The sequence below is a fragment of the Acromyrmex echinatior genome, chromosome 12 (assembly GCF_024713525.1).
Source record: "Acromyrmex echinatior isolate Ae372 chromosome 12, ASM2471352v2, whole genome shotgun sequence".
In the NCBI taxonomy this organism is placed as follows: Eukaryota; Metazoa; Arthropoda; class Insecta; order Hymenoptera; family Formicidae; genus Acromyrmex; species Acromyrmex echinatior.
In genome coordinates this window covers 10,320,308-10,392,396 of record NC_141863.1, presented here as the reverse complement: position 1 = coordinate 10,392,396, position 72,089 = coordinate 10,320,308, and the positions used below count along the sequence as shown (strand labels likewise).

The 72,089-nt window shown below is 36.3% G+C and overlaps 1 protein-coding gene, 1 long non-coding RNA gene and 2 pseudogenes across 4 annotated transcripts; 2 read left to right on the top strand and 2 right to left on the bottom strand.

The window, feature by feature from the left end:
• Nucleotides 1-14,409: 14,409 nt before the first annotated feature.
• Nucleotides 14,410-17,088, bottom strand: LOC147907870 (uncharacterized). 3 transcript variants are annotated; one of them, XR_015546992.1, is made up of 4 exons: nt 15,369-16,254; nt 15,108-15,262; nt 14,875-14,937; nt 14,410-14,595 (listed from the first exon to the last, which is right to left on the bottom strand). It is a non-coding gene; the product is annotated as an uncharacterized LOC147907870 (long non-coding RNA). The 3 variants fall into 3 exon arrangements; XR_015546990.1 differs by lacking the exons at nt 15,108-15,262; nt 15,369-16,254 and adding an exon at nt 16,276-17,088; XR_015546991.1 differs by having other exon boundaries at nt 15,108-16,254.
• A 20,837-nt stretch (nt 17,089-37,925) lies between these two features.
• Nucleotides 37,926-38,576, top strand: LOC147907869 (uncharacterized). The gene has a single exon (XM_087412061.1). It carries the CDS (start codon nt 37,926-37,928, stop codon nt 38,574-38,576), a length of 651 nt encoding a protein of 216 aa, XP_087268187.1.
• Nucleotides 38,577-58,749: 20,173 nt separating this feature from the next.
• LOC147907868 (uncharacterized) lies at nt 58,750-62,544 on the top strand (annotated as a pseudogene).
• Nucleotides 62,545-64,118: 1,574 nt separating this feature from the next.
• On the bottom strand, nt 64,119-66,162 carry LOC147907867 (uncharacterized; annotated as a pseudogene).
• Nucleotides 66,163-72,089: the final 5,927 nt, after the last annotated feature.

Sequence of the window (72,089 nt, the reverse complement as noted above, 5' to 3'; positions counted from 1 at the left end):
TCGAAGAGGGAATAACTCCCCTCTTTTTTTAAGAATTGCGAACATGTCGCAACACGTTTTATCGTGTCTGTCTACATATTTTTTTGTTCGCGAGTTTATCAATGCTTATACTTTATGATTTATATTTCGATGATATCGATGACATTGGTGATGAGTACATTGACGACTTTGACGCCTTTTCTCCAGGACATTCCCAATATCTCGCTTTTTCCTTCGATGGCGGTGGACTTGGCGGACTTGGCGACAACGGACAGTATCCCTTTCGCTCGATTGATTTTCGGCGTATATATTCTTTTACTCGGTCCATGTCTTAACGCTCGTAACTTATGATTGAATGAAAAAAGTCTGATACACTGCCTATATACATTACATATATGTAGATCGGACATGTCGCGACAGAAGCGTTGATGTTTTTGGATACATACATACGTACATTCATACATATATATGTGTCCATACATATACGTTCATACATATACATTCATACATATACGTTCATACATATACGTTCATACATACGAGTACATGTATTACAAAGGAAAGGAAAAAAGAAATACGTAATAAATACGTTAACGTATTTTTATTTAAAAAATTCTTTTGCAACCACCAATTATATATTTTCAATAGATTTTGTAACGCGCAATTCTGAACATGTTGCCCATATCACATAGTATTAGCAACATCCAGCATGGTTAAAGATTCCATGTCTTCGTAAACTATATCCAAGGTCTCGATGAACATGCGTCCTCGCTCATCGTCCAAAAGCAAGTTCCACAACCACGTTTGTTCTTCGCGTCCTTTAACGTACACGATAGCATCATCTTCAAATACTGATCAGACGTTTAGCCTTGTTGTACGGGATTATCCCATCCTCCTATCACAATCCATGGTGAAAAGCAGTCACAACTAGAAAGCGCAAGACCTGTCGGATCTTGTCAAAAATTTCCATGGCACGGAACTCGTAAAAATGTAATGTGTGAGAACGATCGCCTGTTTCAGCATCATCACTTCCTTCACGATAAATTTCTTGTTATCGATGAATCCTTGTAGATCCACGAATGTTGGTACGAGCATGTTATCGAGAAGACTGCGATCGATTGCGATCGATTGCGACGTATCGTAGCTCTTATATCGTGTCAGAGGTGCATCTTAGGTGATTTTGCGCACAACGTTGGTCAATGAATTATACTGAATCACGCGATCGTGATGAGACAATAGGCTGTTGTATTCGCGAGTACATCCTCTTTATATTCAAATCGCACGTCCACGGTGCCACTTTTGACTGATTCGTTCTGTCGAGAGCAATCGATGATCACGAATGGACCATTACGTAAAAAAGTTGTAAAGGTGAGACTCGGCTCGAGATATTCGTATCCGTAGTAGCCCTTGCAGAAACGCGCGTACAAGTCGTACAGAATCGCACATCTGTTTTGATCAAAATCCAGATTCAAATCATCGTACGGATAACATTCCGAATTCAGGTAAAGTTTTGCATTAGTAATTTGCAGTCGTCGAATCGACTTACATCCTCGGACATGACGTTTTTTCGACCTGTTTGCATAGCGAAAATAACGTAGCGCGGCTTCTCGAGCTGAGTAGTCGTCTAGATGGCCCACGAATGCTTGGTTGTGCTTTGCAAGAGCGGAAATTCGTACAGATCCCACGAGCGAAAAGCCATGCTCAGATATCGTCCGCTCTCCAAAGCGCGCAGCATCGACAACTTATTTATCTCGCTCAATAACACGTGCGACATTCGCCACTGTACTTTGAATAATTTGAGCGTTGGCTCTATCGCCGGATCTCCCGTAAGACAATTGTTGTCGTTGCGCCCTCGTATTAAAATCAACTCGTGACGAGCGTTGATCACCAGGTTTGTAATCTTCGCAAAATCCTAGCAATACATAGAGCGTTACACAGAAATTAAAGTATCCAATAATAGTCTGCGCATCCCAGCCGGCATTCCGTAGAATCACGCTTCTGTCGGATGACACTCTTACATAGTTTTTGAGCGTGCTAGTTATGCCCATATTTCTGTTACGGTCAATCTCCACACCATTGAGTTCATATCGAATGTCATCGAATATGAACGCAACGTAATTATTCCCCAATGCCACATAAGCACTCTGGATCACTTTGTTCTTCGCCAGTTTTCCCTCCACATATAGAAAGCTTTCGTACGGCAGTGTGTACAGACCCTGTTGCTGTATGGGTATTCTTATTTCGTCGCTATACCCAAACGTTGTGTTGGCGAACGGGCTGTATGTGTGAGTCTCAATCTTGACGATGCGATCGTCGACTCGTCTTTAATGTTTAAGATATCAAATGTTGCGCACCGCGAATCCCAAAGACTTTAAAAATGTAACGTTCGACGCGCTGAGATTCTTCTTTTTTCTGATGCAGTTGGATGAGCGAGTGTTGCCGAGCTGGTGTCACCGACCTTATAAAGAATGCGTTATCTCTCTGCGTACGCTCTATTCCGTTCAGCACGAGCATCTCACGCTCACGTTATTACTGTCGCCGTCGTACGTGCAATCTAACGGTGATCTTATCTGCTAAAAAATCGAGCAATCGTCCGTTCTGATCGATGCGTAACGTTAGATTCGTAATGCTCCGTGCGATGATCAGCAGGTAAATGATTTGCGTTGGCCTCTCCGATATCTTATATCCTGGCGGCACGCTCGGCGAAAATTCATGTATCGTGTGCGCGCTTTTGCCGTTGCTGTATGCATCCGCGGTCACGTTACACTCTACGCGGATAACATTTACATTCATTATGTTGATCGACACGTCCGATTCATGTCACCTTCGCGGCTGCAATATACGCTTCGACAAGAATCCGAGCAGCGATCCAATGCTGTTGGACTTGTCAAAGTTTATTCTGTACGCACATCTAATCTCACATCTCATCATGTTGTAGTTTGCGCGGAGCGTAATCGGGTATTCTCCGTCATCATTATCATCATCAGTGTCATTGTTATTGTCACTACCCACTACATCAACGGTTTCAAATGCGTCGCGGTGCGGACGTTTTCGTAAAATCGCGCATTTCAGAAATTCATTTATGTCTCGCACTTCGTACGAACCCTCGAGAATTGTAATTTCCGCGTCGTCTTTGGTAAAATAAAATTTGTTGTTCGATTCGTTCACGTTCGGTATCGTGTGATAAGTCTCAAAAATCGCCAAACGAGCTCGTAATCTCCGTCACTCAAATCTATGGCGGAGAAGTAATTCGCCGCGATGACGGTGCTCTTTCCGCTCAGCGTAAGCATCAACATGACGGAAAAAAGCGTTCGACTAATACTAAGATTTCACAGCACCTCGTCGATCTTTTTAAATGCATGCGCGTCTACCATTTGTAGAAACTGCAGAACACATCTCCGTTTCTGTCCGCAGAAACTCTGATCGTACGTCTGATAGGACTCTATCGTCGTAGCACTGTTCTCGAAATATCGCACCAGTTCCTTAGGCAGTCGAAGATTACCGAAACTGTCAACATACATTACGCGATTCCTCTTCGCGTATGCTACTCAGTGAGTACCAGGTCCCATCGCATCGTTCAGATTCACGATACCGTTTCGGCGCACGCCGCTCATCGGTAACGTGTTACGAATGAAAACGCCTCTAAAGTATGATACACGCATACGTCTCGCGAATTCGTTCAATTGTACATTGGTAGTTGCGCCAGATGGCATTTTTATCGTCTTTTTGATATTTTTTTTTTCTTTGCAGCTACGCCCTGTCCACGTTTGTATGGACCGAGATATAGTCCGTAATTGTACGTAGCGAGATACAGTCCGTGACCCTGTTCCATCGCGCGATCATGACGTTGTAGCTCTTCGAGCTGACGTCGCGCGGCTCTGTTATCGTTTACCGCTTTCGCTACGCTGGCCGCTCCACCAATCAAGGACCCGAGTGCGCCCAACATTAATAAAAACGATAACGCACCACCGTCGGAAGTATCCTCTTTTTCGTCGTTTTTTTCTTCGTCGCCTTCTTCTTCGGTTTCATGCCCATGCTGATTTTGGTCTTGGCTTTCATTGCTGTCCAGACTGCAGCTGCGGCAGCTCTCTCGCTCAGAGCCGAATCTCTCGCAACGACGCACTAGTCGTCCTAGCACTTTATCGATGAGTACCTTATCCGCCGTATGTCTATGTGAGATCGTTGCTCCGAGAATACGCAATGTCGTGTTCTTGGATTTATGCCCGTGTTATCTCTGGCTAATCGCTTCGCAAGCCGAGTGCCCGGATGGCAAAATTGATAGCCTGGAATATGTAACTCGCGTTTATCGATTTAGCAGACCACCGCGCAACGCCGACATTCGCTACAATCCTTTATCTTCGGTGTGAGGCCGTCGATATGCGTCCGCTGCCATGGCTGATTGTAGTTGTTCATCGCAGCGACGATAAGTTCGAACCTCCGAATCTGCCTTCACGTGTTCCGAAAGCTTGTCCCAGATGTGTTCGATGTATTCACCGTACAGTACAATTCCGTGTAAGAGTACAACCTTCAGTATATATTGCAATTGCTCAGCGCTCAAGTCTCGAATATCGGAAAGATGACACAGCGCGAGATACATTTTGCTACTGCGCGATTCGCGGATTCGCGCGCCTTTAAATAAATAATCGTTCGAGAGTGCGTAGTCTTTAGTGTGAGCATGAAATTCGTGCTGCAACCGCTGACGATACGTGTCACAAACTGTGACGTGAAATCACAAATAATGGGAGGCAGTGCGGAGAAGCGCAAGCAACGAGCTGGTGGATCATCTACGATTGCTCGACGCTTCGCACCGAACGACAACGCTCACGACAACGAGATGTTGTCGATTATGGAGGAACTTCGCGAAGCCGGTCTTATTATAAATTAAATCGCGTATCGACGAAACGAGTCAGTCGAATGGCGTCAGCGAGACAAAAATACTTTTGTCCTTTGTGACGCTTCGAATCATGAAAAAGAGCGAAAAAAGAAAAATTAGCTCCGAGAGACGTCGACTCGTCGAGGAACTGCATGCTCCGGCGAAAAGAAATTTTCCACGAAGACGTATAGTTCGAGGATACGACGATATATGGCTGATATCGTTGAGATGCGTCCGTATTCGAGCTTCAACAGTGGCCATCACTACATACTCACCCTCATCAATGTATTGAGCAAGTACACGTGGGCCATACTGCTCAAGAACAAAGGTGGAAGCGAGACGGCTGATGCTATTGTTGAGATAATTCGAGCAAGTGGAAGAGGTTCAAAAAATTTACAAACGGATATGGGGAAGAAGTTTTACAACGCCGTGTGCAGAAAATCTTGAAAAAACACAACGTTAGTCACTATTCCACGTATTCGACGTTGAAAGCGTCGGTAGTCGAGTGGTTCAATCGTACGCTCAAAAGCGACATGTGGAAGATGTTTACACTCAACGGCAATTACAAGTGGATCGACGAGCTGCCGCGTCTTGTATCAGATTACAACGAGCGCAAGCATCGCATTATCAGCATGCGACCCGCCAACGTAATTCCCGCGATCGCCGAAAGATTCTTGGACACGGTGTACAGCGTGATAAAAATTGATGTTCCAGCAAAATTCAAAGTGAGCGATTCGGTACGCGTAAGCAAGTTCAAGACGATTTTTGAGGGTTACACGCCAAATTGAACCACCGAGGTGTTTACGATCGTTAAAGTGCAGCGTACCAATCCCGTAATCTATCTACTCGAGGACTATCGCGGAAAATCCGTCGCTGGTGCGTATTACGGGCACGAGTTGCATCGCGCTATTCATCCGGACGTGTATCTCGTGGAGAAAGTACTGCGTAGGAAAGGAGACAAGGTGTACGTCAAGTGGCTGGGATGGATCGCACAATTCATGGATACACAAAAACAATGTTATTTGATAAAATTTTTCGTGTATTTTTTTCTACATATAAAAATATATCAATATAAGTATATAAACGTATTTTTTTTTATTACTCCCCTGATGATTCATCATCATCTTCGTTTTGGAATTATACAAAATGTATAATTATTTGTAACAATTTATGTATGGAGCAGAATACATACATATGTAGTAATACATAACAGTAATACTTATATACTTATGTATTATAAAAAAAAAACATACGTAAAGTGTAAATCAAAAGAATAGACATAATAATACGCATAAATGATAAAAACATGATACACATAAAGTAAGAAAAGTAAATTAGAATACTAGTATATAATACGTATATAAATGAAAAAACATGCGACATGTATCATATATTATATTAGGTGCGCAACTAAGTTCTCGCTGTTATTTTGATGAAAATGCAACTTTATTGTGAAAAAATGGCTTGGAAATGGCTTGGCGAGTAACTCCTAATACTGAAGCAAGCTCTTCTTGCGTTTGGCACGGATCCTCATCGAGCAATGCCTCCAATTCAGCGTCTTCGAAGGTTTTTGGCCTTCCTTCACGCGGACGGTCAACATCGAAATCACCGTTTGAAGCGACGGAACCAATCTCGGCACGTTGTTTCATTTAGAGCAGCACCTCCGTAAACTTTTTGGAGCTCTCTATGCGCTTCAGCCGCCGTTTTCTTCGAATGAAAGAAGAAAATCAATACTTCCCGCATATGACGATTATTTGGCACAAAATCAGACATTTTCACACAACCAAAAGAATATGACGTAAAAACAAAATCACTAATGTTTCAAAGCGGTTTGTTTACCATATGTCTAAGCTTGGTTCATGACGTTTAGGTTATGTCAGAATCGATCAGCTTACTGCTGGAGCCATCTGTTGACAAATAGCGGGAACTTAGTTGCGCACCTAATACAATAATCGTAATACATAAAAAATAGTAATAATACTTATATAAATGTAAAAAAGAAGTATAAATTACAATAGTAATACATAATAGCAATATATACTACATATAATATATATAATACATATATTGTATTACAAAGGTATCCGCCAATGCCCCCATAACATCTCCGTTGAGTCTGGTATGACGTATCGTTTGTCGTCGTATGGACTCAGAGCAATTTTCGATTCGGATATCGTGTACGGACCTCATGTAATTTAGATCGTATACACGATTGATAGCGAGTCATTTCAATCTCTTCGTTCAAACACCGCGTGTAATCGTCGAACGTTATCGTTCGCGCTACGACGTTATTCTTTACGTCTATCGCCTTTTTAATGTCCTTCTTGCCATCCACTCTCACGTGTACATCTTCACTCTAAGTCCAATAAATTCAGTCATTAATACACCGTTGTTGTCATCCTTCATCAGGCCGAATACTTTTTTTGTTCGCGAGAGGTATACCGTACACGTTGTCTGCCAGATAATCGCTCGTGTCGAATCTAGCAATATCGCGTTTCATAATCTCATAAACATTATCGCATTCTATATAATAAATGAGACTATCCGTGTCAGTGTACATGATCCTGCATTTGTCGTGATACATCGGTGACATGTACTCGTGAGTCGATTGCGAGCTATTGGCTTTAGTTTTTTAATACGTATAAAAAAAACGATGTAATAATATGTGAATAAAAAAATTTTTTTTTGTTTATATCATTATGTATGTATTTTCTTTACTTTCCATCCGTCCATCCATCCATCCATCCATTCATCCTATATTTCGACATGCTATAGTGACTATAACTTTTTGTGACGCCACTTATGATCTAAAGTGTTTTATATACAACTGCCCACCTCATCGACAATCTCGATGAAGCTGTGGAGGAAGAAGAAATGGAAATGGAAACGGAAGAGGAAGTGGAAGAGGAAGAAGAAAAAACTGAAGAAGAAAGCGTCTCCTCCTCTTTCTCAGAGGAGATTCAGAATAATATCATAGTTGATCTCACTCAATTACATGTAGATCAATTAGAACTGTTCCATCGCCTCGAGATTGCCGATAAGGTGGACGATCTCAAGCATGTGCGCATTAATAGAATTGCGTTCAACCACCTCATTGACAATCTCGATGAGGCTGTGAAGGAAGACGAATAAGAATTCAGCGAAAGATGAAGAGGAGGAGGCGGTGAAGGAAGAAGAAGAGGAAGAGGAATAAGAATTCAGCAGAGGATGAGGAAGAGGAGGAGGACGGAGAGAAAGAGGGTGTGGAGAAGGTAAGAATATTTTTTTTTATTATATATTTTTTTCTTTCTATTTTTTTTAATATTTCTTGTTTGCGTTATAATACTGCCACGGATTTAGGGAGTGGACTCCGCGGTGGCTGTCTGAAACGTATTTTTTGAGATAGACGCAGGGTCTGCGGTGGCGGCCTGAAACGCACTTTAGAATGGATGCGGGGTCTGTGGCGGCGGCGGTGGCGCTGGCGCCTGCGGCAGGATGTGGGGTGATAGCGATAGCGCCGACGCTGACGCTGACGCCTGCGGCAGGGTGTGGGCATCATATCTGTAAACACCGATAGCGCCGGAACTTCCCGCGCCTCCCCTCCCGTGTCTATCAGTACTCCCCGCGCCTTATCCCCCGCGCCCCCCTCAAAGAACCTGAATTAGAACCGCCACTATACTGCAATGTTACTTGACGCGGAATCCGAATTTCGCCAGTAGTCGTCCCTTAAAGAACTGCTCTCGTTTCTCGCACAGAATTTTTCCGACCTCTTCCGGTCCCCTCGCATAAATCTTAGACCACTGTAATCCTCTTTGCGGGCGTTTTACTGGATCCTCCGGAGAAGTTATATCATGCATCAATGCCGGAAGTATTTCGGCATTATTTTTTCTTTCTGCAAGACATGGTTGGCACTAGAATGGCGTAAACAATAGATGCAGGCAGCAAATAAAAAAAATGATACGACCTGCATTTCTTCCGCCACAGGGAGTGGTCTAGAGCCTCTTCAATGACGATCGTTTTCAGTGGTCTTTTTCCTTACTAGCAACCGGGTGAGATAGCTTCGACACAATCAACGCACATAGCTATCGATTCTAGCTCTGATTAGCTCTAGGCGCCAATTCTCGCAAAAAAATGATGTAAAAAAAAAGTAAAGAAAAAAAAGTAAATAAAAATAAATAACTTAAGATGGTGCATAAACATCAGCGCCCGCATGCTTGTTGCCCGCCCTCACGAGTCAGGAGTACCCATGATTCGCTCGGTATATTTGCGACAAAGTGTCGGACGAAAACGTCACGTCACAACTCCCTCTTCCTCGGAAAGGACCTAGGAGATCTCACAAGCGTCGTCAGTTGCTTCTCTCTAACAATTTACTCTCAAATCGAAGAGATGACATGCCAAGAAACCAACGCAATTGTTTAAGATTATATGGCACGGGATTGGCTCCTTCTTGACTGTTAAGCCCCACTGCACAATGAATCCCAAATTCCACATCTGCGAACGACAGAATTCACACTTGTCGGGATCAATAGTGAGAAAAAGGTCGACATGACAATTACTATATCATCCAAATACGCGAATGCGTGTGATTTCATCTCTGGACCGATTAACTTATTTAACAAGCATTGGTCGCAGGCGCTCCCGTACAGGAGAGTATTCTTGGAAAGTAATAAAAGTCTTTATCTGACACACTAAAAACGGTAATCTCTCGACTCTCCCCAACCAGGGGAAAATATTTGAAAGTACGCCTGGCTCAAGTCGAGAGTTGAGATATACTGAGCAGATCGCAATTTATCCAATATTCATATTTAATAACGGATATCCTTTTTAGATACGCTCATTCATTTTACGAAAGTTCAGGCAAAAACGGTACTTGCCATTCGGCTTTTTCACCATTACAATCGATCATTCGCTAAACAAGGGTTCAATGATTTCGGCAGCTAATATTTTGTTCACTTCTTCGCGCATTGCATTCTTTTCACTTTCGAAAAAACTAAATAACAACGTTGCTTAACGGCGGATGCGAATCGACGTCAATTTTATGCTCAAAAGAAGTGACACCGGGATCTGCGATAGCCTTCAGAATTTTACTAGAAATTCTTTTAAGCATAACTTCTGCTCGACGATTAACTCGGAGAGTCCACAGTAAGTGCAGCCCGTCAAAGGACCACTCCCAGGATCGGATCGTAAAATGCCACTCTGAGTAAGTAAAATCGATGAGGAATCGATCGATTCTAAACGCATATAAAATATCCATTTCTACAGTACACGAAATCGCTAAATTCGGCAACAAACACACGTTCATTTCTCTTTGTAGACCTTCCAGTATCAGAGGAGCAGCTCTATTTCCTCATTAATTTCTGCTATTTGCCCATTCGAGATGCGTATTCGGACATCCCGCGCGGAGGTCGTCGATAGCTCCAGATCTCGAAAAATTTTAATTTCTTCATCATCGAAAATAGTTCGACTGGACCTGGAATCAACTAAAGCTAGCAACGATTGATGTTGAACGAAGATGTGAAAATATCACAAAGACGGACCACGAATGGTCATCTATGAGTATTCTAACACGTTAACTTGAGATAGATTGCAACCGAATAGGCAGAAATCGCGGAGGCTCGCACAAGCGACTCGCTTATGCATTTCCTGAATACGTCGAATAGGTTTTATGCGTGATATAATAGGTTTTTTGCTTGCTGCAGCGGAATATAAGCAGCGCATCTGCGCGCAAAATGGCCGGCCTTTCCACAATTCCAGCTTTTTGCTGTGTTCGCAGGACTGGTTGAAGAAACGGCAGTTGTCGCCCGATCTGAATCCATGATAGATGACTCCCGCAACGCGCGAAGAATTTCCTTTCTTCGCTCCAGGACAGATAACCCGGCACGGTAAATTCGGTCGTCGCGACAGTCGAGCTACGTAAACTCTTTTTCGGACGATTCGCTAAATCAGATAGCAATGCTCGCTCAGGGATCGACGGGACACAGTATCGAGTCGCGGCATCTTTGCTTGCATCAAGGCGCGTTCGTCATTCTAAAGCTGCGAAATCATGGAACTGTTCCCGTTGTATGATTGTCTATAGTCTCTGCAATAGATTTCGGTGCACGTAGTTTAGCTGTTCCTTCAAACTCCATGGGGGTCAAGCCAGTCGAACATAGCTCGCACGCAGGTTAGATAGTCGGCCACCGACTCCAGTTGCTCCTGCGTACGCTGCCAAATCTCCTCGCGAAGTGCGATCTGAAAGTTCGCGTCAGCGAAACGCGCACGCCACGCAATCACGAACTCGTCCCACGTCCGCCATTCCTCCCTTTCCTTTATTTTACGATAATATAGGGCGGTATCTATCAAGAAAAACAGATATCTCAGAATATCCTCGTCTGATATTGAGAATAAAGCGCGATACTCATCCACTCGCATCAAGAAAGCTTCCAAATCGCTTCCGCGTACCTCCGAGAATGTTACATTCCATTTACGAAGCGAATCATATATCTCGTGTACCGAGCTACACGCGGTCAGGTTTCTCTCATCCTGCAGCCAGCGCGGGGGCAAAGGGGCGCGATTCTCTCACCTTTTACCCTGACGCGCACGAGATTCGGCACTCTCCGCGGTAAACAGAGTAGGGCTCTCGGGGCGCATCGATTTAGGAATCGGAGGGTGTAACCGCGAGGCCGCGAGGTCTTCCGCGCTCGAAACGCTCGAGCCATCGCGCTCATCGAGTGCACACAAACTCATATCAGAGCAACCGATCGTATAACGCGGGCATATTTTCCTCGGCATCCAATCCCTGCTGTCCGAGAGTTTCTTTCAAGCTATCCGCTGACAGTTGAAATATCCATAAGAATCGCGTCGGTCTCTCCGACATCTCGGCAGTGGCTGCTACTTCGCAATGCCACACGAAAATAGCAGAATCAGTCTCGAGATAAACACGAAAACCCTGATTTCAACCAAACAGCAATCGAAATATGCGCGCCTGATGGATTTTCTCCTCGCCTTATTTGTCCTTAAAATTTGAAATGACCTGTTACATGGGAACCTTGAATAATCTCGTCAGCAATTAGTTAAAACAGTTGTTCGGTAGCGAGAAACAACTACACGTAGGAGATGTGAATTTACCGCAAAGGCACAGAGAGGCCCCTTATCAACGCGAAAATCATGCCGGCAAACACGAATACCAACACATGTAGCAATATCGGCAAGAATGAAAAACAGAGTGAACTCGAGACAATAACGTAAAATAATAGGCGCAATTGTCCGCTTTAAAATACGTGAAAATCTTCGAAATCTAATTTCACACATAGCATCGAAATTTCAGAATTTTTCTTTGATAAATTTAACGACGATAATTCTCCAAAATCGTGACGCGCACAATACACTGTTGAAAAAAAGTTAGATTAACACACGAGAAATGTATCAAAAAAATACAAAGCACAAGAAATCTGGAGACACTAGTAATGTCTCGGCGTTGAGCTACGCGCAGCGACACTACCATAGCTACTTTACGCGAGCTGGCGAGTTGCGCCAGATCGAGATTATCTCAATAAGGGCTGAACCGATCAAGTTCTAAGTGTGCTCAATCGATTGCGACCGGTCAGGATATATAATGAAAGTATTTTTATTTTTTCTACGTACTCTACGAGCGGAGGTATTAGACGCAAAACTAAAACTTACAAATCTGAAATTTTTATATTAAGAAACGTCGTCCTCGTAGTCGCCGCTACGGAGTGAGGAAAAATTCCTTTTGGAATTTTTGGCGTAAGAGGCAAATGTGCTGACAATGCATGGTCACATTACACATGTTTGTTTTCGGTGGCTGATGATGAACTAGTGTACACTTTTGGAATTGAAGTGAGATAGTTTAGATTAGGAAATCCGTTACATCGATGACATAAAGAAACACGTAAGTGAAGCTAAAATAAGTATTTCCTGCTTCTGCAATTACATAAATTCTTTATTGTAAAAATACATTTTCTGCTTGAAGAATACAAATTATTTCCTATATAATTTTTGTTTTTACAGCAGAGAATTTGTCCTGGTTAGGTATATTTGTTTACTTTAAAAATACAAATTATTTTATATAAAACACAAATTCTCTGCTTAAAAACAAATTTTCTACTGTAAAAACAAAAATTATAGAAAATATTATATTAGGTGTTGGAATTAATTCGTAGCGTTTTTTAATGAAAGAATGTTATTTATTTCACATGAGCATTAAAAAATACATTAATGAAAGTACTTCCCATCACTTGTAAAACGCTACGAATTAATTCCAACACCTAATAAATATTATAAATTTTTAATTAGAGGCAAAGGCAAGTATATACAGTTGTCAGCAACACGGGCTGCTCTTGATTGTTGCGACGCAAAAATGCACGTGTGGGATTAAACACAGATTATTATGAGAATCTTCGTGGTTATATTACGACTTTATCGAAAGGTAAGATATTTTCAGATTCTCTCACACTTTTCCTATAGATGTATTAATTTCTTTTTCCGTGTAGAAAGATGTTCCTATTCGAGCAAGGTGTTTATGCACTCGTAAAATGTGTATCACAGAAAACTTAGAATCAACCAGAGTGACGATTATTGATGAAGATTATAAGATAATATACGAAACGTTAGTCAAATTGCAAAATTCAATTAATTACAATACGACGTAAATTGTAAATTGTAAAATAAAAGAATTATAATGCAGGATTTACAATATAGAAGTCGTAGCGGTTGTAGAGTCTTATTTTCTACAACTCAAGACTCTATGACCGCTTTTGTATTAAATATATATTTATGTATACGATAGAAATTTTCTATGCTATAATAGGTTTTCAAGAATTATGGAAAAAGACATGAAGGACGTGATGACGAATATTTTAGATATATAAATTAAACTTCTCACAATATTCTCGGATAAAACGATCTTGGTAGGTCACAGTGTTGATTTAAAGCTGCTATACGATACCGTCGTGGATACTAGCGTCATGTTTCTGCATAGAAATGGATATCCGCAAAAAAGAGCATTGACTAATTCTATAATATTTAATTTTATAGGTAGCGTAGATACGACTTGGACAGTAGGAGCAGTCTTAGAAAAGAGATTACAATCCCGATATTTAATATATATTATTTATGTTGATTAAGTCAGATATCATTTGTATCATTAAATACATATTTTACATCTTATTATTGAATTTTATATTATACTAGTATATAAAATTCAATTTCTCTTACCTCATTCTCCGCTGGACTTGTTATCTAATCTTATTTTGCATTACTAGTAAAGCATGTTTCTGCCCATGGGCAGACAGGCAATCCGATTTACTGATGTGTAAGTTGCGGGAACACTCATTGATCTCGACTTAGAATTTCTTTTTAAAGTATCACGATTGTTGTATACTACTTACAACTTTAAAGATAATTTTAAAGATAAGATAATTAAGATAATTAATAAGATAATTAGATAAGACTATTAGATTTTTAAGATAATTTTTTCTTTCTTTGTTAAAGAAGAGCAATTATTCTGATATAATATTTGTTATGTAGGTGAAAGAGCATGAATGAGGATGGACTGAGAATTAAATATATTAGCCAAATTGTTAAGGATTTTTTATTAATTTTTATTAATTAAAATGTATAGATTTTTTTAATCTGGGCATTTCTACACCCTCCGTGACTTCCGCGGCCTCCACGTCTTCCGTGGCTTCATCGTCCGCCTTCCTCATTCGGTACCCACGGCTGTTGGGGCTCTGTCTTCTTCTGACTTCTTTGCCAACGTCTCGCTGTAATAAATTTGAAAGTTGAAAATGAAAAAATAAAATTTAGTATTTATATAAAAACTTATTAGATTTGGGTAAGTTAATTTTAATCATTTTAATATGACATATATGTAAATTTTTATAAACTTTGAAAAAAGTTAATAAGTTATTATTAAAATATATAAAAATAACTTGAAATTAAGTTTACATTAATTAATATACTAATTATCCAATTCTATTTACTTAAGGTAATTACTATACTATAAGGTAAATACTATTTACTATAAGGTAATTTTTACTTACGTTTTTCTTGTGGAGCGACAGCCAGCGCCGCTGGTCCCGGCGCGGGCGGCTGTGACCCTGAAACTATTATGTCCTTATTATGTCCTTTAATATAGCTAGCTCGACCCTCAGAGCCGCTAGTTCTAAATCTTTTGAATCGTCCGCCATTGAGTTAAAAGAAAATCATGAAAAATAACTTCATAAATGAATATATAAATTTTGTTATAATAAAATAAATTATTACGTCTACTTACATGTTGTCTACGTCGGACATTTTTACTTCTTTTGCTTTTCACGGATCATGACGGACATGGTGGAATTATAAAAGGTGAGCTATTCTCCTAAAAGTAGTGGAGAGCGAACAGCCAATCATGGGAGACCCATTGAAAATCCAATATGGCTGTATTTACTGTTTCGGAGCATACGGTGTTATATTTAATAAATAAACGCTTCGTAATTGGTTGACAAGATATGTCCTCCCACTCTTTGCCACCATTATGCCATTAATAGTTTACCTTCTATAATTCCATTATGAACGGAGATAGTTCGCGCCTTTCGAATATGATCAAGTTTATTAACCTTTAATTTGAAGCATCGTGATTGATCCACCATTTTTTAAAATCACATTGTAACAATGCACTCTTAAACCGCATTGTACCCAGCGTCAACGCCCGAATGTTGGATACAATGACCCCTGGTCACTTGCGACCCATGAGAGCGCGGTGCGCGTCTAAAACACAATTCACAGGTCACAGCCGTTTGGCAAGAAGCCGAGAATGTCCGCGGAAAGCCAAATGACGCGTCTTCCGCTCGTATTGCAAATCGGCGGAAATCGCAACGCCGTAACAATACGAGAGAAGCAACCACCGAATAAAAGCCGTGCTTATAGCACGAAGTTTTTCGTCTTATTTTCCGACTACCAGCTCCAATTGCGCTCGCTACCAGTTCCTAGACCGATCTACAACGCGACCCGGGGTAGAACGTTCTCTGCTTCCGTCGAGCGTTCTCGATGCCGTTGCCTGACTTCCTTCGCACGCAGTACCGCCTGCACCGACAAGAACCCGGAGGTAGAGCGTATTCCGCCTCCGTCGAGTGTTCTCAACAATCGGATGTAGCCGCCGCTGCATCCTCGCTGGTCTCAGTACTAGACCAGGGATTCAGTGTTCTTAATCTCTGTCGAGTGTTCTCGGCCCTTGACCACCGAGCCTACTATCATCGCGAACACACGCCTTGCGCGCCGCGTCCGCGTCCGTGACACACCACGGATGGCTATACTCGAGACCATGAATACGCGAACCGGTAAGTACGTGCTCATGCGCGCACGCACGCACACGCACGCACACACACACATGCATACTCACACACACCAGCATATTTATTGTAAGACATCATACACACACTATGTTCAATAAATATTCATACTCATTATATTCATTGCAACCAGCCGAGCCGATTTGTTTGAACCACATCTCCCCTCCTTGCCTGAACCTCTTTATTGCGTCCGACCGCCGTCCGTCTCCGGCGAGCAAGTCCGCGCATAAAAGTCATGTTATTACAACGTAATATTAAATCTGTTCCCAAATCTTCTACTAGTACTGAAAATCTATAGTGCACATGATGTAAATTTTCCTCACTGGCAGTAAATTTTGGAACACAATCTAGGTCTGTTCAATATTTCTCCACTCTTTGAACTAGTGCACACAATGCATTAAAGTCCAAGACACAATGCAATTGAATAGCGATAGCGATAGAAATAACACGATTTCAACCTATCAGAAACTGTGTATTCTGATATATCTGAATTCTGAGAATGAAATCATTATTCCTATCACTATTGCTATTCTCTCGCATTGAGTCTTGAGTTTTAGTTGAAGCGTATTATAAGTTTCCATCGAGAGTTATGCCTGAGAGTTTATGCTTCGATTTTAACCTTAAAATCTTAACAGCACAGCAAATCTTTGCAGTATGGTGGCATTTTGGTCAGTTATACATTCACGAATAAGACTCGATGTGCAATAATACGAAATATTTGAAAAACGATGTAAATCTCATGAAAATATATTTCTGGGGATTCTCGGAGTTGCTGATTACGAATCTGATCTCGGATTTTTGAAATTCAATATGGTGGATCAAGTTGCAAAAGTGATTTGATCTGGAAGAAAATAGGTACTCATCAGTTTTTGAAATCGCTGGTTACAAATCCGAAATAGGAAAAGCAAAATTGCAAGCATGACCGATATTTAAATATTTGAAGTGATTATGAATTTGATATCAAAATTATACAAAAATCATTCTTAATATTTGGTCATGTTTGATTTACAACTTTGAATTACATATAATACATCCAACTTCAGAATTGTAACCAGCGACTTAAATCTTACAAGTACCTAGTTTCAAAATCAAATCAATCCGTTTTTGTAAATGAATTTGTCATTTTAAATTTTAAAAATCTGAGGTCAGATTCGTAATGAGCAATTTCGAAAACTCCTAAGTATTGTACCTGGTTTCATCCTAATCAGGTCACTTTTTTGTAAATCGATTCGCCATCTTGGATCCATCATTTTGAATTTTGAAAATTTGACATCAGATTCGTAATCAGTAACCCCGAAAACTTCCGAGTTACAAATTTCAACTCAATCCTACATAAAGAAAAATATATGCTTCAAAAGGATTAAAATTCAGTTAATGAAATACAAATTTCAATTAGGACCATTTAAACTTGGCTGAATGTTAAGATTTTAGGGTTAAGACCGAAGCATAAACGAGGCATTAAAGTTGAGTGCAAGAATTCACCAATCACCGACCAATCACAGTCAAACATTCTTCTGTGAGAAAGGAATACTCGACTGTGATTAGTCAATTTCCACACTCCGACCCAACTCGAACTCTCGATGGAAATTTATTTATAGATGAGATATTGAGCTAGTTCAAAACGACAAAACTAGGCATATTTGTCGAGTATTCATTTATTCGGCGAGCAGGCTAGCCGTTTTGTTAACTTGAACGCGCTCATTGGTTGCCTTCCTTCTAACGATACAAATTGACACAAGTGTCATTCTGTCTATCTTGTTACTGGATGTTGCAAAAAGATGGAATGACACTTTAAATAAAAATGCTCCATAAATAAGTATGCATACTTGTAATGCTATATTTTATATATTGCCGCAAATTGATAATTAAATTTGGACGATGACATTAATATTTTAAATTTTCACAATTTTAAATCGAGTATTATTGAGTTTTAAGTGCATATACACGTTTACGCAATTAATACTGTCGTAAAAAGAATGGTCGCGTTCAGCAGATTCAACTCTTGCTATTGAATAATCTAGAAGAACAATGGTTTTGGAACACAACTCTAGATAATAGAGAGGCGACAAGTGAGTCTGATTGACTGGCTAAATCATGATTTACAAATCGTGATTTACAAACTATGTATGATTACGACGCCATTTTCTTTTCACATTATGTTCACACACATAGGCTACTGTAATGTACGGTAGTGAGATCATGTGATTCCAAAATAAAAGAAAATGGCGATTTATCGATTTCAATTATCGATTGCACTTGTCACCTGTCTGTTATCTATTACGTTTACACGCACTAGTAAAACCGTTTTAGTTAAATTAAAAAAGCTGTGTAAACGGTCTTCAATCTGTTTAACTTATCAAAATTCGATGTTAGCAACTTTAAACGTTAAGATATGACGTTAAGAAATGACGTTAAAAAATGAAAAAGGATATTTTATCTCAGATTCCGTATCAGATTATATATTTTTGGTGGAGGTAAAATACGCCTGATCATATACCAACACCGGTTTTAACTAAAACGATTTTTAGTAAAACCATTTTTAACAGTGCGTGTAAACGTAGTCTAAGACTCTACTGTTAAGTCCGCTGAACGTAATCAATGGCCTAGTTTCCACCAAGGGTTTGAAACCGAGAGAAAGAAAGTTTGTCCATTTATTTGCCTCTCACTCTACTCGTCTTTCTACCCCCATCACCGCCATGAGCGGTCCATTCTAGATGTTGATGGCGCTCACGGATCCACTCAGCAACAGTTGAGTTTGCTGAATACGACCAATGGTGTTGAATCAAGATTTAGCCAGTCAATTAGACCACTTCCTCACCTTTCGCCTTTCTGGATTTATTCAGATCTCTAATATGCACTGGTGCATAAAAGTCATACACAATTTTCGTAAAAATGTGTTTATAATAATATAAATACAAACACAGATTAAATCGTAAGAAATTCCCAATATATTATTATTCAATGATATTATTAATAAATTCGTTCTTTTTAGCTGAAGTTCTTACACGGTTCTCGTTTTTACATTCATCTTAAGATGTCAATCAGAGAGCTTAAGACATTATTTAAGCATTTTAAGACATTATTTAAAACTGGTTCTACATTAATCGCATCGCAGCATCGCAAGCGTGTTGTAAGCGTTGCGATCCAATCCATGATGTAAATATATAGAGAAGCATTTGATAAACAAGAATAAGATAATTTCACGAGCATCAACCTCAGCCTCAGGGCCATTAATTCTATATTGCCGTTTATCTTCCATTGAGCTGAAAGAAAATCATGAAAAATAACTTTAATATTATACAATTAATATTAATTAAATATATAAATTTTGTTATAATAAATGTTTATACGTCGTCTAAGTCGGATAAGTCGGACATTTTTGTTTTTGTCACGGATCATGACAGTAATACCAGGATTGCCAAACGAATCCGGCTTAATATCGCCACCTACGAAGCTTTTTATAGTCAAAAGTTGCCACTTTGTTGGTTTTCGCCAACAAAGACTATTCCAAAATTCATTGCCAGCATTGAAAATCTATGTATACTATATATTAATAATAATTTATATATACTATATATTGGGTCAGATGTGTGTTGATGGTCATATATCTAGTGACAAAGTACCGCGGATACTTTTTAGATGACCCAATATTTTCAGCAGTGGCAGTGAATTTTAGAACACAGCCAAAATCGCCAAATTTTAGTGAAATCACGCCATAAAATTTTCGTCAACAAAATCATCGATATTTTGAGAACTTATATTTATGAATGTAACCTCTATTGACATTAGAGCTATTAGAGATCTGTTCGCATTATTTGCTTTTTTGTTCATTCAACATCTTCGCTTTCTCTTTTTTCAACTCCCAAATATATATTTACCTCATTTTAAGTGCAAAAATATTTAGGGATTTCGAATAACGCAAATAGACTTATTGAGAACTTCTACACTAAAATAAGAAGCTGAGTTAGGTTAGATATACGTAAAAATTGTATAGAAGAGATTGCAAAAAGTGCAGTGTTTTTCTTTATCTTCTAAATATAAAGGCAAACAGAACAGAAACAGGATTATATTGTCGAATTGTTTGGAATGGATTCTGATCAGAATTATTTCGTTTTCCGTAGAAAATACAATATAAATCTAGGAAACAATTCTAATCGAAATCTTCTGGATGCGCATACATATGCAGAATATGCAACAGCCACAACGTCTCACGAACATCCGCGATTGATTTGATTTATTCCGTTAGATTAAAAAATATGAACCAATCACAACCCCAGTTTAACTTATAGGTTAAACAAAGACACCTATCGTGTAGGTGACACGGATTATAGAGAGCCTATAATCAGAGAATCATCAACTTGACACTTGACCCGAATCGCTTGCTGATTGATTCAGCGCACGTGGCGCTCGAAAAGATTAAAGTGATAAAAGCCGTAACTTGTCACTCTAATTTTTTCTGAGCCTTACACGCCCTGAGCCAATCACGAGCGATTTGAATCAATTTGGCAACTTTCTTATTATAGGCTCTCTATCACGGATCACGGACTAAACGTACGATGTATAGAGGCCCAATGGCTACGTTCACACTATGCGCTTAGTCCGCGATCTATATGATAGGTGTCTTTGTTTAATCTGTTGTATAGACCGCGGCCTAAATGTAGCCAATAAGCAACACAAGATTATTAGTTATATAATCATTCATGGTCATTCATGCTAAATGTTATTGAATGATCTTGAAAAGTGCTTTCAAAGGCAACACAAAAATCTTAAACGAAACTCTCTATTTTTCATAGCATATCTTTATTTATAGCTGATGTTGAGACGTTTCCATAACATTAGTTACAAACCTTTTCTTTATAAGAACTTTCCGAGCTATGGCATTTGAAAGTAATAGTACCGTCGGCATAGTCAAGATATATCAATGCAAGTTGCACGATCAAATTTACACCCTTGTTATGTGTATGTATGTTTAAAAATACTATATAATGATTTATAAAATAGAGTTAAAAAAAAGGAAGCAGAAGATACGGACGGTATTAATCGCGGCGTAACAAGATAGACTTTGCTACTACTTTTGTTTCAAACATTTTTTAGATAAATCAATATCAAGGATTTTTACTAATTTGTACAAATTTTATAAGAAACATGACGTCATCGAACAGTTTTTATAGTATAAGTTTGGAGTAATAAAAGAAGATTGAATTTTAGGAGTCACTATGTATAATTGTTGAGTCACTATGTTGGATCTGCCATGTTGAATCATTGGAATGATTCCCAATTTTCACGCACATTCCTAACACTCTAACAATTTGAAGATTGGGCTTTCATACAGTGTACCTATTAAAAAAAGATATAAAGTTTAGCGATTTTTCGAGTTTATAGTTTGCCATATTGAATTTACCATTTGAAAGCGATGAATGTAAAAGATATAGACCTCAAAATCATAGATCTGAAGTTGTGATTTAACAAATTGCACATAGTAACTCACATTTGAGGTGTACGAAAAAACACTAAATTTTTTATATTTTATCATTTCCGCCGTCATTTTGGCTCCGCCATGATTTCCGAAATTAAATTTTAACGACGTCATCATGAAGAGTGACTCAAAATCTTACGATATCAAGTTTCATTGAAATATTTCATGTTTTAATGTATTAAAAATTATCTAGAAATCAAGTAAAAAATTGTATTCTTCTGCGCGTTAAGGAGTTAAGCAAAAAATTTGCTATCAGTACTATAATTTCTTGAAAATTTTTAAAGTAATTACATTAGATTAAATTGTGACGTGATTACCTTGTGTAATAATTACTAGTGTGTCCTATACATTTAATGCTTCTTTTTCATTAATTTCATTCTTTTCATTTCTTTTCATTGTTAGAAATATGACCACGAACATTTCTTTACATGTAAATGAAGCTTAGTAGATATGAACAAAAGTCGAAAATTAAGTTACTTAAATGTAATAAACGTGTACCTTAAATTTATGAAGTTTAGTGTATTTTTCTTTTTTTACACTAACCTTTATAATGTCTCTTTTTATCACTATTTTTATTCCTTTTGTCTAGGATTTCTATATTTCTTTCAGTAGGAGAATTTCTAGATAAGTATCTAATTTTATTATTAATTACTACTAAGTTATGTTTTCCGGCTCGAAGGACCAGAAATGTGCGGGAATGCACCGCGCGGAAAGATTCGAGTGAGAGAATGGCACACGGTTGATATGATACACGACAGTAAAGAGAACTCCGTTTCTTTGTAATTTAACAAAAGAATTTTCTTTAATATGCACAGTTACAAATTCAGAAAATATAATTAATTAAATATTAGATTAACAGAATATTAAATGCGGTCACCTTTTCCAAATTGTATTTGGAATCGCGGTGACGGAAAATCTCGGCGATTTTCTCGGCACTTCTCGAAAAGATTTGTCTTATAGCGGTTTTCACTAAGCGGTTAGCACGGCGGTTTTATGAAACGATATAGTAGCGAGACTATGATTCTAAGAACTCTAAGAAGGAGGAACGGCGAGATCGAAGCATTTATTGCTTTTGGCCTGGGCTTTCTTCTTGGGAAAAATCCAATAAAATTTTGCCACAATCGTAATTACGTGGCATCAGTTGTACAAAATTGATTGGCGCTTTGGATTCTTTTCTAACGACGTTCAACGTAACAGTCATGCGAGACAGAAAATCCGTACGTGGGATTGGTGACAGCGCGTGACATATTCGTCGGAGCGCGGCGCTCGCGTGCGCGAATTGAATTATTTTAGAACTTTCGATTGTCCGTTGCCGGTGCCTGTTTGCGTGTACCGAATTGTTTTAAAAGGACTAAAGAACGATGAATCCCTGACTTTGACGAGGATAAAGGTCAGGCTCGAGATGAAATCACGAGCTTTATCACCTTATGCGTGCGTTCAATAACAATTACTGTCGGTCGATCGAAAGAGTTTTTACTTTTTTTCCGAATTATCGATCTCAAACATTCCCGCCCGTTTCGTCATCTCTATGACGATATATGTATAAAAGTTACCTCGGGCGATGCTTGTTTGATCGAGAGCGATTACTGGCTGCAAATTTCTTTTAAGAGTGCGAACATTTGATTTACGCGGTAAATCATTTCGTTGTACTTGCTGTTTCGAACTTTTAACCTGAGTACTCATGTACGACATAGCACGTCGGAGCACACGTACTTGCGTAAGTACTTGCGCATTGAGATTACAATAAAACCGTAAACACGTACAATAAGCGATACAATACAATGAATCCGTGGAAGAGCTTGAATCGTGAACGAGAATTATATGATAAAATACAATTGAAGCAATGATTCACGAACGTACAGGCGATCAATTCAAGCTCTCCTTTACATTCGATGCATTAGCGTGCGAGCTAAACGCGGTAGCATCTTCTGGCAATCTAATTTGACTAAAGGACGAATTAATTCGGATGAGGCTGTTTTGACTGTGACCACTCGCACTACGCCGTCGTCTCCAGGATGTAGCTGCGTAATCCGTGCCAGTGGCCACTTATTTGGCGGTGAGAGCTCGGAACGAATGATGCATAGCGATCCAATGCGTGGTGGCAAAGCGTCCTTGGTCCATTTCGGTCTGGTAGCCAGAGTGTGTAAGTACTCGCGTGACCATCTCTGCCAGAAGTGGTCTCGCATCCGCTGGACAAGTCGCCACCTGGAAAGCAAATTTTCCTTCTTGTCCGACAAGGAAGGCTCGGGAATGGCCAGCAGTGGTGCCCCGATGAGCAGGTGACCTGGTGTCAGAGCCGTGAGGTCGTCGGAGTCGTCTGAGAGGGCATGCATGGACCGGGAGATCAGGCATGCCTCCACTTGTGCAAGCAGGGTGCTCATTTCTTCGAAGGTGAGCCTGGTTTCGCCGATGGTTCGGCGCAGGTGATACTTAGCAGATTTCACGGCCGCCTCCCAGAGTCCAACAAAATGTGGTGCCGAAGGGGGGTTAAAATGTCAATGGATCCCCTCTGATATAGCGACGTGTGCGATCTTTCGTCCTTCTGACGAGGAGGCTCGGAGCATCTCTCGAAGTTGCCGGTCGGCGCCCGAAAAATTGGTGCCGCAATCGGAATAGATGTCCGTGCAAAGTCCTCGGCGAGATGTGGAGCGACGGAGAGCAGCCAGAAAAGCGTCGGTGGTGTATGCTGAAACAGCCTCGAGGTGAACGGTCTTGGAACTAAAACAAATGAAAACTGCGATGAACGCTTTGTGAGCGCTGTGCCCACGCCCTTTGCTCGTCCTGATGAATATAGGCCCGGCGTAGTCGATGCCCACGTGAAGAAATGGTCGTGCAGGAGTCACTCTTCCTGGAGGAAGGTTTCCCATTGTTGGTTGCGGAGTGGCAGCCCTCCACCGAGTGCATGTCACGCACTGATGCAGCCATCGCTTGACCACTGCTCGGCCTTGTGGAATCCAGAACCGGAGGCGAAGCATTCCCAGGGTCATCTGAATTCCTCCGTGGAGAGTACGGCGATGGTAGGCTTCCACCAGCAGGCGAGTGAGCCATGACCTTGGAGGCACGATGAGAGGATGTCGCTCGTCGAAAGACAGCGCTGCGTGCTTGAGGCGTCCTCCGATTCGCAGGACTCCGTGTTCGTCCATGTACGGGCTGAGGGTTCGCAGATGGCTGGATCTTGCAAGACAGCGTTTGTTTTCGATAGCAGTCATCTCTTCCTGATAATGAAGTGACTGCACTACGCGAATCCATTGAAGGAGTGCTGCGTCGAGTTCGGCAGGGAGAAGCGCTGACCCGTGGAGCTGATTGTCCACAGATCTGACTGAGCGACTGTGGTGACGCCAACGCAAGCACCAGGAAGTCACTCTCAGCAATTGGTGTAATGAAGAGAACCTGAGGAGTCCTTCCGGCTCGTGGTTGCTCCTGATGACTGCCGCGAGTGTGGTGGCACGTTGCTCCGATACGTCCTTGATGGGCTCCTGATCGACGCTTGGCCATTGCGTCGGATTCCCGCATAACCACCACAAGGGATGGCTGAGGAGCTCGCGTGGTGTCAGTCCCCGGGAGGCACAGTCGGGGTTGTCCTTGCCCGGGACGTGACGTCATTGAGCCTCCGGAAGTTGCTGCTGGATTCGTGATACTCTGTTGGCCACGTATGTTTTCCGCGGGAGGCGTGACCTCGAATCCAGTGGAGCGTGACCTTAGAGTCTGAGCACAAGATCACTGGCGTTGCAACTAGTTTTAGCACAGAGCGCGTGTGCACGAGTACACTTGAAAGTAAGGCGGCGGCGCAAAGTTCGAGTCGCGGGAGAGAAACAAGTTTAATCGGCGCGACCTTGCTTTTGGCTGTCAATAATCGAGTCTTTATCTGATTGTTTGCGGTGATGCGAAGGTACACCACAGCGGCGTAACCTCTTTCGGACGCGTCTGCGAAGCTGTGTAATTCAAGCTGAGAGCTCGTGTCGCCGGTGCCGAGCCAGCGGCCGACTCTGAGCTTCTCAAGCAGTGGAAGTTCTTCCCAGAGCCGCTTCCACTTTCCAGTGATGGTTGACGGCAATGGTGCGTCCCAGTCTAGCTGTTGCCAGGCCGACTGAATTAGAATTTTTGCTTGAATGGTTACTGGAGTCAGCCATCCGAGCGGGTCGAAGAGTCGAGCGGTCTCCGACAGCAGACTTCTCTTAGTAAACGCGACGACGGTGAGAGGAGGAACAGAGAAGGCGAATTCGTCCTTGGTTGGATACCAGCGCAATCCCAGAGTTGAGTGGTTCTCTTGTTCCCACGACCGCGAGTCTCTGGTGAGGCAGTACTCGGACGGAATGTCGCGAAAAAGCTCCTGACAGTTGGCGGCCCACTTTCGGAGAGAGAACCCGCCCGCCATGCAGAGGTTGCGGAGCTCGACTTGGAGAGCGATAGCATCGGCTTTGATATGCGCTCCGGTTACGACATCGTCGACGTAGCAGTCGTGTCGTAACGCGTCTGCGCCTCGAGGGAAACGCGATCCGTCGTCATCGGCGAGTTGATGCAGAGTGCGAATGGCGAGAAATGGCGCGCAAGCGAGACCGTAAGTGACGGTTTTCAATGTAAACTCGCGTATAGGCTTATCAACGCTGTGTCGCCAAAGAATGCATTGATGCCTTTGATCGTCGGGATGAACAAGAATCTGCCGATACATCTTTTCGATGTCAGCCACTAGCGCGTACCGATGCCACCGCCACCGCAGAAGTACGTTCGCGAGGGGTGGCAGCAAGTTAGCCCCAACTAGCAGATGAGTATTGAGTGACTCACCGGACCTTGTACGCTGCGATCTGTTGAAGACAACCCTGACCTTCGTAGTGGTGCTGGATTCTCGAAGGACGCCGTGATGTGGAAGATAGCACCGATCTTCGCTAGAATTCGGAGGTTCTTTCGCCAATTCCCTGTGACCTTGGTCCTCGTATTCCTTCAGGAAGGCGCGGTAGAGATCGCCGAATCGTACGTCTCTCTCACAGCGTCGATCGCATGGCTCAGTCAGTATCAGATCTGGAAGAGCTCGGCGCAGCGAACATTACGCTGGCAGCTGCCGAGACATTCGTCGGTCTTCTGGATGGATTGTGGGCGAAATTTTAGGCTCAGCATGAGCTCATCATAGAGCATCTTGAAGATGCATTCGAGGAGAGCGAATACAATATTATGTTTTCTCTCTCTCTCTCCTTTCCCTCTCTTTCTCTGTCCCCCTTTGCCCCTCCCTCCATCCCTTCCCCCCTCTTTCTCTCTCTCTCATTTTTTCTCTCCAATATAAGTCTTCTATATTCCGATATAAGATTGCTGTATGCCAGTAGAATGCTGTGCGTTTGTAAAGAATGAGTGCTATGCGCCTGCAAAGAAGGGGTGCTATGCGCCTGCAAAAAACGGGGCTGTGCGCTTACAAAAATCGAGTGCTGTGCGTCTGCGAACACTTACTATTATTATACGGTGATAAAAGGATGCGTTTGAGAAAAAGATTGTTAGACATTTTTTAAAGAAATTTATTTTCCATTCATTTGTCATAAAATGTTGGTAAAGACAAAAGATATTATTTTGGGACCTGTTAGAAGAAATATGATTGTCCGAGGTGAATGGCTTACGGACAGACATATGGATCATTTTCAACGACTTTTAGCAAGTTGTTCAGATTATAAACCAGTTGAATATAGTTACTAATAAATATTATACAAGCTGTGTCAAAAGACATAAAAAAACATAACAATAAAACAAATATTGTATAGTGCGTCAAATTCGGTAAACGGAGCATGCAGTTTTTACGATAGAAAAACAGCAAAAAATTATAGTATGTTTTTTTTAGTAGTAAAGATAGATCGATTCAACTCTTTCAAGAGGATCGAGGGATTGGGGAGTTCGCGGGGAAGGGAAGGGATGATGTTACAATGCTGAACGAGGAGCTTCACTAGAGGAAGAGATTGATTTCAGAGATGATATTCAGAAAACAGACGCATGGACTCACCTGCAGACGGATATGGAGGAGTTTCCCAAGGATTATCTTCCGATCATAGACAAGCTATAAAGGCTTGAGTTGTCACGTCTAGTCAGTCAGTACGTAGTAATGAATCATTCTGACGAGTTTATAATTGATTAATGCTTTAATGATACATTTTTGTTATCTCGGAAAATTACTAGCTAAAAAACAAAAAGTGACTTACTATGTCTGATACTGACTGGCCAACATTATCAAGAGCCGGTTCTTGAATTATTTTTATAGTAATGTTTGTGATATGAGCATGGTGAGCGTCCTTATATTTGCTGGATAATTAATTATAATCTTAAAATTGTTTGATAATTTAGTTCTTCATATTTTATTTTACGATATTTCCTAATTTTTTTTCTTTTTTCCTTTTTTTTTATTTTTTTTTGGTTTTAATTCCGACTTGTAAATTCTTGATGTAGGGGAGCTCACCAGGATAATTTTTATTCATAGTTTTTATATATGTTAGTTTATGTTAGTTGTCTCTGAGGAAGACTCAAAAGTGGGCCGAAACATGAAACGCGTTTTAGTGAATAAAGAAGTTTCACACTTCATAGACATATTACAATATTTGCGCGACGTCTTCTGCGCTTGATTCCTGCTCATATCCTTTCCAGTTCTTTGATTTATAAGGAATCTTGATTACTTTAATTTGTTATACGAATTTAAGACATTTGATAAGGACAAAAAAATAAACAAATCGATAGATATTAAAAAAATGCACGACTAATTTAAAACCATTGTCAAATAATGATAAAAAATATTAGGTGTTGGAATTAATTCGTAGCGTTTTACAAGTGATGGGAAGTACTTTCATTAATGTATTTTTTAATGCTCATGTGAAATAAATAACATTCTTTCATTAAAAACGCTACGAATTAATTCCAACACCTAATATAAATACGTTTTGATTGCACACAGTCCTTCTCAGTTCGCAATAAATAATAACTAATATATATTTAAAAATTAATTAATTAATTAATTAGGTAATACTGTAGTAAGACAAGGCGAGTTCTAACCTAGGAACTCAGAGAAGGGTGACGGGCAGAGAAGGGGAGTACCCGCGGCGCGAGGGGAGTCCGCAGGGAGGGGAGGGAGTGACGTCACGAGGCGAAGGGGTGTCGTCACAGGGGGGGGACGATGTCACTAGGCGAGGGGAATGACGTCACGGGGGAAGAGCGAGGTAGATGACGTCATTAGGCGAAAGGGTGATGTCACAGGGAGAGGGGGAGAAGGAATATGACACATTGAGTGACGTCACAAGGGGGATGGTGGTGCGGAGGACGAGGATCTCTCGAGTGCGAGAAATTACGTAGCCGGAAATTACATAGCGGCAAATTATGTAGCGGAAACTTACGTACGCGTCGCGGTAAAGACGTGGCGCGGAATCAATGGCTGTCGAAGCCGCTGCCGCCTTCGGACGCGATCCGCCGCAGGTCTCTACCACCGTCTCCGGACGCGGTCCACCGATCCCCTCCACCATCAGGCGTGTATAACAAGTACACTTACTATTTCCTAAGTGTCGCTATCTTCTTGTTACGTAATCTTTCCTTCAGCGTTTATTACATGCGATTATTTATGCAGAAATATTTTTTATTCTGTCGAACTATATTATTATTTTAGAAAGCGCAATGGTATCACATGTGATGACACGCGCGTAATACGATGCCGCGAAGAAGGAACAAATAATTGTAGATACAAAGATATTTTTTATTTTAGATATTTATTTATGCCATACTTACTTACTATTTTACTTGCCGTATTTCCTTCACAGCTTCCTAATCATTTCTGGTACGGATCATTTCACAACTGATTAGACTTAAAGATCTTAAATCTATCGCAGTAACATTATAATACTGTTGCGCGCGACGTAAGATAATGCCGCTGAGGAAGGAGGGATAAGAGAAAGTGAATAAATATTAAGGTAAGTTAATCTATATATATATATATATATATATATATATATATATATATATATATATATATATATACAGGGTGTCTTTTAAGATGAGTCGAGGCCACATTGAGGACGGAGAATGGATCAAAGGAAACAAAAAATTCTTATACCATTTTGAGATACTCGCTGTAGTTTTTGAATTAGAAAAGAAAATGTCTAAGCCAATATACGGTTAAGCCGCACCGCGCGAATTCGTAGGACGGCCCACACTCGAGCGGCGACGAAGCGCTTTTTCCCCCTCTGCACGCCGTTGCCGTTGCCGCTCGAATTCGCGCGGCGCGGCTTAACCGCATATTGGCTTAGACATTTCCTTTTCTAATTCGAAAATTACAGCGAGTATCTCAAAATAGTATAAGAATTTTTTGTTTCCTTTGATCCATTCTCCACCCTCAATGTGGTCCCGACCCATCTTAAGAGACACCCTGTATACATACAAAGTTTCCGCCGTTTGACAAAAGACGGCGCCACTAGTAAGCTATGGTTAAAATTGTCTGATGTAAAACGTTATATCGTAAGGTTGGACATCTGTCAACAACATAACCTTAAAATATTAGCGATTTTGTATTATATATCTTTTTTGTTCGAAAATGCCGAGTTTTGAGCCGAATAAGCGTCATTTGCGGGAACTTTTGATTTACTTCTTTAATTTGAAGAAATCTGCAGCTGAGGCTCATCGATTGCTTGTAGAAGCACATGGTGAGGCTGCCTTAAGTCAGAGAAGTTGTCGTGAGTGGTTTCAAAGATTTAAGAACGGTGAATTTGACGTCGAAGACAAAGAACGTAGCGGAAGGCCGAAAGTCTACGAAAACGCGGAATTGGAAGCATTATTGGATGAAAATTCGTGCCAAACGCAAAAAGAACTTGCACTTACATTAGGAGCGACTCAACAAGCAATTTCACATCGTTTGAAATTATTGGGAATGATTCAAAAGCAAAGGAATTGGGTTTCATATGAACTGAAGCCGAGAAACGTTGAACGCCGATTTTCCATATGTGAAATGCTGCTTGTCAGACATAAACGAAAGGGTTTTTTGCATCGTATAATCATTGGTGATGAAAAATGGATCCACTACGATAACTCAAAGAAGAGGAAATCATGGGGATCACCTGGCTATGCTTCAACATCGACAGCTAAGCCGAATATTCATGGAAAAAAACTCATGTTGTGTATTTGGTAGGATCAGCTTGGTGTCGTGTATTATGAGTTGCTCAAACCGAATGAAACCGTTACTGAGGCCCTCTACCGAACACAATTGATGAGATTGAGCCGAGCATTCAAGGAAAAACGCGCCCACTACTACTCCAGGCATGACAAAATTATTCTCTTGCATGATAATGCTCGACCACATGTTGCGGCGCCGATCAAAACCTACATGGAAACACTCAATTGGGAAGTTCTACCCCACCCGCCGTATTCACCAGACATTGCCCCTTCGGATTACCATCTATTTCGATCGATGACGCATGGCCTGTCTGAGCAGCACTTCACATCATATGAAGAACCAAAAATTGGATCGATAATTGGATAGCCTTAAAAGATGAAGCGTTCTTCCACCGCGGTATTCGTATGCTAGCAGAAAGATGGGAAAAAGTAGTGACTATCGACAATACTTTCAATTAAAACATTATGTACCGTTCTTTCACAATAAATGCTTAATTTTTTATAAAAAACGGCGGAAACTTATTTGTACTCCCAATAAAATTATCTTCATTTAAATTCATATATAAATAATATGATACGTTTCTTGTTTATGAAGAAATTATTTCAACAAAATTGAAATAACTAATATCATATTTATTTTATTATTATTTTTCCTCTCAAAAGAAGAAATTTTGACCAGGGCACGTATGAATGTTTTTTGATATGGATCTGAATAAATCGATAATTCAAATCATTTTTATAATTTTGCGACGCACTTTTCATGACAGCGCTGTTCGCGGAACTAATATATTGCTCGGTTTCATGGTTTCACGTCAATTTCACTAATATACAAATGAAATTTTCAGCGATTCTTTTCTCTTTTACTAAAACCTCATTTCTAAAAGCATAGAATTGTTCCTTTAAGTTTTCTGCAATTCGCCAGTTATTTTTTATGAACATGCAAGGTCTGAAACTCTTATATGCAGCACATATTGTGACGTGTTGACTACAGAAGCCGATAACAAAACTGTAAGTCTTTAATTTTCTTTCTTTTTTTATATTCAATTGTAGCTGGCGAATTGCGTTGTTGTTGATACTTTAATTGTGGAGAAGGACTTTTCAATCGATAAACACAATTAAGAGAAAAGAGTCTTTAATAATTAATGGTAAAACAGGACTCTCCAGCATCCCCTTAAAGTACCGAGAATATTCAATTGCATCTGCGTTGAATGGAAATAAGCCATATTTTCGAAAACTATTTTCAAAAATATTGCGTACATTAATCGCATTTAAAAGCGAAGCAAAATGTATTTTTGTTAATTTCTCGCCGTTGTTCTATAGTTGCCATTTCCGTACTGTTTTTGTCCATTGCACTTTTAGTGGCTGAAACAAACCAACATCCATCGGCTCTATGACATGAATGGCATTAGAATATAAGGCTACTAAAATTATTTTATTGCTCGAACAAAAATGGCTTAAATTTGAAGTTAAATGTGAGGAGTGCCCGTCAACATAATATTAGGGATGGAATACCTTCTTTAATTATCTTTTTTATGAAAAAGACGTGTAAGAGATTGTATTATTGATAACTTTCCGCATTGGTTCTCTTGCTTGACTCACTTTGTATTCCATAAGAAACTGTCCTTGTAAGATTGTATTTTGACAGTTCAGTGTATAGTGTCGATAATTGTTGTTTTTAAACGGTGCAATAAATGTCCCACAAATAATTTCATTTAGTGATTTGTTAGACCGTCGTGATCGAGCATTACAGTTAAAAGGTTATATATTTTCGACTCTCTGATTTTAGTTTACATTTTTAATCTAATAAATACTTTATTTTTATATTCACAAAGAGATGACACGAACTGTGAAATACGAATTGGAATGTCCATTCGAAAGGCAGGATCAAGTGTGTAAAAAAATTTGGGTGCAGGAATCTTTGTTTAAAAGAAATTTGTATGTAAATTTGTATATTGTAAATTGAGCAATTGATCTGCAGTGGTAAGTACTGTAAATAAATACTGATGAAAAGAAATACGGTAGTCGAATGGCCTAGGCGCACTCGTATTATATTCACATCTGATGAAGAGCATTTGAGATCACGCAGTATCAATTTTTTTTTTAATTTCATTAAAAGATATTATGTTATATAATTATTTGTATTTATTTGTTTATAAAATTTGGACATTATCGTATGTTGTATAATAGAAAATAAAAATAAAAATATTGGAAACACAAATGAGTCGTACATCACGAACATATGTTGTATAATGACGAATAAAATATAATGATGAAATAAACAAAGATAATGATGAACAAAAAATAAATATAAAACAAAATATTATTTTATAAAATATTCACGATATACGACTCATTTGCGTTTCCAATGTTTTTATATTATATAATTTTCATTTACAACATTACATGGCAATATCCATATTTTATAAATAAATAAATATAAATAAATATATATAAAATGTTTCTTAATAAAATTAAAAAAAAATTGATACTGTCTGGTCTCGAATTCTCTTTGTCAGATATAAAAGTATTACGCGCGAACTTGAAGCCTTTCGGCCACCGCGTTTCTTGCTTTGCCACTACTTATTCGCAATACTTATCTCGTAGCAAGCCGATTACCCAATTTCACATGCAAATTTTTCTTAAACAATCATCCATATATCTAAACTCTTTTACATTTTTTAACTTTCGATTCCTTTTGAATGATATAGGACACATTCCAATCCGTATTTCACAGTGCATGTTCTCCTTGTCATATAAAGTAATTACTAATTTGATAAATAATATGAGTTAATATGAGTTAATATGAGTTATTGACAAAAGAGGACTCAGTCTCAGTGATTTTCATCTTGACATATGTTGTTAAGTTCATGATCTTTAGAAACCTTTAATGTTTAGCCATCATTCATTCCTTAAAAAATTAACAAAAATTAAAAAAAACATCTTATTTTTAGTATACATATGCAATATTAGATAGTATTCTAAACCTTCCCTTGCTTAAAAATGCAATAATTTGATCGTTGGAAACATTCATCGAGGAAGATTATTTAAATAGTCGAAAATCTGACTACAAAGTGAAGATTACATTATAATTAAAACTATGAAGAAAAAATTAAAAATAATTAATTAAAAATAATATTGTATGTTGTTGTTTGTTTTATTAACAATAATGTAATGTTTTATTAGTTGCTTATAAAAAAGAATAAAATTTTATATTTCAGATCAATATCATTAAGGTAAACATTTCAATAACCGAATACATATCTATGTCCAGTATTGCGAGTGTATAGTTACATATTCGATTATTGGAACGATTATCATGAATTAATTTTATATGAAATATAATAATATTCTACGAGAAAAGACAAGAATTATAATAATTGTTCATTTTATTATAATTTTATATTTTTATTTATTTTTTAAATTTTATAATTTTTTTGTTTTTTATTATATATATTCTTTTTATTATAATTTTATATATTATATATATTTTTTTAATTTTTTAATTCAATATATCATTATTACTATTGAAGGTTTACGTTTATATAGTTAATCCCATAAATGACATCCGAAAGACCCTTGACCTTGACCCTCAAGTAGGTCGAGGTCATCGACCGTTTCTATTTTTGTGTTCATTAAAAAGTATCGGAGGTGGGGTGAGAGTCACTTTGCGTGGAAATCGTGCGCCCTTAAAATAGGGAGAGGGAGTAGATGGGGTGAAAGTCGCGTCGCGTGGAAGTCGTGCGGCCCTAATGTAAGGAGCGTGAGAGTAGCTTCATGTGGAAAATCTTTGGAAAATTTTCTATTAATAAAAAAATGCCCCTTATAAATAATAAAAGAATCCCTTAATAACTTTTCAACGAATAACGAACGACGAAAAAGATCAATGATTTTGATCTTTTTGAGGATTAAGGTCAAAATCACTCGGAAATTATTTAGAATTGATTAAAGAGAAATAATTACCCTACTATTGAAAGAAATATTTGTTAAAATTCAATAATTTTTTTTAAGTGTAGGCGTCCAATTATATTTATTGTTTCTAAAATATTTGGACACAGACTTATGTTCTTACGAACGATGTAAATACAAATTGAAATACACTTTTCTATAGTGTAAGAAAATATGTAATAAACTATTGTAAAATTCATAAAAATTATGTACATTGTAAAATTCCTTGAGGTGCATTCCAAATCTTGATTCTGTCAACTCCGAGTAGCTTTTACTCTTATTTGTCATTTAATGAACAATAAAAGTGCATTCACATGCAAGCATCAAGTAGCGGAAGCAGTAATCAATCAGCTGGGCGATACGGGCAGTATTGTAAAAAATATTTTTTACGCCACTATAAAAAATCGCCTCGTTGATTGGTTGCTGCTTCCGCTGTTTGTGAATGCACCTTAAGGATAAAAGATACTCGGAATTGATAGAGTCAAATTTTTAAAATACATCCTTGAAGTTAAAATCGATTATATTTAATATGTCTTTTGTTCTACCAAATATTGATTATTTGTATCTAAACAACGAATTTATTTACCATAGAATTTTTATGACATTTAATATTCAATTGAAGTGATACAAATAAAAATAGATTAGTTATATGCATTGTATATAAAAAAAATAAAATTTATCTTTCATTTAAAATAGGTAATTATTACTCATTATATATAGTTATTTATATCGTGTTATTTCTGTGTTAATTGTGGGATTATCATTTCAGCTTTTGTTTACGTATTACTTATTCATCAATATTTGATGTGACGCATGTAAAGCGGGATTGTATTGCGTTGCAATAAATGTACCGACTTACAATCTAATTTATACTGAAGCTAGGTATTTAAAATAATTACATAATATATGAACTATCTAATTAAATTAAGATTCAAATATTTAGAATAATTAAAGACATTTTTATAACAAAGAGAAATAACACGGAGAAATAACAAGAAATAATAAGAAAACAATAAAAAATAATGGAAAAAAACAAAAAGAAATAAGAAGAAAAAATTACAAAAAATAACAATAAAATCAATTAAAGCTTCGATTTAATATAGGTAAATATATTATAAAGACCAAAGAAAAAAAAAACTAGATAAATTTTCTATATATTTTCGACTCCGATTTTATTATTTTACATTTTTAATCTAATAAATATACTTTATTTTGTACTCACAAGAAGACGAATTATGAAACACGAATTGGAATGCGTCCTATATCATTCGAAAGGCGAGTATGTAAAACGATTTGAGTGTATGGATTCTCGTTTCAGAGATTTGTATTATGTTGGGTTGTCGGTCTACAGTGTGATAAGTATGATAAATAAATTGTGGTAAAACAAAAAGCGCGGTGGTCGAGGGGCCTTTTTATAAAAAATAGATCTTATTATATTTAAAAAATAAATTAAATCTTTCATTTAAAATAGCTAATTATTATTATTACATTAATTTTTTAAATATTTTATATCATATTAAACATATAAATTTTTTCAAAGAAATAAAACATTTCTAAAATATTTTAAAAACTTTATAATTAAATATTTATTTAATTTTTTCTTATTTTTCAACTTGATAATCTCATAAAATGTAACTATACTAATTTTACAAATATAATCTTATTCTCTTTCCCTCATTACTTTTTTATAATATTATACACAATAATCATTACAAATAGATATATTCAAAATATTGTTACATTTTTTCATTTTTTTGTGATTTCTTAATATCATTATTCGTAATGTTATAGTAATCAACTTCAATAGTGAGTACTTCAATACCAACCAGAACATTATAATTACTTCCACATTATAATTACTTATTTACAAGTTATATATTATACTATTTCCATAATAAAGGCGAGTATCTTTATCAAACACACAGATATAAATAAAATATGTAAACATATGTATAACATATTGTGGGGAATTCTTAATGCCTCACTAGCGCAGCGAGCGTAGTAAGCTTAAGGATTGTGTTGGTAACGAGTTGCTTAGCAGCGTAAAAAAAAATAATAAAAAAAGAAATATTATATTAAGAGATCAATAGAGGTGTTCGTCCTGTACGTTCGTATAAAATTGTACTCGTGAAATAAATATTATATTTACAGTTACAAATTAAGTCTCGATTGTAAATTTCTTTATCACATCACACGACAAGCGTGGGCTTGTCAAAAGAACTCTGACTTATCCATTGAGTCAGATTTCCCACATTGGTGACCCCGACGTGATGTGATATGAAAGGTCGTTGTGGTACGAAAGGCCATCGTGATACAAAAGGCCGACAAGATCTAAAGGCCGATGTGATCGAGAGGAAGAAGCGATTAACTGGTAACTGTCGTTCGAGCAACATCGAGACGAACTAACTTGGTTTCGAACCGAGCAGAAGTGCACATTGCCGACGTCGTAGCCGATATGGAAGCTCGTCGCCGACGTAGTAGCCGACAAGGAGGCCCATCGCCGACGTCGTAAGCAGCAGCAAGCTCATCGTCGATTTTGTGACCTGTCGCAAGGCCCCATCGTTAAGGCCGGGGCCAATGGAAAATTCTCGCCGTTGGAAACACCGCAGAGACATATCCAACGACAGGCGCTCAGCGTTCCGCCGACGTGGGAACTGCACGAATCAGCCCAGGAGCCGGCGTTCAGGACGTCATCGCCGTCGCCGCCATTGTGATCTGTCAAGGACGACCTGTGAAGGACGACTTCGCCGCATAGCAGTCGGGCAAGTTGTGTATGCAGCGCGTTAGTTTTTAAGCGTGCGTAATCTGGTAAACAGGAAAGTAGATCTTCCGCGCTTTTCTTCACGAGGTCAATTATACGAACGTCAATTAACAATTTCTCCATTATTGACAAATTAACTTTGAGCGATCGAAATTTTTATAGCGCGCGCGTAAGCGATTAATATTTAAGGTCGTTAGGAAGTACTGATTGTTCGCGAACTTCGTCACGTATAGTCATGGCTCCTCCTACCAACGAGGAATTGCAGGAGCAAGTGATGCAACTGCAAGCGATGCTTCAGCAGATGCAGGGCAAGGTGGCAGGCAATGTCGCGCGCGTGGATTCATATAGAGTTCCGAAAATTCCGCCGTTCTTAATTAAAGATCCGGTGATATGGTTCATTCAAGTCGAGGCCACTTTCGAGGCCGCTCGAATCACAGAGCAAAGACTAAGGCGCATCACGTGATTATGTCTCTGGACGCAGAAGCTATCGCGTGCTGCAGAGATCTCATCGCGGAACCCGATATTAATGAACCATATACCAAATTAAAACAGCGTATCATTGAAAATTTTTCAGCGTCAGCAGAAAGTCAACTGCGACAATTAATAAAAGGCCAAGTGCTTACATCAGGGAAACCGTCGCAGATTCTCAGTCGACTTCGTAACTTAAACTCTGACAAACGATGTGACGACGCCGTAATAAAAACTGTGTTCTTTGAACATTTATCACCGCACATTAGAAGCATTCTTGCGACTACCGAAAGTACGGATCTGGATAAATTAGCCAAAATGGCGGATAAAATAGTTGAAACCGTGGGTGATTCTGCGCAGTGTGCCGCCGTATCGTCGTCAGAGTCTAAACCGTCCGACTTAGAAGCCAGGATCGACGGTCTGGCCGCTGATATTGCTACCCTCGCTGCTGAGGTCAAGCGATACAGCAGATCTCAGACGAGAGACAAGATAAATAAAAATCGTAAGCGTTCCAAAAGCAGAAACTCTCGTGTCTGCTGGCCGCATCGTACTTTTGGGAAACAAGCGCGAGTCTGTAAGGGAACTGAAAAATTCCCGTGCCCTTGGCCAAAGCCCAAGATTTTAACGGACGAAAAGGCGGGGGAATAGAATCGTCTGCCACCGAGGAGACAGGTATGGCGGGCGTCGATTCTTCTGTCCGTCTCCACATCCGAGATCGAGTCACCGGAGAGTTATTCCTTGTAGATACGGGGGCGGAAATTTCGCTGCTTCCCAGCACTTACGCGAAGAACAAAACTCCGACCAATTTCAAACTTTACGCGGCAAACAATACGTGTATAGATACATATGGGGAGTCGTTCCGAACGCTACATTTAGGGATACGCCCGATCACATGGAATTTCTGCGTAGCATCAGTTACGTACCCGATTATTGGGGCCGACCTGATTGCACATTATGGTCTCCTTCCGGACCTTAAAGGTCGTAGACTCATCGATTCACAAAATAATGTGTACGTGTCGGGCATTGTTAAATCGGTACCACAGCTTGCCATTAGCACAGTCAAACCCAGTACGAAATTCGCGAGTATCTTATCTGAATTTCCGGAGGTCACCGGTTTAGAACAGGTAACTCCGAATTGCAGTAGCGATGTTCGTCATCATATCATTACCACGGGCCCGCCGGTTGCTGAGCGTCCCAGGCGGTTAAGTCCGGAAAAATTAAAAGCGGCAAAGGCTGAATTTCAACGGCTAGTCAAAGCCGGTATTTGCCGTCCGTCCAGTAGTCCATGGGCAAGTCCCATTCACATAGTACCGAAAAAAGACGGATCATGGAGGATCTGCGGCGATTACCGTCGTCTTAACGCAATTACTGTGCCGGATAAATTTCCCGTACCGCATTTGCACGATTGCTCCTCCAATTTGCGTGGGAAAGTCATTTTTTCTAAGCTAGATCTGTATCAGGCATACAATCAAATTCCAGTGGCGCCGGAAGATATTCCGAAAACGGCTGTCATTACGCCTTTTGGGTTGTTCGAATATAAATTCATGACACTCGGTCTTAGAAACGCGAGTCAAACATTTCAGCGTCAAATCTTCCGCGCTCTAGGCGATCTGGAATTTGTGTTTGCATTCATCGACGACATACTCATAGCGTCGACGTCTCTTGAAGAACACGAAGTTCATTTACGCATAGTGTTACAGCGATTAAAAAAATTTTATTTACGACTCAATGTAAATAAATGCGAGTTTGGCAAGCAGGAATTAGAATTCCTCGGATTTACGATTAACAGCGAAGGGTGTAAATCAACACTCGATAAAATTCAGGCTATTCGCGAATTTCCAAGGCCTAACACTATAGTCGAAATGCGTCGTTTTCTTGGGCTTGTCAATTTCTATCGTAAATTACTACATAATGCAGCTATCGTTCAGGCACCATTGAATGAGTACCTTCGCGATTCACGCAAAAATGACAAACGGCCAATCATATGGACGCCGGTGGCTGAAGAAGCGTTCAATGAGTGCAAGGAGAGTCTGGGCAACGCGACTATACTCTCTCACCCCTCCGACGCAGCCGAGACGCGCCTCGTTTGTGACGCGTCAGATTTCGCCATCGGGGCCGCCCTCGAACAACGTTTAGACGATTTTTGGAAACCGCTTGCATTCTTTTCGCGCAAATTAAATTCGGCACAACAGAACTACAGCGCGTACGATCGGGAGCTTACGGCGATCGCCGAGGCAATCAAATATTTTCGATATTTCCTCGAGGGGCGAAATTTCAAAATTGTGACCGATCACAAGCCTCTCATCTACGCGTTTTTGCAACGTTCCGAAAAAGCGTCACCTCGGCAACAGAGGCAACTTTCGTTCATCTCGCAGTTCACTACGCGTATCGAATACCTATCGGGTAAAGATAATATTGTGGCGGATTCCCTTTCCCGCATCGAAGCCATTCGTTTACCTGTTGAGATCGAACTTAATGAACTTGCACAGAAACAAGAACAAGACGAGGAACTACGATCTATTCGCGAATCTCCTGATTTTCCGCTTTCTATGAAGCGAATTCAATGGGGGCCGACGCATACTACACTTTACTGCGAAATGACTGGCGAGGCAATCCGTCCCTATATACCGGCATCTTTACGAGATCGCGTTTTTCATTTATTCCATGATGCGGCTCATCCGGGCCCTAAAGTCACGGATCGGGTAATTCGTCAACGATATGTGTGGCCCAACATGCATCGCGATATTACAAAATGGTGTAAGAATTGTCTTGACTGTCAGCAGTCAAAAATATCCAGACACGTTCGATTACATCCTGAAAAATTTGTCGCACCCGACGGGCGTTTCGAGCACGTTCATATGGATTTAATAGGTCCCTTGCCTGAGTCGGACGGGTACAGATATTGTGTGACGATGATTGATAGATTTTCGCGTTGGCCAGTAGCAATACCTGTGAAAGATATTGAAGCCATTACAGTGGCACGCGCGTTTTATGACAACTGGGTAGCAAATTTTGGAGCACCCAAAACAATAACTACTGATCAAGGTACTCAGTTTGAAGCGCAACTGTTTACGACACTTCTTCAGCTGATCGGCTGTCAACGAATTCGTACCACGACGTATCATCCCGCTTCGAACGATATTGAGCGGTGGCATAGAAGCTTAAAAGCTGCTATTATGTGTCATGCCAATGAAGGTTGGTCACGAGTACTTTCGACCGTATTATTAGATCTGCGTACTCATGTCCGCCTTGACACCGGCGCATCGCCTGCGGAATTTGTCTATGGAACGACACTGCGCGTCCCCGGAGAATTTATACTGCCGGACGACTTCACTCCTAGTCCGCAAATTTTCATGGAGGAATTCCGCGAGCATATGCGCAAAGTTAAGCCAATTTCAATAGAGCATAAGCACAAGAAACGCGCATTCGTATTTAAAAATTTATATTCTTGTTCCCATATTTTTCTACGGGTGGGCGGTACCAAGAGAGCATTAGAGCGTCCTTACACCGGCCCTCACAAGATTATAAATCGTGTTTCGGATCGAGTTTTCGATATTGAAGTTAATGGTGCACAGCGCAGTGTATCAGTCGAGAATTTGAAGCCAGCGTATGGCATACGCGATGATTTGTGTAGTGCGATTCTAGAAACAGGGCAAACAGCTAATTCGTCTAGCAACGAGCGACCAACTTTGAAAACGTATGCGCGCCCGAAGAGGAAGGTGACTTTCGCCTTATAATTGTAACAGATCTTCCAAAAATGTAATTAATTTTTGTCATATACTTTTAAGATATTTTATATGACACGTTGTATATATTTTATAAGGTAGATCTAAGTGCCGGATTCGTTGTCACTCGGGGGGGAGTATGTGGGGAATTCTTAATGCCTCACTAGCGCAGCGAGCGTAGTAAGCTTAAGGATTGTGTTGGTAACGAGTTGCTTAGCAGCGTAAAAAAAAATAATAAAAAAAGAAATATTATATTAAGAGATCAATAGAGGTGTTCGTCCTGTACGTTCGTATAAAATTGTACTCGTGAAATAAATATTATATTTACAGTTACAAATTAAGTCTCGATTGTAAATTTCTTTATCACATCACACGACAAGCGTGGGCTTGTCAAAAGAACTCTGACTTATCCATTGAGTCAGATTTCCCACAATATCTATACATAATTTTTCGTTTTAATAATCTTATAAATATACAGAGTTGGCCATATTCGACGGAAAGATCTGGTAACATTGTAACTTTTGACAGAGATGTTAGATCGAGTAACGACGTAGCGCGTTTGAAGCGTCAGTCGAAGGAAATTTTTGCCATGGAGCAGTACACGCCACGCGAACGCTCTCAGATTGTTGAAATTTTCATTCAACAAAACAAGTCAATTGTTAAAACTCAACGTGCATGGAGAAAAATAAATAAAGTGAAAAGTGCGCCTTCCGCGAACACATTGTATCGTTTGTATGAAAGATTTTCAACTGGTGAGGCACTTACTAATCCAAAAAAAATTACTAATCAAAAAATGGTGATTTTGAATGGCCACCGCGTTCACCAGATTTAACGGCTCCAGACTTCTTTTTGTGGGGCTATTTGAAATCAAAGGTTTATGTCAACAAGCCAAGGACCCTAGACGAACTTAAGGCCAACATCCGACAGGAAATAGCCGCCATATAGTAGAAAGTTTTTTATTATGAGATAAATGTCTAATATAACAAAAAATGTATATTTATTATAAAATAAAAGTATAGGAGAGACTGGGGCTGGTTGTCGTACAGGGTTGATAAAATGCAAACTCAGGACATTGCAGAAAAATTTCTTTTTTTAATTGTAGATTACTGATATAATATTAATTTATTGTGTAAAATAATTTATTGTGTAAAATAATTGTACCACAAGCATTGTATATATTATTTATAACAATTTAAAAAAAAATGAAATTGGTGAGTAAATTTTTCTTATCATCTATTTTATTGTCTAACTAGTCTTTGACATTATTAGTCGCAATATTCCTATATTCATAAAAAATGACATGTCTTAGAAGATCTTTGCTACAATTAATTAACTATTATCCTGCTAAAGTTTGTGAATATAATATCTTTTTATTAAAAATGGCTATGTGGGGTAGATTGATCAAAATAAGACGAGGTTAGGTGACAATTAATTTTAATATCTTTAGAAAATACGTTTTAGAGAACATACATTACAAATATATTATATTTCATACAGATATATATGTTTTTTTCATTTTTCATATAGAAACTATGATATAAATATAAATTATGTATTTTATAATTAAAATAATTATTTTATTTGTAATTAATATCATAATTATTTCTCAAACTATAGAATAGATATTAAAATAAAAACTGTACTTTTTTATATGTGTTATTCATAACAAATATGCTACTGCCAATCCTAGAACGTGTAACAATCAACCCAGAACACGGGGTTAATTGTCACATTTTCGTAGCTTTATTTAAAATTAAATAACTTATTTTGACGTTATGATGAATTCACGATATAATATTTTTTTAAATACCTAAAAGATGTAGGTATATTATAACGTATATAATATTTCAAAATCAGACATCCACTTTTTTCTAAAAATCATTAATCAAAGATTGTGACAACTAGCCTTGATCTCCCCTACTTATTTTGCGCACACACTAACTATATTAGAAACTAATTATATTTTAGAAACATTAAAAAAAATTTTTTAATAGCAATATTGATACGAGGGCAAGTTAAGGGGATGCTGGAGCGAAGGCCGAAGTTGATCAAGGTCGATATTACAGGTTTTCATTTCCAATGTATAAGCTGCTTACGCCCTCTGAAGTTAATATGACCATGCAGGAAATTCAATCGATTAATTATCGATATTTTTATTCCGTTTCCTACATTATCATTTTCGTATATTAGGGTCGGTCCCACAATGTAAGATTTATTTTGAAAAATTTTCCTATTTTAGAATTGAAAAAAAAATAAACATAATTGAAGTTAATCTTATATTTGTAGAATCAGACCTTAGAAATTTAGTTGCATTATATACATATTTAGTTGTATTATATACACATGCAATGTAGGCCGTGTTCTAATATATATCACCAGTACTAAAAGTCTGTAATATACATAAAATACAGATTTTTAATTAATAGATATATCGATACGAAACCGTAATAGCACTTTTTTCTTACATCCAATGCCATTTTAGGTTACGATAATATATTATCATAAATGAATATCATTATATATATATATATATATATATATATATATATATATATATTCATGCAGATATTCTCTACGTCCATTTTTATGCAATATTAAAATTTTATATTATAATGTGTATAATGATATATAAAATATAATTCTAACGTTGTATATAAAAAGACATTCATGAATACGAATTACAATTACATTTTATGTGTATTATAATATATGTGTATATACACAATACACAAAAAATATTATACTATTATTGACATATTAGTGAAAACATAAACATGTCAGTGAATTAATGATATATGCAATATTAAAATTATATTTTGGGTACATTATAATGTGTATATGTACATTATAATACATATAAAATATAATTATAATTTATATTCACTAATAATGTTTTGTTATATATTACAACAATGTTAGAATTATCATAGTATAATGTACATACAATTTTCTATATTAGATATATAGTCGACATATTAGTAATGTATAAGTACTATAAGTATCTATCTCTTTTTATTAGACAGAGTAAAAAGAGTTACATTATGTATGTGCAATGTCGTATTCATTTATATATATATATATATATATATATATATATATATATATATATGAAACACGTGTCCATATATTGACAATAATATATGTTACATCTTGACTCAACCCTAAATGATATTGATCATAGGAAAAAGTGATACTACAACTGTATTTCGATATTCACTGCGAGTACTGAAAATACGTAACTATAGATTTTCAGTATTGACAGTGTACATTGACACATGGGCCTATATAATAGCATTTTTCCTGTCGTACAATGTCATTTTAGGTCAGGATGTGATATGTATTAGCTATACATAGATATTACACATATAATATACATAGCTATACCATTTTTTGCAATGTTTAATAAAAATATGTAGAAGTTAATCATGTTAAAATATTAGTGATGTACTTAAATATAATACACACATAGGCAACATTATACAATATTGCATATATGTACTATAATGTGTGAATATACATACGTTGCAGATAGAAGTTATCAATGCTAAGCTATTTATGCATTCTCTGTGTTTAAATGTGCAATATTAAAATTATATACATATATAAAATATATATATAATATATATATATAATGCGTGTATATATATATATATATATAATATATATATATATATATATATATATATATATATATATATATATACACACATAAAATGAGGATTTATCAGAGGATTCGTAATTTGATTATTTTTTTTAAGATGTTACGTCTGATCATCTGTGTTCGACTATCGTTAGCTTTGATTTATGTTCGTTGTATATTCTGATATTGAAAATATAAAAGTATATATCACTAATATTTGATCATAAAAAAATATATCTCTTTTTATTAAACGTAGAAAAAAGAGAACATCAGTACACCTTTTTGTTATACGTAACAAAAAGAGATGAAGTAGCTACATACGTATGTGAATATGAATTAGAAATATATTTTATAATGTGTGTACACATCATAATGCACATAAAATATAATTCTAATATTCACTAATAGACTAGGTCTATATTATATCTGCATGAAAAGCTAAGTATGAGTAACTTCTATCTCTTTTTATTATGGGCCTTCTACAATAATACATTAGTTACAAATTAGAAGTCAGAAGCTAAAAATTGATCAACCACAGCCAATTTTTAGCGTTTGACTTCTTATTTATGGCTGATTTATGGCTTATAATTGTAAAAGGCCCATTAAATAATAAAAAGAGATGGAATAGTTACATATGTATGTGCAATGTATTTACGTACTGACAATACATGTTACATTCTAAGTTAAAATGACATTGGGAATAAAGAAAAAAGTGCTATTACATTACACGTGTATACATGTATTTCAAATACATGGTTGCATCCGAAAATATCTAAGTCACAGTCAGAGTGTTCATTTAGTAAAAATATACTTATTGTAACTTGCTGTTAGTAACGTACATTGACCTGTAAGTGTATATATTTGCTAAAACACTTTGAATATAATATACTTACATACATTTCATAAACGTATAGCATCGTACAAAAATTATGCATGTGACTATTGACTATGTAACGTATTATATGTTGTATATATATTAGGTGTTGGAATTAATTCGTAGCGTTTTTTAATGAAAGAATGTTATTTATTTCACATGAGCATTAAAAAATACATTAATGAAAGTACTTCCCATCACTTGTAAAACGCTACGAATTAATTCCAACACCTAATATATATATATACATATATATATATATATACATATATGTATAACATATATATTATATAGGGTGTCCAAAAAGACTCCGGATTTAGGAGCTGAACATAAAGGTGACTATAACTATAATCGTAAAGGAATGTAAATTATACTTGTATCGGCATGCATAGTACGCCAAGATATAATACGTTGACCTATGATTCACGTTCTCTTCTATGATTAAATTACGGCCATTCTTGTGCTATAAGGCCATTACATAACGTTTTTAGAAAAAACATTTTAGACAAAAGTTGTAAGGTTTCAAAGAAACTGTTTACTGATATTCAATTTTTTTTCTTCATTAGTTTCTTTGTTTCGATCATGTCAAGCAATCAACTTTTGATTCCATCATGACAATACATCTATTCATATTTCTTTAATTGCAGACGCAAAATTCTACAAATTGGTTCCGTAATTGTATTTCACCAAATTTGATAACAGAATGCCTCTGCCAATATATTAAAAATAGTCAGTCCACGATGAATGCCTCTGACATTTATCTGTAACTAGCCAAAGCACGATTTACGATTATGGCATTTTGTTATAACTAGCCAGCTCACAATTAACGCCTCTGACAGTAAATTAAATATAATCAGCCCACGATGAACGCCTCTGATATTTATTTGTAACTAGCCAAAGCACGATTTATGACTGTGGCATTTTGTTATAGTTAGCCAGCTCACAATTAACGCCTCTGACAGTAAATTAAATATAGTCAGCCCACGATGAACGCCTCTGGCATTTGTCTATAACTAGACATTTTGTTATAGCTAGCCAGTCCACGATGGACGCCTCTGATATTGGATCATAATTAGGCAAAGCGCAATTTATTGTTATAACATTTAATCATATCACTTGTATGATAAATAAAAGTGATATTTTCACGAATAACATAAAGATGCTAACCTTTCTCATTCTGGCTTTATAGGGTGCCTTCCAATAAGAAACACACATCACAATAACCAATTTTGGCCTTCTAGAGTGCCTTCCAACAAGAGACAGTGTAACACGGTGCATCATTACAATCTTGTTCGCTAATACAAGGATGAGATATTGTACTGTATTGTACTGAGTCGCTTGTTAGAAAGCACCCACAATCTTCTCTTATCAAAGGCAGACAATATTCTGCTACTACATTTTTTCTATTTTGTGGACACAAAACACTATATAAATATATATATATTAGGAGTATAAATAAGTTTCCGCCGTTTGACAAAAGATGGTGTCACCAGTATGTTATGGTTAAAATTGTCTGCTGTAAAACGTCATATCGTAAGATTGGACATCTGGTAACAACATAACCTTGAAATATTAGCGATTTTGTATCAGCATCATATATCTTTTTTCGTGCGAAAATGTCGAGTTTTGAGCCGAATAAACGTCATTTGCGGGAGCTTTTGATTTACTTCTTTAATTTGAAGAAATCTGCAGCTGAGGCGCATCGATTGCTTGTAGAAGCATATAGTGAGGCTGCCTTAAGTGAAAGAAGTTGCCGTGAGTGGTTTCAAAAGTTTAAGAACGGTGAATTTGACGTCGAAGACAAAGAACGTAGCGGAAGGCCGAAAGTGTACGAAGACGCGAAATTGGAATCATTATTGGATGAAGATTCGTGCCAAACGCAAGAAGCACTTGCACTTACATTAGGAGTGACTCAACCAGCAATTTCACATCGCTTAAAATCATTAGGAATGATTCAAAAGCAAGAAAATTGGGTTCCATATGAACTGACGCCGAGAAACGTTGAACGCCGATTTTTCACATGTGAAATGCTGCTTGCCAGGCACAAACGAAAGGGTTTTTTGCATCGTATAGTCACTGGTGATGAAAAATGGATTCACTACGATAACCCAAAGAAGAAAAAATCATGGGGACCACCTGGCCATGCTTCAACAACAACAGCCAAGCCGAACATTCATGGAAAAAAGCTCATGTTATGTATTTGGTGGGATCAGCTTGGTGTCGTATATTATGAGTTGCTCAAACCGAACGAAACCATTACTGGGGCTCTCTACCGAACACAATTGATGAGATTGAGCCGAGTACTCAAGGAAAAACGCGCCCACTATTACTCCAGACACGACAAAGTTATTCTTCTGCATGATAATGCTCGTCCACATGTTGCGGCGCCGGTCAAAACCTATTTGGAAACACTCAATTGGGAAGTTTTATCCCACCCGCCGTATTCACCAGACATTGCTCCTTCTGATTACTACTTGTTTCGATCGATGGCACATGGCCTGTCTGAGCAACACTTCACATCATATGAAGATATAATACCAAAAATTGGGTCGATTCGTGGATAGCTTCAAAAGATGAAGCGTTCTTCCGATGCGGTATCCGTATGCTGCCAGAAAGATGGGAAAAAGTAGTGGCTAGCGATGGACAATACTTCGAATAAAACATTATGTACCGTTCTTTCACAATAAATGCCCAATTTTTGATAAAAAATGGCGGAAACTTATTTATACTCCTTATATATATATATATATATATATATATATATATATATATATATATATATATATACATGCATATACACATTACACACACACACACACACACACACACACACACATATACACATATATATGGTTAGGTATAGAACACTACTACACTACACAGTACTGTTGCGCGGCAACGATACTGTGAACGCGGGTCATACTGGTTACAGCTGATTGACTCGTATAACGCTGTTGTTTTCTACACATACAGCGTCACGCAAATGATATATGTATGCATATATATATATATATATATATATATATATATATACCTATACGCATACATACAAAAAATATTTATTTTTCACTCTAAAAAAAAAGATACATAATCGATATCATGGTCACATTATCTTTTCCTTAGCGACTAATTAAGAAAAGGCGTTCACCGTATCTATATTCACGTTATTGTAAAAAAACTCTCTATTATCTTTGAAGTTCTATTATTGATACGTCATTTAAGTGTATTCTCCAGATATATTTATTCCACTAAAAAAAAAATACAAATAGATGACCAGATATATGACGCGGTAAAGTAAAATTTTATATTACATTCTGTGGCACAAAAATGTGATCAGTAACTCTTTGAAACTGAATCATAAAAATAATAAAGTAATATTTTAAAAGTACACTACATTTAGTAAAATGCATTAAATTATTAATATGATGTTCAATCACTATTATTAATAAAATACAATATTATGTAGGAAGGAAAATATTTTCATGACAATTTGCTGGAAGGTATGGTCGCAGCATGTTTCGTATATTATGACGCTCTTGAGATACACGTCCACGCGTGAGCGGTTCGGCCGTCAAGAGTCGAGCGGTTGTGAAGGAAAAGTAGGCAGCATTTCAGAAATCGACTCGAAATGCGCAACTAATTTCGAGCACATTGAAGTACACGTATATAATTTCTGAAATTTTATAAAAAGTATATTTGGAGTAATATGTTTATTAATAACGTTATTTATTAAATAAAAATTATGAAAAAAGGAAAAAGCAGAATCAAACATAAGATCTTCAATATTCTGATCTTGCACTCAACGCCCGAGACCACGTTGAGTTCTTGCAGATCACCTCGACGAACGCGGTACATATAATGCACGAAAAGTCGTAAACTATTGTATATCTCATCAATGTTTACGTTTTGAAATCATTTTTGCTATCATACATTAATGAGAAAGATATATAATTAATATAATTTAATAAAAAAAAAAATGAAAGAATTTTAATTCACAAATACAGTTGCCAGTTCTCCGTTTTTTTTTTTTTGGCAGACTTCGGTTGCTTGGACTAATATTTAATACTCCAGCAGACGACAAAAATTGGAGATTTTCACATCTGCTGGAGTATTGAACATTAATCCAAGAAACCGAAGACTGTCAAAAAAAAAACGAAGAACTGGCAACCGTGTTTATGATTTAAAATTCTTTCAATTTCTGTTGTTTCGATAGAGCGAGAAAAAAAACAAAAACGGATAGAAGCTCCGATTGTAATCGATGAGTCTCCGCGCGGACATGCCGAACTGGGCTCGTCTAGCAAAACAATGAGCCTTTCTCTGTCCTTCTCTCTGTGATCGCTTGTTTCTAGTGACCGAAAATATTTTGTCGGTGATCTCGGCCGCTTGGCGTGTATCATAAGGGGAAAAGAGACATTCTAGATAATACATAATTTTTATTAAATTATATTAACGCTTTGCCCTACGATTTAAGTTTTGATGGCGAGTGCCATAATTAACAGCCTGGAACGTGTTGTTTATGTTTGGCCCGATAGACGTACCACGGCTCTCATCAATGATACTTATGTTTGGCCCGATTTCTTTACCACGAGTCTCACATGATATTGTAAATGAAAGGGTTAATCATATACCTTTCTCATTAATGTATAATAGTAAAAATGATTTCAAATCATTTTTGCTAGTGATAGTTGACGAGATATAGTTTACGAGTTTCCGTGTACTTTATGTACCGCGTTCATAGAGGTGATCCGCAAAAACTCAGCGTGGTCTTGGGCGTTAGGTGCGAGATCAGAATGTTGAGGATCCTATGATCCTGCTTTTTCCTTTTTTTCATAATTTTTTTTTAAAATAAATAACGTTATTAATGAACATATTACTTCAAATATATTTTTATAAAATTATAAAAATTATATGTGTACTTCAGTGTGCTCGGAACTAGTTACACATTTCGAGTCAATTTCTGAAATGCTGCCTATTTTTCCTTTACAACCGCTCAACAGTCGATGGCTGAACCGCTGGATCGCGCGCGGACGTGCATCTCAGGAACGAGATGCATAATTTTAAACTGGAATGACTTAACTCCAATAATTCCGCGATGTCTTCTTTATTCAACATGTGAATAAAGAAGGCATGTTGAATAAAGAAGACATCACATAAGACTAAGAAAAGTAAAAGATTATATATGCATTGTGACGTGATGTTTTCCGTCTGTCACAAGGGCCGCATGGCCTGACCGAATAGTGCAGTATAGCGTCCTGGGTCCTCTCACATTTTGGGGGCGGACGCACCTACGCTTTTCCCGCGTCGTCGTTCGTGTACCTTACGCGCTCCGCGCTGCCGTTTTTATTTTCCCGTTTCGGTGTATTCTCGTACCGAGGGTTACAGAGGCCGGCGACTCCCGCGATCTTGGCGGAGTGACGCAATCTCACCGGGGAGAAGAGGAGGAAGAACGACAAGGATTGAGAGTTCAGAGACGACCGCTGAGGACAGACCCGCCGGGGGGCATGATACCTGGCCCCGGGTCGCACGCAAGTGATATCCTTCCCGTATTCGTTACGCTTTTTTTTATTGTCGCAAAGCATTTCTTATCGCACCCTCTTCCAGGCATAAAGCGGATCGAAAATCGGCACGACATGACGGGGAAGGCCACTCTGCGCTACAAGGACGGCGAGAGCCCCGGATAGACGCCTCGAGGCCACGAGGCGGCTTGAGAAAGACTACTGTGATCTCTCGAATTTCGCGCGCCAGGACATGCGATGGACATGACGTGGTTTCCGCGATTAGCGGAAAGCCGCGGGGCCACGCGCCAATCAGGCGCGATAAGGCCCCCTCGCGGGGATAACGAGCCCTGCGTGTGCCCGGGAGCATTAGCGCCCGGCACTTGAGCTGTGGCCCGCTCGAAGAGAGCACACGAGAGGACGCAGGACGACAACCGATTACGAGCCTTCCAAGGTCAGCTAGAACGAGCTCCTGCGAGAGACCCGCGGTGTGACGAACGTCACCTCTGTGAAGTCGCCGGGTTCTGCGTCCGGGAGGCGTAGCTATCGAATTTATATCGGATATATAAGAGTGAGTGCACGTGGCCTCATCGTGTACTAGAGTTTCGCGGGATCAGAGTACGCGTCGCCTCCCGGAACGGCCCTTGTCGTCGGGATAATTCTGGAGCGTCCGCCAAGGCCACAGCCTCGTCATTTGTGTCGGGTTTTCTTTTATCGCGGATCATATGTTACGTCGAAGCTTCGGGCCGTAGTATTGTCGTGTATCGTATCGTCTTGAGCGTCTGTAACGTAAGATTTGCCTGTTTATTCGGTTTCATAGCCCTTAAAGTCGATTGATAATCGCAATTGATGAGTGTGCGTATCCTGTCGTATCGAGATTGTGTATTGCCGAGCTTGCACGTATTCGAGCTTCCCCTGCATCTCGGCTGAGCAGCGCGAGGTTCCGCGAGCGCGCACGAGGTCACGCCGTGTCCACGTTACAAGCTGCCGAATTCCTTAGCATTTGCGAGGAAATACTCTCGCGAATTATTCGTATAATTCGCGAGAGTATTTCTGTGTGGCGTGAGCTCGTGTCGCGAGAATGTAACGAAATTGATACGCCTAGTGTAAAACCTCGGTCTTATGTAAATCAGTTGTTGCTCTCACGTAGAATTTATCGTCTCGGTTGTATCGCCAAATGTAAATGTGTAAACTCGAAGACTCATTTAATTTATTTGTTACTTTTGTTATTGTTAAATTCGTGTGTACTTTATTCTCGCTCCTATTCGCTCCTTCAAACGATCTGCTATCCTCGACCATGAACCGCCCCCTCTGCCATTTCCGAGGCTGAGCTATTGGTTGAGAGCCCGTCGATATTCGCAGCTCATTAAAAATGGCATAAAGAAAATATCGCGTAATTTCTGGAAAGAATGGCACGCTCGCTCGTGCCTGGCGCCCAACTATTGTTTTGTAATTATGTGCCGCCCTTAAGAGCGATCGCGGGAAGACGCATTTTTGTCACGTTTCGTTTAACGTCACCCGGCATCCGATCGCCTACGAGAACCTTAGCTGTGAATGTGCGACGAAGTTGCGCCACGCTCGTGAGTGCGGTTGCAGCATATATATATATATATATATATATATATATATATATACATATACACATATATACATATACATACATATATATATATATATATATATATATATATGTTATTATATATATATGCATCAATAATTTACTAAATAAAATGTATGTAAAAGACAGAACAGTGTAATTAAAATAATTATCTTCATTTGTATTCATATGTAAATAATATGATATATTTCTTGTTTAGGAAGAAATTATTTCAACAAAATTGAAATAACTAATATCATATTTATTTTATTATTTTTCCTTTCAAAAGAAAAAACTTTTACCAGATCACGTTTATTGATATGGGCCTGAGTAGGTTGATAATTCAGATCATTTCTATAGTTCAGCGACGCACTTTTCATGACAGCGCCGCTGTCGGAATTTCGCGGAACTAAAATACTGCTTAGTTTCATGGCTTCACATCAATTTCACTCGTAATATACAAACGAAATTTTTGGTTATGCTTTTCTCTTATACTAAAACTCCTATCGCGTTTCTAAAAGCATAGGATTGTTCGTTTAGGTTTTCCGCAATTCGCCAGCTACTTTTTATGAACGTGCAAAATCTGAAACTCTTATATGCAACACATATTGTGATGTGTTGACTACAGAAGCTGATAACAAAACTGTAAGTCTTTAATTTTCTTTCGTTTTTCGTATTCAAATAGCGAATTGCGTTGTAGTCGATATTTTAATTGTGGAGAAGGATTTTTCAATCCATAAACATAGTTACGAGAAATTTAATATTTAATGATAAAACAGGACACTCCAGCATCCCCTTAAGTTCTTAGAAAATCTGTCAGAGGGCACTCGCAGTGTCATGTCACATTACTTTTTGACAAGTAGCATCTTTCAGCTGATTACTGTCAAATTTTGAGCGGAATTCATCGCGTGATTTCATTTCTGTAAACGATTAAAGCGAAGAACCTTTGTATTTTTTGCAAAATGGAAAAAGATGAGTTTCGTGCAGTGATCAAAACATCTGATCAAACATCTACATATGAAAGGTTTAATGCCGAAAGAAATCAAAGCCGAGTTGAATAATGTTCATAGTACATTTGCACCAGCGTTTCAGCGTTTGTGACTGTATACAATTGAGTGAATGAATTTAAACGTGATCGTACATCCACATGTGATGCACCTCGTTCGGGACGCTCCAATGGAGGTTGCTACGCCAGAAATCATCGATAAAGTCCACGATATTGTTTTGACTGATCGACGAGTGAAAGTGCGAGAGCTTGTTGAGGCCACAGGTATATCACATGGCACAGTGATTTCAATTTTCCACGAACAATTGGATATGAAAAAGCTATCGGCAAGATGGGTGCCGCGTTTGCTCACTGTGGACCCAATGCGCGACCGTGTGACGATTTCAAAACAATGTTTGGAGATGTTTCAACGTAATCCAGATGAATTTCTGCGTCGATTCATTACTGTGGACGAAACATGGGTCCATTACTTCACATCCGAGACGAAGGAACAGTCAAAACAATGAACTTCACCGAGTGACTAGCTCCGAAGAAGGCAAAGATCATGAAGTCGGTCGGAAAGGTGATGACCACAGTTGTTTGGGATGCACGCGATGTAATTCATATCCATTATCTTCCGTCGAAGCAAACGATCAATGGCGATTACTACGCAGCCTTATTGGATCGTTTCAACAACATTTTAAAGAAAAAACGTCCCCATTTGGCAAAGAAGAAAGTACTCTTTCATCAAGACAATGCACGGGTTCATACGTGCCCGGCACCGATGGCCAAATTCAACGATTTCCGCTACGAATTGCTTCCCCATCTACCATATTCGTCAGATTTAGCTCCCTGCGACTATTTCCTGTTTCCAAACCTGAAGAAATGATTCGGAGGAAAGAGATTCACCACCAGAGAACAGCTCATCGCCGAAACAGAGGTTTATTTTGAAGGGTTGGACAAATCATATTATTCGGACGGCTTGAAAAAGTTGGAGAATAGTTGGATCAAGTGTATCGAGCTGAAAGGAGACTATGTTGAGAAAGAAAAATGAATCGATCAAAAAAAAAATGTGTTTTACTATATTTTTCTAAAAATTTATTGACTTGCCCTCGTATATTTTTCACTTTGTTATATCAATTTCATGAGATATCTTATATTAAAAATTCAATTTTTTTACTTTGTAATTTTTCATATTTTTTTAATTTAAAAAAAAGAGATTAAATTAAATTTTATATAACACTCTATCTTAAAATTTGATTATTAATCTTCTATCTAAATAATTTATTATTTTTTAAAATTTTACCCATTTCTAGTATTTACTCAAAATAAAATCGATATTTCATAATAAGAACTTTTTTTTTGATACATTATCTTATATATTTAATCAACTTTAAAAATAATATATTTCTAAGCACATAAATATAAAAATCAATAATCGATCAAAATTAAATGTTATAGATACAATACAAATTCTTAATGTCCGAATATTTCGGCGCCTTATCGTAGTACTAACAACATCTCAAATTGATTGTGATTAATATCCGAACGTTTCGGTGCACAGTTACATCTGAGATAATTAAAAAAAGTTTTTAAATTAAGAATTTGTATTGTATTATAATATTTAATTTTGACCGATTGTTAGCGTTCTTTATATTTATATACTTACCATTTACACGGTTGTACTTATTTTTTAATATATTTCTTTTTTTATTTCAGGTATACACAAAATACTTAGATATATAAAACAGTTATAACTATATATTATATAAAATTTTCATTTAAATTTAATATTATTCATAAATATTTATTTTAAAATTTATTATTATTAATTATTTTTAAATTAAATTTTACATTTTATCAATTTACGTTGTGTATATAAAAATATATTTTAATATTATTTTAAAAATAAGTATATATTATATATGTACAGAATGTCTCGAAATAATCGCAAACATTTCATGGACAGGTAGAGTGAACTAAATTGAGTCGAAAAGTCCTATACCATTTTGTAAGTCCCCAATAGTTAACGAGATATTAATCCTTAAAGATAGCCGAATACGCGTGTCCGTCCGGCCTACTACTGCGAAGTGTATACGCGCCGCGCATACCGCGAACCTCCATAGCTCGGACGACGGTTATCCCCGTTCCCCACTGTCCGCGCGCCAAACGATCGGTAGGCGTATACACTTTGCAGTAGTAGGGGTGCCGGGTGGGCGCGCGTATTCGGCTTTCTTTAAGGATTAATATCTCGTTAACTATTAGGGAAAACTTAACAAAATGGTAGAGGACTTTTCGACTAGTTTATTTAGTCCGCTCTACTTGCCCATGAAATATTTGGCGATTATTTCCAGACACTGTACATATTTATTTAAAAATCTATTATTTAAAAAAATTATACTTATATATATATATATATATATATATATATATATATATATCATTATACTTATAACTATACTTATATTTGATGATGATTATGATACAATGATAATAATAATAATATTGACAATGATATTTATATTAATAATGACAGTTTGATTTTTAAAAATAACAAAACAAAATAAAACGCTCTTTAGAAGAAGAAGAAGAATTTAAATGACAACGTCGTGAAAAACAAGCAGAATATCAACGTCATCGATGAATCTATAAAAAATGTAGTTAAAAATAATAAACTACCTGAAATAATAACAAATCAAAATATATTGTTAAAACAAAAACGTGTAAAATATCAATCCTATTAGAGATTACAAAAAAATCAATCTCATTTAAACATTAAAATTACAACATTAATTAAGGAAATTACCACGGAATATTATATTGGTTCCATGAATGTATTTTGCATTCATTGTAACGCAAAACATTTTGTAGCAGAAAAAATATCTAACAGAGGCAATTCATTTCATGATTGTTATAATCATGGTGCAGTATATTTAGAACCATTACCTGAACTTTCACAATTTCTTCAAAACTTATTCAATAAAGATATAGCAAGATCTTGGCAATCATATGAAATTTAATAACTTTTAAATTTATTCGTAATTACAATAGTTCATTTTCATTTGCTTTTTTTAATGCTAATTTGATTAATTTTCAAAACAGACGACCTCCTAGTCCGTATTGCTTTAAAATACAAGGATAATTATATTATCAAATTAATACGACATTATATGCCACACAAAATGGGAATTCAACTTATGGTCAACTTTTTATTGTAGATTCAAATGAAGCAATAAATCATTATCTTGACCAAAATGAGAACTTAGATTTTGAAATAATACAAAATCTTAAATAAATAATGCGTAAAATTAATTTGCTCAATCGTATCAAATGATGAGTGAAGAATTAAAAAATCAAAAACAATTAGAAATGGAATTTGGTAAATCGTTACCAGAATTACAATTATTATTTACTTTAAGACCAGGAATAAATCGATGTCGATATAATGAACAAATAAAGTTGCTGCTGTATTTTCTACTACTGCTGATGGAGAAATTCCAGAATCATACGTTATAATACGTAATAAAAATACCAAAACTTTACAAAAAGTTAGTATTATGGATTCTAATGTTGAACCATGGATATATCTATTGTTTTATCCATATGATTATCTCAAGGATGGCACCGTCATTTAACAAAATTAAATAATAATAGACGAATAATTAAGAGGATAATACGTTAATATCACATGGCTATTCGTAATGAATTTAATGTCTTTTTCAGGACGATGTTTATATCAACAATGGCTTGTAGATAATTATGTAAAAATTGAAAAAGGTAGAATGGATTATTGTGAAACTCGTTAAAAAGAATTGCGTTCTAAAAACATATCAAGGTTTAATAGATTACATGCAAAATATGGCAAATAACTTGAATGGACATATTGGAAAAATGGTTATATACTTCCTTCTACATTTATTGAATCACCATGTAATATGTTACAGAATTATCAAGATGCAATGACAATTGTTGCTAAATTTGGTAAACCAGATTTCTTTATAACAATGACTTGTAATCCAAAATGGCATGAAATCGAAGAAAATCTTTTATATGGTTAACAAACTTCTGATAGTCCTAATATTTGCACTCGTGTTTTTAATATTAAAAAATTTATTTATTAGATAGATTTAATTACTAAACCAAAATTTTTTGATTAAATAATAGCATATGTATATGTTATAGAATTTCAAAAACGCGGTTACATATTCATATGTTAATCACTTTAAAACAATTTTAAAATAACAACTCCAGAAATTATTGATAAATATGTATTTGCCGAAATTCCTAATCTATGTGAGAATCGTAATTTACATATAATCATGAAACATATGATTCATGGATCTTGTGATGACTGGTGTTTAATAGATGGACGATGTTCAAAACATTATCCAAAAGTTTTTCTTGATCAAACAAGATTGGATGAAAATGCTTATCTATATTATCGTCGACGAAACACTGGTAAAACTTTTAAACGGTCCAACAAATATATAAATATAAATTAATAATCGTCATGTTGTTCCATAATGTCTTACATTATGTTATATATTATATTTAATTGTCACATTAATGTTGAAATAGTATCCAGTATCAAATCTGTTAAATATTTGTATAAATATATTTATAAAGGCCATGATGCTGCTGCAATAATAATTCAACCCACAGAAAAGATAATCGTTAATCAAATGAAATAAGTGATTATATTGAAGCTCGTTATGTTGGACGTGTAGAAGTTAGCTGATGTATATTTGGTAAAAAAATTACAAGATAAAAGTCACGCTATAATACGTTTATCAGTATATCTACTTAATGAACAAGATGTAGTCATCGAAAATTAAGCTATTAAAGATGCATTAACTTCTGCTTTAAATCAAGTTACAATGTTAATAAATTATTTTGCATTAAATTTACGCGATAAGAAGCAAGAAAATATTTATATACAAAAATTCCACAATATTATACTTTTAAAAAAGAAAAAATCAATGGTATAGAAATATATCACATTGGATTAAAAGAAGTAATTATTTTAATTGTATAGGTCGAATGTATTCTATTAGTCCACAAACAAAATTATTTCATTTATGGTTATTGTTACTTACTATTAAAGGAGCTACAAGTTTTAACGATTTAAAAACTGTAAATGAAAAAATGTATCATTTTCAGAGACATGTTTGGTTTTAAGTCTAATTAAAGATGATGATGAATAGAAACGAGCTATAAATAAAGTTGTTGGATAGATGATGTCAACTTCATAAATTATTTGTTCGTATTTTAATGCATTGCCAACCATTATATCCAGAAGAACTTTGGGAAAACTTTAAAATAGCAATATCAGAAGATTATATATTTTGGGAATTACAAAGAAAGCTTATGCACAAATTAACACTCTACTTATTGCTGAAGGTAAAAGTTTTGCAAATTTTCTACAAGTGGAACAATTAATAAAAAATAATAAGGAAGAAGATTATATAACAATTGAACAAGCTATGGAAATAGGTGACAAACAATATAATCAATTAAACGAAAAATAAAAAGAAATATTTGATTTAATATTAAATAGATTAAATAATAATAATAATCATAATAACAATTGTTTTTATATTGATGGTCCAGGTGGAACTGGTAAAACATTTATATACACAACTATTTATTATTTAACTCAAATTCAGAAGAAACGTATATGTATAATGGCTTTTACAGATATCACAGTTACTTTCCGCTGGAAAAACAGTTCATAAAACTTTTGGATCACCAGTTCCATTATTTGCTGATTTATCATCTATTAAAATTCAAACTAAAGAAGCTTAATATTTAAAAGAAGTAGATATTTTTATTTGGAATAAAGCACTAATGGTACCTCCATATGCTTTAGATATTATGGATCGAACATTACGTGTCATTATGAATAATGATTTATGATGGAAAAATTATTATATTGGGCAGTGATTTTAGACAACTTCTTTCTATTAAAATAGGGGATACTCAAAGTAAAATTATAAATTTTTCTATTAAATTTAGTTCTACATGGAAATATTTTATGAACTTTTCTTTAACAAAAAATATGTGAGTTCTTCCAGAAAAAATTGAATTCGCAAAATTTTGTTAGATATGGATGATGGAAAATTAAATGACTCTAATGACAATATACAAATCCCTAATGTTGTATAGCACCAAGTGATGCAGATACATATGGTGACTTAATAAGAAAAAAAGAATTTGATAAAATGACTAAATGTGCAATATTTTCTGCAAGAAATATTGATGTAAATGAAATTAATCAAGTTGTTGAATTATTAAATATAACAGAACAACGAATTAATACAAGTATATTAGGTAGCGCTGTAAATTGTGATGATAATGATGATATTAGTGAATTTTTATCACCAGACTATTTAAATACTTTATCTCCATCATCTCTTCCGCCTCATGAATTGCGTTTAAGACCAAATTGTATCACTATGTTAATAAGAAATCTTAATATTAGTGGAGGACTTTGTAATGGAATAAAATTAATGATTATAGAACTTGCAGATCACTGAAATGTAAAATTTTAACGGGTAACAAAATAGAAGATATTGTTTTTTTAAATCGGATAACGTTATATTGTGAAAACGTATACCCTTTTTATTTAAAAGAAGACAATTTTCAATCGAAATAGCTTTTGCTATGACAATTAATAAATCACAAACATTTGAGTAGGAATAGATCTTCGTAAAGATGTTTTTAATCACGGATAACTTTATGTTGCTTTTTCACGAGTTCGCTCTTGGTAAAGATTAAAAGTTTATCTTGGTAATCAACGAATTAACAAACATGTTAAAAATTATATATATAAAGAAATATATTTATAAATTAAACATATGTTAATTTAGATACTATATTCTTTAATGATATTCCATTTCATTATAAAGAAAAAATATAAATAAAACATACACACACACACATATTTAATAAACATCAATTAACAATAATATAACATCAATGTTATATTGTAATTTTCCATTTAACAATATAATAAATATAATATAACACATTCAGGATAAGGTCATCTATTATGGGATAGGTTCCCAATATGAGAAAGTGAGATTTCTGCTAAACTAATAAGCGCATGTGGTTGATTTTTATTATAAATTTATTTAAATAATATATAATAATATATTATATTAATATATATTAATTTATTTAAATATCAGTAGAGAAACGATTCGAATCATATTACATGAAGATTTGGGTAAAACGAAGGTTTGTGCGAAGTTTGTTCCACACACATTAAGAAGCGATCAAAAATCAGCGAGAATCAATTATTCCAGAGACATCGTTGCAGCCGCAGAAAATAATTCAAACTTCCTAAAATCAATTGTTACGGGTGATGAAACATGGTGCTTTCAATATGATCCAGAAACTAAGTGTCAAAGTGCGGAATGGAAGTCAAAAAATTCACCACAAGCAAAAAAAGTACGAAAAGTTCCATCAAAAATCAAAACAATGCTCATCACATTCTTTGATAGCAAAGGTATTATTCACAAAGAGTTTGTTCCAACTGGCCAAACAATTACTGGTACATATTATCTTGAAGTTTTAAAGCGATTGACAGTGATGGACAGAATTCATCGTATTCGCCCCGAATATCGTGAACCAGAAAATTGGTCTTTGTTGCATGATAATGCACCGAGTCACACTTCATTGATTGTCCGTCAATGTTTGACTCGAAATCGTGTCTCTGTGTTAAACCATCCACCGTATTCACCTGATTTGGCCCCCTGCAACTTCTTATTATTCCCAAAATTGAAATTGAAATTGAAAGGACGCTTTTTTGATGACATTCCGACCATCCAATCAGCTTCTACACAGGCACTAGAGGCAATTCCGCAAACTGAGCTAGAACATGCATTTGAATCACTATTGAATCGCTGTAACAAGTATTAAAGCCAGAGGAGAATATTTTGAATAATAAAACCAAAAAATATGCATATTGTTGTTTCAATTATGATTTTCAGGCCCTGTCCGGGAACATATTTGTCGTACTATGTATATTAGAACGTAGCCTACATTGTATGTGTACATAATACTAATATTTCTAAGGCCCGATTCCACAAATATAAGATTATCAATTCCGGTTTTTTTCTCAATTCCAAAACTGGACTATTTTACAAAATAAAATAAATCTTACATTTGTGGAACCGAGCCTAATACATGTTTTCGTCCTTGCTAAGATGGTAATGTAGAAAACAGAAAAAAATATCGATAATTAATCGATCGAATTTCTTGCATGATCACATTAACTCAAAAGACGTAGGTATCTTATATATTGGAAATGAAAACCTGTAAATCGATCTTGATTAAGTTCAGCCTTCGCTCCAGCATTCCCTTAATAAAAATCAACAACCCGAATCTGTCTCGCTAAATCATAAATTTTCTGAAGCATAGTCATTATTACAATCCTTTGAAAGACAGTTGTCAGAAGCGAAATTAAATTCCTTTTGTTAAGCAAGAGATGGAGATGAAGATACAAGTTTATTTAGTTATTGGTTATCTTTAAAAAAAAGCAGAGACTTGTGCAACCTAATAAAAATTCTGAAGTAGGAATTAGTCAACAACTTTATGAAGATGCTCAAGTACACTTACAATCTAATGAAAATATTCTAAATACTGAAAATGTTTTGCAAAAAATATATATAAATGAGCTTGGAATAGTTTTTGACGATCCTCAGAAATCTAGTCACATAAATGAGAAGTCACTTAGTCATTTATCTAATGTATCGCATATCAATGAGTCTAATGTGCAATCACAATTGTTTTTTTTAGTATCATTTTTTTATTATCAACTCTTTACTCAGCTTCCTTTCCTTGCATATACTAAAACATAGTAGTTTTTCATTCTGTTGTCCTTTTTTATTCTGTTGTCCATGGTAGACATAAGTATTTTGTGATTATTGTTGCACAGAACGCAAGAGAAGATGAATTCTTGCACCAAAAGTTCTTCAGATTCTTGGAGATAGTGGCGGCACCAGTTATCGACACGTTAAACAATTTCTCCAACTTCTTTAATTTTATATAATTAATATTAAAAATAAGAATTATAAAATTATATATTTGATCAATAATCCTTTTACGTTCTCCATAAATATTGTATTATATGGTCTTCTCTAAGATAATAAGTAATTTGTATCTAATTAAATAAAGTACTCAGCTTGAAAAAATCACAGTACCGACATACTTAGCCGTAATAATTGACGCATGTCGAATGCTGTCTTCGACATTACATTATTTATACATTATATTATTATCTATCACTTTTGTCTTTATATTTGTGTTAAATAAGAATAAATTAGTTAAAAATATTGTACAACACACATGTTGAATAAAATAATTACTTATATTCAATATACAATATATATGTATATATATATATATATATATATATATATATATTTATTAAGTTTTGTCATAGAAGTCATACATAATTTGAACGTAAATTTTAATTATTTTTTGTTTTAATGATAAGTATTTATCACAATATCCTGTTTCTATTTCTACAGGAAATGCAATCATTTTTATCGATGCATTAAACAAAACATTTATCTAAATATAAACATAAACATTTTTTAATTTATCTTAAATATATCTTAACAAAATATTTTATTTTACTTTAATATTCTCTTATTTAATCTCACCTTTAATTTTACATGAACAAAATGTGTGTTATGGTATTACTAAAACAACAATTATTAAATAATTATTGTGTATATACTTAGTACACACAACTTAAATCTTAAATACTTTAAAACTTCAACGAAGTTCAAAATTGAGCTTTTAAATAAGATATTTTATGAACAGTTCGAAAATATTATTTCAACTATTTAATTTCTTTTTTTTTTGCAAAGTTTTGCTTTTTGGCAGCTAATTCTTTGTCTTCTTTTCTTTCTTACTTGATTTTTAAATTTTCAGCTTTCTTCTCATTTCGTTTTCTTTTTCTTTCTTCTTTTACATATTCGGCTTTTCGTTTTTCTTCTAGTTTTCTTTGTATGATGTTCTATTCGTTTATCAGAAGAGGCAATTGCTGGTATTTTTTCTTTACTTCTTCTTAATTTAGGCTTATTTTTCTCTTCTGGCAAAAAAAGAAAGTCCTTGAAGGTAGATGGGATATCTCTTGCCTGAGGATGTACAGGAACTGAGCAAGCATTTTCTTTCTATTATCAATGATAATTTCTTCTTCGTTTGTACAAAGAACGATTACATTACTGCTTGTTGTAAAAAAATTTTCATGTAGAATATTAGAATTTCAAGAACTTTGTTTAACGTTATCCAACAATTGTGATTGCACATTAGACTCATTGATATACGATACATTATATAAATGACTAAATGATTCCCTTCCTTTATATGACTAGATTTCTGAGAGTCTTCAAAAACTATTCCAAGCTTGTTTATATATATATTTCTTGCAAAACATTTTCATTATTTAAAATATTTTCATTAGATTGTAAGTGTACTTGAGCATCTTCATAAAGTTGTTGACTAATTCCTACTTCAGAATTTTCATTAGATTGCACAAGTCCCATATTTCCACTTTTTTTTAAAGATAACCAATAACTATTATAAATAAACTTATATCTTCAATATCTCCTTTTGCATTGCCCTATAAAAGGAACGAATTTAATTTCAGTTCTGATAACTGTCTTTCTAAGGACTGTAATAATAATTGTGGTTCAGAAGAACTACCGAATTGGCGAGATAGATTTGGATTATTGATTTTTATTAAGAAGCCAAAAATATTCATTTGCATCTGCATTGAATAAAAATAAATCATATTTCCGAAAACTATTTTTAAAAATACTGTGTACATCAATCGCGTTTAATTCTTCGTTTAAAAGCGAGGCAAAATACATTTTGGTTAATTTTTCACCGTTGTTCTATAGTCGCCATTTCCATCTTTGTCCATCGCACTTTTAATGGCCGAAACAAATCCAACATCCATCGGCTGTATAACGTGGATGGCATTAGGAAATAAGGCCACTAAAATTATTTTATTGCTCAAACAAAAACGGCTTAAATTTAAGTTAAATGCGAGGAGTGTCCGTTAACATATGATATTACTGGAATATCTTCTTTAATTGTCTGTGGATAAAAAATATTTGTAATAAATTCGAAAAAATGTTCTGCTATCATCCACTATGCTGTTTTTCCAATAGCTATTCTGATGGTGCAGAGTTTGCTATACATGATGAAAGACGCTTGCATGCAAACATTATGGTAGCAACAAATCATCAGCTGCATTTCTCATTAACGTGGCAATACACTCTTTATCATTGCAATTAACTACATTGTAAACACCATTTTCGTCTTTAGAAACTAGAACTTTGTTTTCTATAGGGCTTAGAAAGAAAGCATTTTCATTGCAGTTGAATATACGTTGAAGATCTTCTAGAACTGATAATAAATCTTCTTGCTCAAAATAAGAATAAATTTCATGGACTCCTAATATTTTCCACAAAGCCTGAAGCACGAAGTAATGTCAAATTTTACGACTTTCGGTTTGTTATTTCTGGATGTCTTCTTAGAAATGCTTTATACCAGTATCTTCCCGATCTTTTATCAGTAAAACAAATACTGCGTTTTAATTGAGTAAGTAACATATGAAACACTGTCGAAACTGACTGGTCTTTGGTGATTGGCAATTCAAGCTTAGAGACTTGTTTTATCCAATACTTTAGTTCAATCTTCTTCAGTTGTCAAAATAGTTGGTGATTTCATTTTACTTATCTCCGGCGTTTTATTTCATATTTTACGTGAAACAAAATTGTTCGTGAACCACCAAATTTTTTGCTTGCAACTGAAATAACTATTCCATTTCTGCATGCTGCTAAAACGTTCTCTATATCATGTATAGAGTAATTTAATTTTGGAGCAATTTCTACAAAAAATTAAAACTTATTGACACAATATAAGTTAAAAAATTTTTTAAGTATAATTTTTAAAAATAATTATGCCAATCTGTAAAAGTAATTGTAAAGTAAAAAATCAAAATAAATACAAAAATTTGTCAATAATTACGACGGTAGAATATTAAACTCATAATCGTAGTTAATGACGCAGAGGTTTATGTGATTTATTTAATACTTCTATTGCTCTATCATTTGTCAACAATTGCATTTTTAAGAAAAAAATTTCTAAATAACTACGAAGTAGTTAGTTTCGTGATTAATTTTATTAATTCTTAATGATCTAAAAAATTTCAGGGATTACGGCCATTGTCATTAATGTTGCCGTTTATCGTCGCAGTTAACGTTGCCGTTGCCGTTGTCATTGACGTCAAGGTTGTCGATAATATTGACGATTACGGCGCGATTTACCATTGCCGTTGCCGTCAACAGCAACGGAAACTTCAACGTTAACGGTAACGGCAATGGCAACAGCAACGATAACGACAACAGAAAAGGCAGCGTTAATGGCAACGGGAACGGAAACTTTAAAGGCAACAGCAAAGGCACAGTTAACGGCAATGTTAATGGCATCGGCAACGGCAATGGCAACAGAAATGACAACGGCAATATTGACGACAACAGAAAACGTCAACGTAAACGGTAAAGGCAACAGCAATGTTAATGGCAATTCTAACGTTATGGCAACGGCAACGTTAACGGGAACAGCAATGATAACGACACGTTGACAGCAAAGCAACAGCAACTTTAAAAGACAACGCAAACGGTAACGGCAATATTAATCACAACAACTATTGCAACGTTAACGGCAACGGCAATAACAGCATTAACGGCAACGGCAATTTTAACGACAACGGCAACGTTAACAACAACAGTAACGTTAACAACAATGGCAATGTTAACAACAACAGTAACGTTAACAACAACGGCAACGGCAACATTAACGGCATCGATAATGGCAACGTCACGGCAACGGCAATGTTGACAGCAAAGCAACAGCAACTTTAAAAAACAACGGCAACGGCAACGGCACCGTCATCGGTAACAGCAACGTTAACGGCAAAGGCATTTTCAACATTAATGACAACAGTAATGTCAACGGTAATGACAACGTTAATGGCAACGACAACGATAATATTGATGGTAACGGTAACGTTAACGGCAACGTTGACGGCAAAGCATGTTAACAGCAATAACAATGCTAACGACGTTAATGAAAACAGCAACGGCAATGTTAACGGCAATGGCAACGTTAACGGCAACGGCAAAATTAATGGCAACAACAACCGCAATTTTAACGTCAAAAGTAATGGCAACGTTAATGGCAATGGCACCGGCGACGTTAACAGCAATAGTGACACCGGTGACGTTAACGACAACGCTAATGGTGACGTTAACGAAAATAGCAACGGCAATGTTAACGGCAATGTTAACGGCAATAGCAATGGCAATTCTAACATTAACGGCAATGGCAACAGCAACGGCAGCGGAAACGGCAACGTTAACGGCAACGGCAACTGTAATAGCAACGGTAGCGTTAATGGTAATGGCAATAACAACGGCAACGGCAAAGGCAACGTAAATGACAACGGCAACGTTAACGGCTACGGCAACATTAACGGTAATGGTAACTCTAATGCCACCATCAACCGCAACATTAACAGCATCAGCAACGACAACGGCATTGACTACGGCAACGGCAACATTAACGGCAACGGTTACATTAATGACAATGGCAATGTTAAAAGTACCGTTAACGTTGCCGTTAAAGGTATCGGTTACGGTACCGTTAATGGCAATGACAACGGCAACTACATAATACAATAGCAATAGCGTTAACGGCAACGGCAACGTTAACGGCATTATGAACGGCAACGTCATCGGTAACAGCAACGGTAATGTTAACAGCATTGGTTATCGGCAATGATAACGGCAACAGCTACAGCAACGTTAACGGCAACGGCAGCGTTAACGGCAACAGTAGCGTAAACAGTAATGACAACGTTGATGACATCAATAATGGCAAATGCAACGGCAATGATAAACAAACGTCAACGGCAACGACAATGGCTACGTTAACGGCAACATTAAATTAAATGACACAAAGAGAAAGAAAAATTTATAATAAAACCAACACACAATAAAATAAAAACCACCATATTATATCTGTAGGTAAATTACTTACTATATCATTATTTAAAAACAATAATCATTTCCCCGATCGTTCATAATACAAATTTACCATATAAAATATTCCAAGTCATGACCCATGAGAAATTATCATCACAAATCCCTCAACAATTATACCTACTTTAAAAAAAGTCATCAATCTACACAATATTAAATTCATATGAACTACTGAAGAATAACCTAACATATTTTTTATATCAATTATACTATTATCTACTAAACATAAAATTCTTATTATAATTCTACCAATAATCCTAATTCTAAAAATAATGTACCCATATTTAATCATATCCTTATAATATATTAGGTGTTGGAATTAATTCGTAGCCTTTTTAATGAAAGAATGTTATTTATTTCACATGAGCATTAAAAAATACATTAATGAAAGTACTTCCCATCACTTGTAAAACGCTACGAATTAATTCCAACACCTAATATTTCTAACATCGAATTAATCCATATCCTCCCATCTTTAATAATACCTCAGCTAAAACCACAAACGAGGGCCTCAACATAACTCTTAGGTAATCAAATATGAAATAAATATAATAAATAAATATCTTAATAAAAAAAGCTATATAAATCATTAAAAATACTCAGAAAATAAAATCATAATCTCCCATAACTATTATTATTAATCTAAACTTAACAGTTATTCTATATATATATGTGTGTGTGTGTGTGTGTGTGTGTGTGTGTGTGTGTGTGTATGTGTGCGCGCGTGTGTGTGTGTATATATATAAACAAAAGGTATAAAAGAAGGGCAAAGAGCCAATAACGTATAAAAGAATTATAATTTAGATAAGCAAACCTAATACAAAACAATTAAAATACAATAAAATAAAACAAACGTTTCAACTCCAATTGAGTCATTTTCAATGCAATCTTACAATAATATAAATATCGTTCTAAATTAAAAATTCGTACATAATCTTACAATATTCTTACAATTCCTTAACAAAAAAATTTTTTTTTTCCTCTGTGTAATACGCTGTCAGTCATTTTTATCAAGAATTAACAAAGTCATAAGAAAGTTCTAGAAAAGTAACCGTAAACAAAAAGAATTAATATTAATCACATAAAAATTAAAAATATGATAATATACCTTAATAAATCTGTTACGAGTCCAATGATACACAACGAGAAAAAAATGTAAAATGTGGTCCATTTCGTGGTACAATAAAAAGTCTTTTTAATTTAATAGGTTATTGTAAGCAAATTCGCAAAGGTAACGAGCATCTAACTTAAACGATATCACAAAACGAAATGTCAAGCAGAAAAACATTATCGAGAACGGAAAACGGAAAAATAGGAGGAAAAGGAAGATGTTAGAAAGGAGAAAGAGAATGTATAATGTCAGAATACAAATCCGGCAAAGACTTCGTGTCATTTTGTCTATTAATCCCATGCTTTTGTTTTTTAATATGGACCATTTCAGATATTAACCTTTTGTTGTATGAAGGCTCTATATCTAATATTTTCACTTTATCCCATTTAAAGTTATGATTCTCCATCATACGATGGTTGGAAATCACTGATGGAGATTTTGAACTTATATTGATATCAGAAACATGTCCATGCAATCTGGTCTTTAATTGTCTTTTAGTTTGGCCATCGTAACTGGCATCACAATCCTCACAGGATATTCTGTAAACCACATTTTGATTCTGAACGTGTTCCAAATCATTCTTTCCTCTCCTTATAAAACTTCTCAATGTGTTAGGAATAGTAAAAGCCAATTTACAATTAAACATATTAACAATAGGTATAAATCTTTCGGATATTATATTAACATATGGAATCTTAAAAAACCTCCTCCCAGTGTCATCCTTATTCTTATTCAAATTATTAAACTTATTAATGTGATATTTTATTCTATTATGAATAGTCAAAAAAATAAAACGTAACGGATACCCATTCTGTAAAAAAATCTTAATAGCGTCAATCAAATTATTTTGTTGGAATTTCGGATGACACAAGAAATCTTATCCATGACTCCATAAATCACACCTCTTTTATAACAAAGTGGGTGGTGTGAATGGAAATTAAGAAATCTGCCGGAAAAGGTTGCTTTACGGTATATATCAAAAATGAGATTCCGTTCATCGATAATCAACATCGTATCTAAAAAACTTATTTTTCCATCACCTATCTCCAAGGTGAACTGCAATCTAGTATGTAACGAATTTAAAATATCCAAAATATCATAAACACTTTCAGAAGGAGCGGCTAAGATAATATCATCGACGTATCGGTAATAAAACAGCAGACGACAAGGCAGCATTCCAATAGCCATCTTTTCAAAATCCTGCATAACAATACTTGCAACAACAGGTGACAAAGGTGAACCCATGGGGGTCCCAAAAATCTGCTTATATATTTTTTTATTAAAAATGAAAACTGTCGAAATCAGAACCATACGAAAGGCTATCAAAAATTCGTCCAAAGGAATCTTAGTCTTCTTGGATATAGCATCCCACCTCACAACCACACTATCAGATGTCAAATCTATAGGTATATTAGTGAATAGGGATACCACATCCAAGGAAACCAAAACAGAATCTGATTCCAGCTTTACATTTTTAATCAAATCATAGCTGTTTTTTATGAAATTAGGCGTCTCCGGTATAGAATCTGCAATAATGTTATGCAAAAATAATGACAAATTATATAATGGGCTATTTAACGATAAAACAATAATTCTCAACGGATAGTTTTGTTTGTGTATCTTCGTCAAACCATAAGCTCTAGGAATGACCTCATCAGTCGTACACAACCTCCGATACGTCAAGTCATCTATTAACCCTTTTCCTTTCCACCTACTAAGCAAGTTACGTAAATTTTTTTGTAGGATTTTTAGTTATTAATTCATATGTATTTTTATCCGAAAATATCAATTCCATCTTGGATATGTACTCTAATTTATTTTGAGCAACGGTGACATTACCCTTATCAGCTTTGGAAATTAATATTTCAGGATGATCTTTTACAAATAATTTCGTCCTAATCCAAACTTTGTCCTAATCCAATCGAACAACAACTTGTCATTCGAGCCGGTCTTAGGAAAATCATTCCGAAACTTATCCATAATTGAAACACTATTGTTTCTAACAAAATTAATTATATTCTTCCGACGACCAATATTATTCTCAATATTCTTAATAAATTCTATCAATGTTCTATCAAAATTATGTTTGTTAATAGGAAGACCAAAGCCTTCCCCCAACTGAAGCATTGGACCTCTAAAGGAATGTCAACATTGCTCAAATTAAGGAACCATTTATTATTTAAAACATCTAGAGGAGTGGCATCTCCAAACAGTTCAGCCGAAATGTGAAATCCTTTCTATATTTTGTACCGTAATGTCATTATTAATCTTGTTAGATGTAATTTTATTAAGCAATTCATTATTCGAAGCACAACAGTAAGAAATTGGCTTAATATTTGCTTTTTTATCTTTAAAATCTTTTTCTTTCAACCATAAAATCTTCTTGTCAATTTTTCTTGTATGTTGAAAAAAGTAAAAATTATTAATATTATCTAAGTATTTGAAAAACTCACAAACCATGGAGACCGGTAAAACATAGTAGATTTTAAAGGAAAAATCAACGATGCTCATTCTAATAAAATGCAAATGCCTGTAAGAATCCTTCAACTCCAATTGCAAAATTGCTTTCACATTGTTAAACTGAATTTTCTGAAGTCTTCTGTAAGAA

Coding starts and splice junctions, on each gene's coding strand:
- LOC147907869 (XM_087412061.1), top strand. CDS start 37,926: ATGTCTCTGGACGCAGAAGCTATCGCGTGCTGCAGAGATCTCATCGCG.